General features: G+C 34.2%; 3 protein-coding genes, 1 long non-coding RNA gene and 2 pseudogenes across 4 annotated transcripts; 2 read left to right on the top strand and 4 right to left on the bottom strand.

Annotated features, from left to right (window-relative positions):
• Positions 1 to 13493: 13493 nt before the first annotated feature.
• Positions 13494 to 17153, bottom strand: LOC125199780 (annotated as a pseudogene).
• A 12782-nt stretch (positions 17154 to 29935) lies between these two features.
• On the top strand, positions 29936 to 33094 carry LOC125199777 (annotated as a pseudogene).
• Positions 33095 to 36401: 3307 nt separating this feature from the next.
• On the top strand, positions 36402 to 37912 carry LOC125199779 (chaperone protein DnaJ-like). Its single transcript, XM_048097677.1, is given in 6 exon segments — positions 36402 to 36621; positions 36697 to 36784; positions 36887 to 36899; positions 36901 to 36952; positions 37591 to 37650; positions 37772 to 37912. Coding segments are annotated over 6 exon segments (468 nt in total). The 5' UTR covers positions 36402 to 36507.
• Positions 37913 to 45466: 7554 nt separating this feature from the next.
• On the bottom strand, positions 45467 to 45956 carry LOC125199774 (transcription factor CSA-like). Its single transcript, XM_048097675.1, has 2 exons — positions 45763 to 45956; positions 45467 to 45676 (listed from the first exon to the last, which is right to left on the bottom strand). Exons 1-2 carry the CDS (start codon positions 45905 to 45907, stop codon positions 45555 to 45557), a joined length of 267 nt encoding a protein of 88 aa, XP_047953632.1. The 5' UTR covers positions 45908 to 45956; the 3' UTR covers positions 45467 to 45554.
• A 7927-nt stretch (positions 45957 to 53883) lies between these two features.
• On the bottom strand, positions 53884 to 56908 carry LOC125199783 (protein disulfide-isomerase like 2-1-like). Its single transcript, XM_048097681.1, has 6 exons — positions 56904 to 56908; positions 55085 to 55140; positions 54704 to 54821; positions 54480 to 54516; positions 54308 to 54399; positions 53884 to 54130 (listed from the first exon to the last, which is right to left on the bottom strand). Exons 1-6 carry the CDS (start codon positions 56906 to 56908, stop codon positions 53884 to 53886), a joined length of 555 nt encoding a protein of 184 aa, XP_047953638.1.
• Positions 56909 to 67767: 10859 nt separating this feature from the next.
• LOC125199778 lies at positions 67768 to 70504 on the bottom strand. The gene is made up of 3 exons (XR_007172630.1): positions 70231 to 70504; positions 69303 to 70158; positions 67768 to 68149 (listed from the first exon to the last, which is right to left on the bottom strand). It is a non-coding gene; the product is annotated as an uncharacterized LOC125199778 (long non-coding RNA).
• Between the last annotated feature and the right edge of the window lie 1585 nt (positions 70505 to 72089).

Below are 72089 nucleotides of genomic sequence, written 5' to 3'. Positions count from 1 at the left end.
ATTTGTGAGATTGATTTTTAATTTATCAACACAAAAAAAGATAAAAAAGGTCCAAAACAAAAATTTAATGGATGGAAGATTAGGAATGGAAAGCATGTGTTTAAAGATGAGATAAAGTTTATTTTGGGGCCTTTACCAAAAAGGTGAAAACAACCCTAGGCAAGCCAAAGCCTTCACCCCCTTGGCCCCCTATCAAGGGATTCCCCCAAATTTGTACCTCTTCTTTAAACTCTGGAAATTAAAAAAAAGCAACCTTCAAGGAAGGAATTTGGATACATTCCTCAAGAGGAAAAAAATCACTAGGGGGAAAAACTTCAATCACAATCTTTCTCAATCTAGAATGAAAAATGACACCAAAAGGTATTTTTACTAAGGGCCCAAAAAGTGGAAAAAGGCCCTCAAAAACTAAGTCTGGGTGATTCACCCCTCGGGGTTAAAATGGGGGTGAAAAACAAGCCCCGGGGTTCTTTTGGACTCCCTTTCGTTTTATGGACTTCTGTAAAACCACCATAACTCCCTCATTGGACTTGATTGAGATGTAAGGAAAATGAACTGTTTTTCCCAAAACAAGAGGATGGTTGGGGGTTTAAAAATTCCGGATATCATCTCGATGGGGCGGTTTCTGGTTGAATCTCTTTAGTTGAAAATCCTTACGGCTTTATTTGGGGTTTATATCGTTTTGGATGGGGAACCGAACCCCTAAACTTTTACCTTTCCCAAATTTTTCATCGGGTTCGTGTTGTTTTCCCCAAAATTTCCAACCCTATTTTGGGTTTTGATAAAATGGAAAAAAATATTTATGTTTTAAAAATCCTCAATTTTTGCAAAATTTTTAATTTAAAAATCAAAAACGATTGTAAAATTTCAAATTTTAATGTCAACCCAAATTTTCAACACAACATCAATCATTGACTACCGTTGAAGTGGTTTACATATTTAATTGATGCTTTTTTTTGATCGGTGACATTTTTTAAAAGGGGCGGGTCATATTTTAAATTTTACAAAATTTAAGTTTTTTTGATTGATTAAATAGTATAAACTATTTTATAATTTTAAAAGAAAGTGATTTTGGGGGTAAAAGAGCGTAACACACTGTTTTTTTAAATTAAAAATTTTATTCTTTTTTTTTTATTTCTTGTTTAATTATTTTAATTAAAATGTATTCATCCGCTCAACTTTTAATTATCCATTTGCTCTGTCCCCTCTCCATCGTTTTTATCCTCCGAAACGAGACATTTTTTCTCCAAACTCAAATTACACAAGTACATCTCAATTTCTTAGCTCAATTCCATCCATGAATTGCAATTTCTTGGTCAACTCCATCGTCATCATATTTTACTCCAAAATTATATTTCACAACGTTTTTTTCCGAATTCAAATTCAAAAAAGGTTTATGTTCTCTCAAAGTAAAAATTTCAGAAATTTGAATAGAGAGGTAAAACTACACATAGAGAATTCAGGAAGCAACATAGTGGTGAAAGCCTGAAAGGAATTGTGTTGAGAAAAATCGGTGGAATATGGAATTCAGAATTGAGACAGATAATTTTCAAAATCCAGGAGGTCAGAATTTGAGAATAAGTCTGATGCTTAACGCATAGGGGAGGATGGCGATTGAGATGTGCATCATTGTGAAAATTAGAATTTGGCAATGAAAAATCTGTGCAGAATTCAAAGGGAGAATGGAGAATTGTAGAATAGAATAATAAAAGAATAAAAAGAGAGAAAATTATAATGGAGCAATTAAAAATCCACGCAGAATTGAAATAGGGAAGTGAATTGAAAAGGGTGCAGTATCAAATTCAAATTCAAGATTGATGGATTTCACATTTTGAAGAGTTGGATTTGAAGAAAAATTCGGCAGAGGTATTCCATGTCCTGCGTGAATAGAAACTGAGAGAAGCATCATTTAAGCTATATTTAGAAAAGGGAAGAATTGTTTGAATAAAGAATGATGGAGTATTGTACTTTGTGGGCTGATAAGAAAATCAGAGTTTTTCAAGAAAAATTCGAGTCGAAAGATGAGTGAAAACTGCAGAAAAATAGAAATAGAAAACGAGAGATTTGATGAAGTGAAGTAAAAGACGCTAGCGCCAGAGATCAAATCTCTCGTAGATAATATCTAATATATATATATATATATATTAGTGAAATGATCAATATCAACCATTCTTAGGCGAACTAGTAGATCAAATTATGGTCCTCTATTTTTTTAATCTTGTGGTTAATTTTAATTTACCATTATTTAATTATTTTATTTAAAAAAACCTTGCGAGGGGTATTTAAGGAAATCAATTTATTAACTCTCCAAAAATAAAATACGTGTTTCATCTCTCCTCAAATCTTCGATCGCGATTTCTTCAATCTTCGCTCGATCTCCATTGATCTTCTTCTTGTAATCTACTTAAATCTTCATTTATCTCCATCGCCGGACAATTTTGCTTCCTCAATTCACGATCGCTTTTGCAATTTCATCAATTCACGATCTCGATCATGACAATCGCGATCTACATCAAATTCTCGATCGATCGGGCCTCTTACAATCTTCGAATCTCATCCATGGAGAATTCCACACGTGAAATTCATCAAGATCTCGATGGAGTGGGGAAAGACACGACAAATTCGCGGTTGAAGATGGAATCTTCATCGACCAATAATGAAGAAGCTAGTATTAAATCAATTCTGGATGATCTACGATATCAAGGAGGCACTCTATTCGATACTGATTCGATTCAAAGATGAAGGAGAAAGTAACGCAGTGGAAGGTTCGTGATCAATTTGTAATTTTTAATTTTTTCATGCTATAGTGTAAACAGATTCATAATGAAGTAAAAGGTCGAATTAATGTCGTAACAAACACACTAATGAAGTATTTTTTATCGTAATACAATATGTCGACATGCTCGTATTGTATGCGATCAATCGACTCATAATGAACTAATCGTGATTATAATGAAGTAGTAATACAAATTATGAACTTATATGCTTGTTGAATGAATATGTTTTGTTTTGATTTGATTTGATTTTCCACTAACAAGTAGTTTGTATGCGATTAATACGACTCATAATGAACTAATTTGTGATTATAATGAAGTAGTAATACAACTTCACTTATCATTACTCTTGAGATTATTGGCATGGAATGATGTTTGAAAATATTGAGGAATATGGTGCTTATAATACTTTGAAGATAGTCATAGACAGAGTTCAAGTAACTTTGTTTATAGGTCTATTTTAGGTTCTATTCGCACGTATAAGTATTATGTTATGGCATGTTTTACAAGGAGTAGCTTTCATTATTTTGAAATATTGTTTCTAGTCTCCACTACATTGTGACATTTTGTCTTTCTATACGTTGTGACATTTAGGGCTGTTCTCACTCATAACTTAAGCCATGATGTCATTGCTAATACCAAGTGTTAGTCTTAATAGTAGATAAGAGAATAAAGTGTACTCTATTGGAAAAAAAACTATAAGGATGCAAATTTCCAAGCTTATGCCACCAATCTCGTCGCTAAATCCAGAGCCTGCAGTTTCAAATTCTGACGTCCAGTCATTTTTATCCTCTGATTGAGTGAAGGAAGCCGACAACGAGCGGTGCGAAGGATTAACATAATTTAACAATTATTAATCGCACAAAGAAATCACATAATAATCGGATCTATTTAGCGGATTATTTAGACAAAATCTATTCGCGTAATTTTCACATGTATCATGCTCATAACTTGAATCAATCATGCTTTAAGAATATTGAAATCTAGAACATGCTTTCTACGGAGAAATAATACCTAATTAATTCTCCAAGAATTGAAGATGACTAGCAGCTTCTTGTCACGATCGCACTTTGCTAAGGATAGCGAAAGCGGGTAAACCGCGACTAATGAGAGGATTAAAGAAACGGGGAAAGAAAGGGGGAAAGAACTTGAGAATATGCCCAAATGTCAAGTCAATTCATATCATGAAGCCAAGAGTACCATTGCATGGTCTTAGAGCTTAGAATATATATATTACATTAATAAATCGAGTTCGAAGGTGAGATTCTAAGATGTCTCACTTCACAAAAGAGCAGCAGAATAAGACCATACTAGACGACTTCGTGTATGAAGACACGAATCGCGAAAAGATCCACTGGATTATTTAGTAGCATCGACTTCGATCATTTCTCCATCCTCTTGACGTTCAACTGCACATTTATAAATACATGGGGCCGAGACGGAGTACTCAGTGGACACATGCCGAAAACAAAACATACAATATATAGTTTTCATCCATCCACGGATCGCACGGGGTTTTTCTTAAAAGGCCCGGGCATATTGATAAGGCTAATTTCATGCATCGGTTATATGATAAAAAAATCACCATTTACGGGTCTAACATATTGTTTAAGCCGGTGTGTGAAGGAATTCGCACGAGTCCAGGAAGAAGCGAAGGCGGTGGACCATGGAAGGAAGAAGACGAAAAGTGAGCGGAATCAAGGAAGAAAAAGGCTAGACGAGGGAGTCCGAAGGCGAGGGCAAAGATGACTATTCACACAAAAGAGCCCCTCGCTGGACCCACTTCCACGCCTATATAAGGAAGAGCATGCAACACATATGATATACACGATATAGCATGTACTAATTGTATTTAAATTCCTCCAACTTTTATCTAATAAAAGTATAGCCTTTACTTTTATCCTTGAAATGTAAATTTTCTTGCACATTATTTCTTCCAACGAAAATACTTAAATTACTCTAAAGTTGAAATTCAACGAGGAATGTACGATTACACATCTTCTAAACGAAAATAATTAAGCTACTAAATCCAATTTATCTCGAAAGAAGGGAACGAATTCGGGCGTCACACTTCTCCACGTGACGCTTTGAATACTAGACCACAAATCTTCTTTCTCGGTTCCCGAACCGAGTAAGTACTCGATATCGCTGGGTGATCTCACCGAATACTAGGACTTAAATAAAGAAGACAAGAAATCCTTTTTGGAATAGGAGAATTTTCGAACTCTCTTGGACGGAGGACTGAAAATTTGCAGTATTAAAACTTATGATTGCCTCCTTTATTCTCCTATTTATATTAAGTTCCTTTTGGGCCCAGACGGGATCTATGGAAGGTTTTGGATATGGGCTCATCCAATTTACTTTTACTAATTAAATTGAACCCACAATTTAATATAAGCTTAATTGGAATATTACGAGCAATATACGAAGTAATATTGAACTCTCCCGTCAAATCCGAAATTATAAGTAATCCGGGTTTCCGTTTAACTTTCATTTCCCACGCTTAAGATAAAAATGTTCATTAATTAATTAATGTCTGCTATGGACTTAATCAATTAACTTCTTATTAATTCCAAGAGTGGATTTAGCATGAAACGCTTATTTATTATTCATAGAGTAATCAAACTCCAACTAGCTAGGTTCCGAATAATAAAACCTTGTTTCTAGCTCCCCTTGAGGACATTATCAAACGAGACTCTCCTGCGCATGATTCAATATATTAGCAATCCTAGCACCGCTAGATATTAATCACCACTACCCAATATATCGGTTTATTGGGTTACGAAAACCCGCACCATTTGATAAGTCAAAGTAATGCATAATCAATACCGTATGCTCAATGCTAACCTACATTGATTAAGAAACAAATATTTATCAAGACCGCACTTCAGTAGATAGCCTAAGGACAAGTCTTGTTGTTAGATCTCGGTGCTATACCACACCAATGTCATCTTATTTCGTAAGGCTTAGAAATATGCGACCGACATGGCAACCTTTCTCGATGGATAGTCTAATTCCAACTGGTTGTGAAATTCATCTTTTCTTTTGTTTAGGATCGACCGTGTTACCTTAAAGTGGACGCGCCTACAACCGGTCTACTAAAACAAAGACTTAGACTTTGTTAAGTTAACTTATAAATTTAAACATGCATTAACATCCATTAAATGTAAAACATAACAACATTATGACAAAAATAATTTTTTATTCCTTGGAAAATAAAATGATTTTTCTGATTTATCCTCAACGTGATTTCTAGTATACAAACTCTAACATCGAGTGCACTTGATGTTCAACAAAAGGGAAAGTGGTGAATAAGAAAATGTAAAAGGGAGATAATTGATGAGGTTATGGGCCATGGGGAGCAATTTGGAGAGGATGTTAGACCGGTACGTCGGTGGGAAAAAAAGGAAAAAGCTAGGACGGTATGAAAATTCATTATTTAGATTTGATTTTACTTATCAACTAGGCTATAACTTCATTCGTTAAATTATTAGTTCATTCAACTAGGTTATTACTTAATTTGACTAGGTCATTACTTCATTGTTATGTTCTATTACTTGATTCAAATAGTTCCATCACTTCATTTAACTAGGTTATTAGTCTAAATGATTATGGAGCAGATGAAAGATTGATCACTACTTTATTCATACGTACAATTACTTTATTCTTTGTGTGTTACTTCATGATTGATTGTAAAATCCACATTATTTGAGTTACTTCATGATCACTACTTTATTCTGCGTACAATTACTTTATTCTTTGTGTGTTACTTCATGATTGATTGTAAAATCCACATTATTTGAGTTACTTCATGATTTGTTTTGTTAATCTTTGTATGTGTTTCTTATTCTTTCTTGTTTCTTATTGTTTAGTTGTTATGCGGATTCTTGGCAAATGTATACGGTGGAAAATAAAATACTACTTGAGAGAATTGTTTTCGAAAAAAAATGCATATATTCTTGTTTCGGGCTAGAACCGAGAACAATTTATCGTCATCCGAGTTTGATTTTGAAGGATTTAGGTGGAAATCATCGCGTAGATTGAAGGAATTTTCGAGTAGGAAAACGGATGGAGACGTGTTGTATATATAGTTTGCAAAAATTAATCTTGTAATGAACTAAATAATGTACTTGATTAAGTTATAACCTTAAGTAATGAAGTAATATGAATTGAGCTGTGTTGTATGCATAGTTGGCAAAGAATTATTCAATAAAGTTATAACCACATGTAATGAAGTAATATGAGCTGGTTTTGTTTATGTATAAGTATGCGGGTTGGACTTTTCTGTATTGACTAAATAACCTAATTCATGAAGTTATAATCTCATTTAATAAGGTAGTATGAAGTAAAAATCTATTGTGATGAAGTGATATACTTGTTAAATGAAATATGCACTACAAATGAAGTATTGATTACTCTTCTGGTCTTCACTTGAATCCTTTATGGTTTGGGTTTTTAAACTTCCCTCTTGTAAATAATTTAGTTCATTCGTCCATTCATTACTTTGAGTCAACATAAAACAAGACAAGAACTATTGATAAATGATTGTCTAACACAACATTTTTCCGATAATATTAATCATATGCTATATATTTTGTTTGGAAAGAGATTGGAAGGTTAACAAATAATGAAATGAAATGCAAAAAAAGTACTTCGTTGTAAAACTATTATGTGCTTTTGAAATGATATTTTATTTTACCTCCAAAAATTTAAAGATCACAAACTATACGAATACATCATAATAAATATCGAGGATTTGGAAATACCTTAATAATGCGACACGTATGTTTTCTTAAAATGAATAGGTTCAATATTAACATATGAATAAAACACTTCATACAGTCTATTCACTTTAAAGTTTGCAAAAAATTTAAAAAAGATTCAAATTCAAATGAAATGAAGTAATAAATTGCCAAAATGAAGTAGTTAACTATTGGAATAAAGTATCAAACCTATTGGAATGAAGTAATAAATTACAAACAAATAAATGTATCACATCATTTTTAGAAAATCAATATGCTAACAAAAAAATATCAATAAAACAACTCATCACTTATATTTTTTTCTTTTTCTCATCTGTTTTGTCACAATTCCTTGAATCATGCCGACCAACCACGTGGCATTTGGCACAACCAAGCTTGGACAAATCCTTTCTTTCTTCATTTGGCACATCTACGACCAGGCTTGGGCAAATGCTTTATTTGGCAAATAAAACAAGACACTGGTATAAAACATAAAAACTAATTGTTGTTAGTCAAAAATCATAACAAACACAAATCATTCCGATATTTAATAAATTGAAAATGAATAGATATTTACTTCATTCTAGTAGGATTTTACTTCATTCTAAAATATTATTATCTCATTGGACTACTTGTTTTACTTCATTCCCAGTATTTGATCAAACAAATGTTATATACATTCGAAAAACCAAGTTTTCTTGCGTTTTCCTGTTTATTAATTAATTAATAATGATCAATTGTTGTAGTTTTGTTTGAGCAAGCATATTCAAATCCACTAGTTGAGTCGACATGATCATCGAGCATAGATTCATCTTTACAAGAGCAAGCTTTCAAAACGGTAGTCACGTCGAAACCAAAAGCAAAGCTCACAAAGTGATGAAGCAAAAAACATGATTGGTAAGCTATATCATCATCTTCACTCTCGTGTCCACTTCATCTACATTGAAATCATAAACATTAGACTTAATATTCAGCCATTTTTTTTAGCGTACGGGAGGGTGAGGCACTATTTATTAGCACTAAAAATACTGCAAGTATACGGGGTAGATCTAGTATAGCTAAAGGTCGATGTACGGGTTGTCGAACACGGGAATATAATTACTAGCTGGCTATTATGTACTAAGCGTCAAATACTATCTAGAGAAACAAGAGAATTTTGGATGTTTGAAAATAAAAACGATTAAAAGCAACCAATCAACTAAATGCAATTAAATCACAAAGATAAAATATGAGAGATAAGACAATTCTAGGGATGTGCGTTCACAATTATGGTTATACAAATTCCAACTACAATCGCTTACGAGTTTATACTTCGATAGAACGAGTCACACAAGTTATGCCCATGCGGTACAAGCGTAGATTCTAACACTTAGGGTTGTCAATCATATTCGTAACTCCTAAAAGCTCTAAGACCCTTGAAAAGTCCTCACTTTCAATTAACGGTGTCGTTTTAAGGGAAGCTAATTGTAGTGTCTATTAAGTGGATCTAACTCGCCAACCTCCTCTCACGATTATGTAGCAAGTTATACTAAATCGGCACGAATGTGTCACTCAAGCATACGTATTACGAGAACAACTTAAGGAAGAAGAGTATAAACAAAATAATAAAATAAGAACTAAAGCAAATAAAACCAAAGGTTGAATCCTTGTAGCCTTGATCTTCTCTTGATTCCTTCTTCAACCCCTTGCACAATGAAGAACTCTCAAATTTAAGCTATGGAATTAATTGGCAAAAAGATGAAGGGTGAAAGATTAGGGTTGGAGGAGGAGCTATGAAAGCTCCCCTTTTTGGGGCTATGGAAGGGTTGAATTCTATGAATGAGGTTATGAGGTATATATAGGCTTGAGAAAGATTTAAATTTGGTAATAAGTTTCCTTCAATCATTAGGAAAGATGTAATTATTGTTCCCATAATAGAAGGAAAAGATTTGGCTTCACAAGGTAATATCTTCTTTCCTTCTTTAAATTTTCGCCTAGACTGCAGCTGGCAGCTTTGCGTGACTTTGGTAGAACGGTCATAACTCTCTCCACGGAACTCCGATTGAAGTGATCTTGGTACAAACTTGAAGACTTTTCAAGACGAATAGAATGGTGTGTATAACGCCCTGATCGGACTTCAGGATCGCCAGAAAATTTAGGATCGGACTTCAGGATCGCCAGAGCCTTCTGGACTCTTTGCAGCGACCGCTGCACATGTTGCAGCGGCCCGCTGGGCGTCCCTTCAGTTCCAGCTTCCGAAAATTCACCTTTTTATGCCCTTTTTCTGCTCTATTTTGCACATTTCTCACAAAACATGTCAAAATACCAAAATGGATAAAATATGCAAATAATAGACATGTATTGCAACTTTGACACTCAAAACGGACCAAATAATAGCCTTAAAACAGTGCAAAATCCGAGCGTATCAAGGGACAAAACAACTGACATAAATAACAAAAAAAAACATAACTTAAACATCAAACTTCTACATTCTTTGAAACATTTCTACGAAAACATCAAAGGCGCAATTCCAAGCAACCATCTCTTACCTCAGATTGCCTTCCTCTTCTACTATGTCTCTTCATGCTAGGATCACAATTGAATGCCTACGTTGACATTCCTCTGCTCTTCTTCATGAACTAATTGAACAGAATCAGAAAACAAATTAATCGGCGTGCCTTCGTTCGACGAGTTGCCTCTTTCAAGCATTTTTGAATCTGTGTCAGATTTGAATTCGCTGTTGCAGTTGTTGAACTCGACGGCTGTAGTTGTCGAACTCAGGAAATTCGATTTGGTGATTTGAAGATGGAGATGAATTCGTTGTTGTAGTTGTTGAACTCGGCGACCGTAGTTGTCGAACTCGCCAACTCGATTTGGAGATTAGAAGATGGAGATGAATTCGCTGTTGTAGTTGTAGAACTCAGCGACTGTTGTTAGACATGGCCACGGTTCAAAAACCGCCGGTTCCGGTTCAGAATCGGCGGTTCCGGTTCGTCGAATGCTTGAACTGTAACCGGCCTAGATACCGGTTATCCGATTCCGGTTTAACCGCCGGTTACCGCCAGTTTCGGTTCCGGTTCCGGTTACTAACCGCCGGTTTTTCAGCGGTTCCGACGGTTCCGGGCGGGCTGCCGGTTCGGTTCCGGATCTTTTGTTTTTTTATTATTTAAATCTTATAGTTATAACTTTTAAATTCTATAGTAAAATCCAAAGAGACTTTGAAAACGGTCGAAAACCGCCGGTTTCTGACCGAACCACCGGTTTGTGTCAGAAAACCGCCGGTTTCTGACCGAAAATCGGCGGTTTCCGACACCTTTTCAGACCCTACGCTGCAACTCTACGTCGCACCACAGCCCGAACCGTGGGGAACGGCGGTTTTGTGAATAGCCGGCGTTCCAGGCCTTTTCGACCACTACGGCCTGCAGCCAAGGAACTACTGCAGCTACATTTTCTCGGTTAACCGGTTAACGATCGGTTCAATTTCATATTTTTTGAACGTAACGACCCGTTATAAACCCTAAACCGGTTGAACAGAAAGTCGTCCGATTCCGACACTAGGTTGGGAGACGGTTAATCGCGGTCGGTTGGTTTGGCCACCTCTAGCATTGTTATCAAATTCGGCAACTCGGTTTGGAGATTTGAAGATGAGATGAATCGGCTCTAGATTTGGAGATTACGGAAGAAAAATAGACGTGAATGTGAATTAGAGTAAATTGTTTGGATGTGTTTAACCCTAAAATATTTACCCCGATGTAAAATGACATAAATACCCAGTGTTGAAGTAATTTGTGTACGTAATAAAGCTATGAAAATTAACACTACAATATTTTATCTAATCCATCAAATTTAAGATCTAATGGACCAAATTTGGTCTCTAGTTCGATCTTAAAGGCTGGATTTGTGAATAATGAGCTACGTATACGAGCGTGTTATATTCTAACTATTCTTTAAATTGCTAACTACACACTAAATGATATGCATTAGATGTTCAAATCAAAGGCTAAGATCATTCAACTCAGAATATTAATATATTATAAAAAATATCAATAAGGGTATTAAGGTCAATTAACAACAAATTAGTTATAACTAACTTTTGAAAAATATCACAAAACTTTAAATACATATAACTACCACAAGTTAAATTATTTTTGCACACAACATATATAAAATTAAAGATAATTTTATAAGGATTCTAACGAGATCTCACTTGCATATGTTAGATGTCAAATTTTTGAAAAAAATTCTTCAATTTTTAATTTTTATGAAGTAGTTTAATGTCAATGTAGTTATCAAAATATTTCAACATAATATATATAAAATGTCAATTGAAATTGTATTGACATATTCAAGATTATCGTATTGATATATTTACTACACTACATTGACATTTTGATCCAAAACACTATTTTTGGGAGTTTTAATTATTCTTTTATATTTAAATAATAAAAAAGCGAATTTACACATGACAAATTATAGACCACTAGATCTCTAAACATCCTAAGATCTCTAATTAGTTGTAGTTAGCAATTTAGGGAAAGTTAGTAATTGATCACACCCTTATGTGTAATATTATTATATTATGAGATTAATATGCATATATAAATTGTATTAGTATATTAAAGTCAATTCATTATAAATTTCTATATTTAATTTATTACTCTTTCTATAAAATGATTAAATGGATGTCTTCAAATTTAGATATAAGGTTGCTAAATATATGTCTAATGATGATGTGGTCCTTTTATTTTCAATTGTCAAGAAGTTATTGGTGAGCACATCAAATCTTTATGCCACCGTGGTGAGAAAGGACTATAGAATTTTTAGTAGCGGTAAGAGGGTTTTCATGTACCTATAAAAGTCATGTTGCATACTTTATATATTAGCATATGAACGGTTTATACTTTCCAGATGCAATAAGTTCGTTGAATGTCCATCGCTTTGTATTCGATAGAGTCAAGCTATGACGGAAAGAAGACGAAGAGTGTGCAAGGTTCGTTTACTCAATCAACAAATCATGTTTTGTACAATGAAGAGTTATCATTTATGTATATGTCTAGTCTCATTTTTCTTATTCCTTTTTTTTTTTTTTTAATTATTGAAAAGAGGTGGGCTATATTGCTAAATTACTTTTAAATTGTGAACTAAAACTAAATGATAGGCATTAGATTTTTTAAATTACGGCCAAGATGGGTATTAATGTCAATTAACAACAAATTAGTTATAACTAACTTTTGAAAAATATCCAAAAACTTTAAATGCATAAAACTATCTCGATTTAAATTATTTTTCCGCATAACATATATCAAATTAAAGATAATTTATAAGGATTCTAACGAGATCCGACATGCATATGTTTCGATGTCAAAATTTGATAAAATTTTTGTAAATATTCATAAATTTCGTTTAACAACTTTATATCTATACACGACACATAATATGTCAATACTATGTTTGTACAGTGTCAATATGAAATTGTATTGACATTGTTATGTCTTTGTGTTGATGTATTTCATACACTGTATCGACATTGTGTTTCTAAACCTTAAATTGGATAGTCTATTATCTTTTTAATATTAAAAAATGAAAAACGAAATTATACATGACAAATTGTTGACCAAAAGATTTCTAAAATCTTATGGTGTTAAATTAGTTGTAGTTAGCAATTAAATGATGAGTTATATTAACAGTGGATACAAAAAAAGATTAATTATGTGCAACAACAGTAGCGCAGCTATGTAGTATGTCTCACTAAGAAAATCTCCTAAGCAAGTTTTACAAGATGAAAATGGTCAGTATAAATTGTTGATGTAAAAGGAATAGAAAACTTCATCTTCTTCACTCCATCTAAACAATACTAAATTCATGTGTAGTGAAAACGAGAGCTCCAAAAACAGGCAGCAAGAATAAAGTTAGCTTCATTGCAGTGAATAGCTATAGCTCCCTCATTTCCCACCGGCCGTCTTTCGCCTCACAAGTGTTGACGTTGGTCGTGCAGCTTTGTTCAGCGGAGAATGGCCTCGGACCCTCCACTTGGCTGAGGATTCTGACTCCTGCTCATGCAGCCATCAACTAGTTCAGTTGAAACTCTGCAAACTAAATGTTATTTAATTGTGTGCTGTACTTGTACCTACCTGGTCTCTTGGGGCTTGACCGGCTTGGCGACGGGATGTTTGAGCCTCGATGCGCCCATGGTGGATTTCTGAATGTAATCTTGGGTTTGTGAACGGTCTAAGCTGTGCCTTGTGTTTACTGGTGAGGCCAGAGACTGCCTTCTACTACAAGGACTCGACACCGCTTCCTGGATCGTTGGCCATGCGTCTTGGCTGTCCAAACTGAACCTTCTTGAACAGAAGTCGCTCTGATCCTCTGTCTTGCAACATAAACTGGATGCAGTAGGGCTGCCCGGGATGTTGGAAGCTTCTTTCTTTCGTGCCAATACCGATGCTGATGTAGGGGTGCCCGGGTTGTTGGCAGCTTCTTCCTTTCGTGCCAGTACCGATGCTGATTTAGGGCTGCCCGGGTTGTTGGCAGCTTCTTCCTTTCGTGCCAGTACCGATGCTGATTTAGGGCTGCCCGGGTTGTTGGCAGCTTCTTCCTTTCGTGCCAGTACCGATGCTGATTTAGGGCTGCCCGGGTTGTTGGCAGCTTCTTCCTTTCGTGCCAGTACCGATGCTGATTTAGGGCTCCCCGGGTTGTTGGCAGCTTCTTCCTTTCGTGCCAGTACCGATGCTGATTTAGGGCTGCCCGGGTTGTTGGCAGCTTCTTCCTTTCGTGCCAGTACCGATGCTGATTTAGGGCTCCCCGGGTTGTTGGCAGCTTCTTCCTTTCGTGCCAATACCGATGCTGATTTAGGACTGCCCGGGTTGTTGGCAGTTTCTTCCTTTCGTGCCAATACCAATGCTGATTTAGGGCTGCTCGGGTTGTTGGCAGCTTCTTCCTTTCGTGCCAATACCGACGCTGATTTAGGACTGCCCGGGTTGTTGGCAGCTTCTTCCTTTCGTGCCAATACCGATGCTGATTTAGGACTGCCCGGGTTGTTGGAAGCTTCCTCCTTTCGTGCCAATTCCGCTTTCAGCATTGCAATCTGCACCAGCATCACATTAGGAAATGCACAACAACAACAACAACAAGAGACACAAAAAGAGCAGAAAACCTGTTCCTTGAGCTCCTTGACCTCAGGGGCGGAGGTGTCCTTGTTGGACTTAGCCGCACCGAGCTCCACAGTGGAGACACGCTCCGCGAATTTGAGAGTGCTGAGCGTCTCTCCTAGAGCATCTGGCTCCGGGCTGATGTGGACGAACATGAGAGTCTTGGCCTGCCCTCCGAGTGAGTCCTGAAGCAGCTGTGTCAGCTTGCTGTCGCGGTAGGGAACATGAGCGTTCTTCTGAGCTAGAGCAGCGATCACATCTCCTAGCGCAGATAGAGATCGGTTGATGTGCTGAGCCTCCTTCAACCTCTCCCCAACTGCGTCTGTTTTGTCGCATCTCTCACTCCCGGCCAGGTCCACCAGATGCATGCACCCCCGCAGAGTCGTGCCTGATGTCAAGTCCGTGCCTTCAACGTGAACCATCAGGCAACTGACATATACACCAACTCCACTTTTAGTTTTGGATTAACACAACACATCTCATCAATATCAGACCTGTGTACCTGTGGGACCGACTGGACCCGGTCGTTCATGGAGGTGGAGCCCACTGCCCGGGTTCTTGTGGCCGAGGTTCATGAGGTCGATGACATCCGACGTGGAGGTCACATTCAACAGATTCGCATTCGGGACATTGATGCCATTGGTGGAGTTATTGCGGATCTCCAATCTCTTGTTGCCACCATCTGTCACAAGGAGATCTCGAACCTGCTCATTGTAGATTTCCATCATTTGAACTGAGATGTTGTAAACAACGCGGCCTTTCCTCCCCCCTCTGAGTTTTTTAAAAAAAATCGTCAATGCTCTGTTTTTTCCCCAAGGTTTTCTTTTGCCGCTCCTTGGGCCCCGCCTAAGATAACAAAAAAAGTGTGAAAAATATAGCAACAACACCCCGTTTCATTAGCCCTCGGTTTGGGTTTCTCACCATTGTGTAGGTTTTTTCCTGATCCAGTTTGGCCATAAGCAAATTGCATTGTACCCGGGGCGGGACTGACCGGATAAGTGGCTGAGTATCTGCAAATACTTCTTCGACAAACAGAAACATAAACTTGTTCACTTCTCAAGAACTAGACTCGTATGTCAGAATAGGATAAATGCAATTTACCTTGAGTTGATTTTGGGACCAAAGGCCTTGCAAAAACTGAATTTTTTCTTCCCTTTCCCATGCTTTCCGTTTGTTTGGATAGTGAGTGAGTTGTCAACTACATTGTCAGTATGCCATTCCCTTTTCCCCCTTTTGGAAAGGAAAAGGGGCGACGCGGGACACTCTGATTTTTCCTGTTGCATTCAAGTAACATTCAAAAAAACCTTTAATTCAAGGGAAAAAATAAGAGTACAAAAGAGCTCTCCTTCACCTTTGAGGTCTTGCACCCTTATTGTACAGCTTCCGATTCTTTCAAAAACCCTTTTCTGGTATCCAGAAGAAGGGGGGGCTAGGTTTTGACTTGTTCACCAAAACCCAAAAAACCGAAACCAAACTTGAAGTCATAGAGAGTCTTGTTTGTCTAAATTTTGTTGTATAACGGGGGATCTGCGCCTGTACCTAGACTATCAACATCTTCTTGATACTTGAGCTGCAGCACTTTCATGCCTTGTTTTTTTAAATTTGGGAGGATCTTCCTTAGTTCCTACAAGGTTGTGAGATCGGTTTCGTATGTTTTGTCAATCCAAAGATGAAGAACACTAGTTTTTGACAGATGACCCCCCTTACAGTCCTGTGCTGGAGATCAATGAAATTTGTTGTTTAAAGGAAGGTTTTCAGAAGCCTCATTGCAGAAATTTTTCCCCAGCTCCACTGTCTGCTTTTTCTTACATTTGACGCCCCAACAAGAAACAACACAAATCATTGCAATGTAATGAAGATCAAAAAACTCAATTTAAAATGGGGTTGAGATACATATATATTATTAGCTTTAAACCTAAAGTTATCAGACCTCAATCCCCCGAATTTCATGCACGAGGTTGAGTCGTTTCCTGGAAAGGGAGTTGCTCCAACCTGCCAAATGTCTCATTTTAGTCTTTGATTATTAAAAAGGGTTTGTTTCCTCTTTTCCTGTTTCAACAAGTTTTTGGACTAAACATCCAATTAATCCAAACTCAGGATATTAGGCTTACCACTTTAGTTTGTCTTTTCCAGCCTGCGCCGAACTTTTTTAACCCTACTTATAATATTTCTCCACAATCTGTTCGTCGCAACAAAACAAGACCCCAAAAAAGAGAATTAAAGCTGAAAAAAAAGGAAAAGAGGTTGATATGTTATCACATCATAAATTACAATAGGGATTTCCTCTGCACCTTTTCAGAGAGAAAACTGCACACAAAACTTTTGCAACGAAGGAGATACATTGTCATCTGTGATACTACTACTATCACCAGCTGGGAAAAGAGTTCCTTTAAAGAAAGCTGAGGAACAAACAGAATTTTTTTTGCCTTGATGAGGCTTGGATACAGAATTGCAAGGCGCCCCGTTTCCACTGAACTTCCAGACCCCATGGCCACCGCACTGCTTCCACTCATGGTATGATTTGAGGGAAAATGGGTTTACAATCCGGAATGACTTCCTCCCTAGCAATCCCATCACTACTTGTTAACTACTATGTTGCATCATATATTTAGTCGAATTTTTTGCTGGAAACTTTAAATTTTCCAAACCGAGACTTCAAAAAATGGGAATCCCCATCTCCTGTATGGGAAAGGAAGTTCCTCACATTTAAAATATTTGGGAAAGGGAGGGCAGCACCATCAGGAATCATGACACTATCAACAGGTGCTTCAACTACCTAAACCATTACCAACATCAACATACAATTTTAAAATAAGAAGCAAAATTTTTTAATTAAAAAAAATAGTATAAAGAAAAAATTTGGCATTTTAGGGACAGAAGCTGGCTGATCTTGTTAAGAACAGTGCAAAGAATAATGCCACTTCTCAATCCAATTTTTAAAAACTTTTCCAGAAGGCCTGGAGGAAATCTTTTCCCAAAATTTTCCCCACCATCTTCCTCAGCCATCCCCCCTCAAATTTTTAATGCTGCATTAACATACAAAAAAGACCCCCTTTTAGATCACACATGGCTTAAGCAGGGTTCAAGAAATTTTGAAAGGGAAAAAAGAAAAGGGATTTTTCAACAATAAATGATCAAGTTTAGTCAACAAGGTTAAGAAAGATGGGGTTATACAAGCTTCCTGAGCTCTTCTTTAGGTGAAATTATCGGTTTTTTGAGAGTCGCCCCTTGGGTGCTGGAGGACATCTTCCACCAATGACGCCACATTGAACCATTTGTAAAATAGAATCAAAAAATTTTCATGGTTTTTTTTTAGTGTATGCATTTAGCATTTTGGAAATTGGAAATAAAAAGTAGATATATAAGTTGTTGAATTAAGGGATCTCAATCTGAATCTGTAGTTAAGATTTGGAAAGTGTGGAGCACATATTAGGTGAATGGGTGAGAGAGATATGAATGTCTGGTCTGGTGTGTATATCTCTCTCTCTCTCTCTTTTCTCTTGGAATTAAGAAGAAGAAAGGGAGAAAGATAGGGAATGCAGGGTGAGTTATATAGTATTGGAATATGAAGAAAGTTGAAGGAGAAAACCTAAAGAAAAAAAATGAGAAATGGAAGTGAAAATGATGATGAGTGCAGAATATTAATATTAGTGGCCATCCATGGATTCTTCTTCTACTCCTCTCCTTTTCTCCTTCAGTTATTACACGTTGCCAAAGCCTCGCCTTCCTCAGCTTCTTATTCTTTTCTATATATTATCATTACAATTGCATTTTTTAACTCATTATTTTAATTAATGAGAAAAGTATTAATATATTTTTGTATCATAAAGTAGTAGTAGTATTTTGGCGTATAGATCGTGTTAAGCTCTTCAACACAACAACATGAGTATATTTTACATTATTAAAAAAAATATTAAGTACTATTCCCTCCGGTCCAAGCGAGACATTTTTATTTTAACACAATAATTTAGGTAGTGGTATTTAGTGAATTAAATTATTAATAGTAATGTAAGAGAAAAAGAGAGAAAAAAGTAAGAGCGAAAGAGAATAAAGTAGGAGAGATAAGAAGATTAAGTATAAGAGAATGAGTGAGTTAATTATTGTTAAAGAAAAGAAAACATCTCACCTAGATTATGACCGTACCAAAAAAGGGAAAACGTTCTCACTTAGGCAGGAACAGGAGGAGTAATGAAAAGTTTAGAGCTTTAGTCCGTTGTTAATGGGATTCTCGTGTTAGGCAGGCCGCAGGTGAATATAAGTTATGTAAATAGTTGTACATGTTTTAAGACAAAAAAAAATACTGTATAAATGAGCAAACGAAATATGAATCCATAAATTTCAAAATTATTGTTATTTAACGGAAAAAGAAAAAAATAAGCTTATGTGAATTTGAATATATTAGTACAATTACATAATAGTACTTAGCTTAAATAATTAGTAAGTGGAGTATTATATTTGGGGAATTTTAAAATTGAGGCGTGATAAAATGCAAACTTATATATTGTACAAACTCATAACTCTTTAACATAGTTTCAATACAATATCACATGTAAAATTTCGATTTTAGTGTCAACACAATATCAACACAACATCAATCATTGACTACCGTTTAAATTTTGTTGACATTTTTTGTTGATGTTTTTGTGATCTGTTGACATTTTTAATGTCCAGCTCATAGTTTTGAGTTTATATAGTATTTATATTTTTCATTTGATCACGTTCCTTTTTAAAAAGTACGTTACTGTTATATGTTAGGAGAATTATTATGATTGTATGATAACTTAGGGTGATTATATTTTACTGGTACACACCGCACAGTTTATGTTATGTGTTATATGCATATATAGTAAGTATTAAAGCTTATGACACTTAATATGGAGCTTATGACACTTAATATGATCAAACTATTAAAATACTCCTACTGGTGTGAAATAACTAGCAAGGGCAAAACGGTCAAGCGAAAAAGGTTGAATCCGGCATTTAGCGTCATAATTAAGAATTAAAAATTAATGCCTGTTAATTCGGCTCTCAACATGCAGTATCATTAGGCAGGAGGACTCCATTAATTTTTTGCAAACTCTTTTTATGATTTCTTGTATACTCAAATCCTTTTCAAACCAAACAAAAATAAAATATACCATTATATTTTATTTTATTAATTATTATAATTACCTTGAGGCTTGATTAACTGGATCTATAATTATGATTCCCTAGTTTCCTTTCCACATGCCCCTTTTCCGGGAACATTGTATATTGTGGCGCCTAAATTTATAATATACACATTAATTTAATTTAATTTTTTGGTGGGGAGATTTAATTCAATTTGAACCCAATTATTATAATAAAATTGAGAAAACTCTCCCTATCTCCGCCGATTATCACTCCCCTTCCGTCCCATAAAAATATGAGCAATGAGTATGATAGAATTAAGAAAAAATTGGTAAAAAAAAGGAAAAGAAGAATGGTATGGTAAAATAATTGTTAAAATATTTAGGGGATGTAAGGGTTATTAAAATTGATATAATTTTCCCAAAATAAATACGTACATATTTTTGTGGACGGGTGAAAATAGAAAATACTTTTTTTATGGGACAAAATGAAATATTTCTGCACCTCAAATTGTGAAATATTCTCAGAATAATTTGCATAACTTCTAAATTCTTATATTGGGCTGCAGAATGAATTTACATATCCTGTTCACCCAAAGTGATTAGCCTGACTAATTTTGTCTATATATTATTGCCTAATTTCTGGGCTTTAATTTAACATAAATTCAATAATAACAATGTTATTGTTCATATCAATCGTCAAATATACAACAGATTATCAATTTAAAATTTAAAAATCAGATGCTGAAGTGATGGAGTAATGATGCTGATTGCATGGAACATTCTTTTATACTTTGTTATTATAATGGGAGTCAAATTAATACCCTTCATTGTTGCACTCTTATAACATATTAACATCTACATTGTATGCACCAGTTCTTTAAACTTATACATTCGATACAGTATAGTAGTATACTAACAATTTAAAAAAAAATTTCTATCCCTTCACCCTACATGGTTTGATTATCCTTAATACTGCTTTTATCGAAACTAAAAACACTACATTGGGCATATAAAGTACTGTGTTTATAATGAATTCAACAACACCTAATAATAAAATAAAATTTAGGTTTACAATTAAAAACCCCAAAAACCCAAAATACATTAGAAAAGTCACTCAGCAAACCAAACTAACAAAGACAAGCAAAAACAAAACTAAAAACCACATAAGGAAAAACGCTCCAAAAAAAAGAATCCCTATAAAAAACACACCCAGGCTAAAAAAATGGAACATGCCACCAAGTCAAGCCTAAAAAAGCAAATGAGCGTCAGGTAATACTCTTCTCATTTCAGCAAAACAAAATCAAGGCCGAGGAGCAAAGAAAAGAACAGAAAAAAAAGACCTCTGTCGGATACAATACCTTAATCACTGTTTCAATACCTCTTTGCAGCTCCCTTGTTCCATAATAGTGGAGGCGTTTCTTTTTCCCGTGATTTAAGAAAAATTATGTGAAATGAGTTAAGTAAATGATGAACAAAATAAGAAATAAAAAAGGTAGAGAGCAGAAAAGATAATCGTAAGAGATAGTCAAAAAGAAGAAGAAATGTGTTGACTTTTCTTTAAAATAGGAAATGACCCCGCTATTATGAAACGTACCAAATAGAAAAATGACCCCACTCTACGGAACAGAAGGAGTAGATCTTTTAGCAAAATACTTCTATTGGTTAAAATATGTAAATGAATTAGGCTGAATGGTAGGTATTAGAAAAAATTTTGTAGTCAAAATAGATACTGAATATGGGAAAAAACTGAATTTGGGGTCCTATAAAGTCAGGTTCCTAATATTAGGGCAGCATGGGAAAATAGAGTAATGAACATGAAATAAAATATTTCTTGATATAAAGTGATTGTCACTAAAATGAGCCGCTAATGAAGTGATTGAATTTGATTCAATAATCTATGATTTTAGTCTGAATCCCTGCATTACTAGTATGCGAGATAGAAATGCATGAACAATGGCAGACAAATTCTCCTTTAAGCACGAGATGTGCGGATGAGTCATTATCAGATTGATCGAGAACGATCTAATCTAATAAGACCTAACCCGAATCCGACTAAGAAAATGTTAACCTAAACATAAACCCACGACCCACCCGATACAAACCGTTAACGCCCACGATATCGACCGAACGATATTACACGATTAAACCTTATTTTCAACCTAATTTAAACAATTAAAATCCGTTTTTTACTATTTAAACCTGATTTGCAATAAATTAAAATAAAACATATTTTTGAAATAATAATAAAAACAATACTTCACATTTTTCTTAATGGATTATTCGATCTGGGAAACCCCTTCCAAAATTATTGGGTTCTTAACGGGTCAATCGATAGGACATGAGCTTATTAAGGCTTTTACTCAAGCCGAATAATTTTGTCGATTCATTCGATTATCTGCATATCAAAAATTACCAACCCGCGGTTGTTGATGCTCTAATTCCTAAGGCTAAGATCCTTCTAAGTTACATGCTTTACACCTCCTCCAAAGTAGATGCTCTAATTCCTAAGCCTAATAAGATCCTTCTAACATACATGCTTACACCTTCTCCAAAGCTCAAGGGACACTTGATACTTTTTCATTCAACCCAATTAATTACAGGCCGAAATATTTCAATAAATAGAAATTAAAGAGACTAATAATATAGTAAAATCTTTTATTTCCACACTTATTACATAAATAAATAAAACCTTTTTATTTACCTATTTTTAATGTATATATAGATTTTTTAAACTCTACGGAGTATAATTTTTTTAAAAAACCGTCTACTATTAATTGGAGTATTTTTAAATCGACTGGGCTATTATGACGAGCTTACTTAAATAAGCTCGAGGGGCCCAATTTGATGGTTTAAATTAGTCTCGTCGAAACCCACTCCATTGTTTAAAAAACTCCCCAAAGTGGATCTTAAAAGTTCAACATTTATCTTTTTTTGTGTGTTTTTTGATAATACATGTATTGAATTTTTTTGTCAGTGCAATTAATTTGTAACAACTTCGCCCTTTCCCCATTTTGCTTGTGTTGTTTCTTTATTTGTTAAAAGATTGAAACGAATTAAATGTTGTGAGAGGTGTTCGGCGTGCATTAATTAATCTAGACCAGTCTTGATCAGTGTTATGATAATTCTGCGGGAAAAAAAAAATCTTCAATCTCAATTCAAATATAAAATTAGTCTCCAATAGAAAATTTCATTGTTTCTTGATTTACCACTGCATAAATAAATAAGAATTCCCCACGAAAAACGATACAATAATACTCAACTTTGAAAAGCGTATCAGAAAATGGAATGTTGATTCAAAAGTTCATTCTTAATCTTATGTTTATTTATTTACACAATTTAACATTCTCAAAAATTTGTGCAAAAAAAATTAAATCCATTATTAAAGGGGGGAATGAAACAGAATTGAATAATGGGGATTGAAATAACATAATAATTCCATTCAATTATCTTACTTGATAGCTACTTTTTGCCCCTTTAGAAAAACGGCTTAACGGGGTTTTTGGTTTAAAGTGTTTAATTGGAGAGAAAAATAGGTGTAAATTAAATAAAGTATTAAAGTAGAGAGATAAAAAAGATGAATATTTTTAAAAGGAGTGGAAAAAAGTGGGTTTATTATTAATTGGAGAAGAAAAAAAAGGGAAAAGTTAAAAAATTTAGTTGGAATGGAAAACGTGTTTTAAAGGGGGGGGAAGTATAAGTGAAAAGAAATCTTTATTTTTTTTTGATTTGCTTACTCATGCATAAAAAACATAGAAATGAAATTGAATTATGAATAATTTATATGTTGATACCACTGAAAAAACTGACATTCAAAAATATTTTTTTTCAATATTTTGAATCATAATATTATGGTATGTTGTGCCATACTCTGTGTGTTTTGGTGTATGTATTTTTGTGCTGGTGTGTAGGGTTTGGGGTGGGTATTTTGTTCCAGTGTCAGTGTGTGGGGTGGGGTGTGCAGCAGTGTTGTGGGGTGTTTGTTGGTATGTGACTATGTGTTGATTAGGGGTGTGTGGAATAAAAAATTTTTTTTAAAAGAAAAATAAAAAAGTGAATACGAGTATTAATGTATAATTAGTAAATAAAGATAAGAAAAATAAAGAGATGAAGGGAAAAGGTAGTAGGAAAAGTAAAAAAAAAAGGGAAAAAGGGAGTGAAATGAGTATTAGTGGATTGTTTGGTTCCATTTAGAATGATGGGTAGGGGTTTGTATTGGTTGAAAACATTTTGCAAGTCATTTTTGTGGAGGCCAAAATGCCAAACTTTTCATTTTTTAGCGGATACACGAAGGAATAAAAAAAATTGAATATTTTTGGCTAAATGGAATGAATTGATACTAGGGGTCAAAATGGGTGCGGGAAAGGGGTTTCCCCACCCGCCCCAAACCCAAACCGGCAAACCCACTCGGCGATGGGGAACGGGGCGAATCGGGTGGTGTTTTTAATTTTTCGGATAGCGGGTATAAAGTTGTCCCCAATTACCCGCTTTTTTGTATTATCATATACCATTTTTTTAAAATAAATTTATTAATAGAGACTTTGAATGTTAAAGTGGAAAAAAAAGTAAATAGTTAAATAATAATAGTCATATCCACTCATTTTTAAAAAATTTAAAAAAAAATAGTTAAAAGAAGAAAAAATAAAATAAGACAGATAATAATGTAGAAGGGTATTTATATTATTATTTTTTTTAAAAATTATGAAGAAAATAAATCCCTCTAAGGAAACATGAATCTTTTTAATCAGGTTCTTTTTAAACATTTTTTATTAAAACATCATAGAAAACTACCAATGCTCGAGTGTTCATTCATTTTTTTTTCTCTATTCAAAGTTTCCATCGATATTAATAAAATAAATTAGGGTTTCGGTTATTATGGTTTTAATATTTTATTAGGATTTGGTCGGGTCGGGTACCCCAATATCGGGTCGGGGTACCCAACACGGGTATCGGGTAATCCCCGGGATGTCGGGGAGGGGAAAACAACAAATTTAAAAACGGATCGGGCCCGACATGTCAGTCGGGAACGGGTAACCCCTTTTCCCAATTATCGTTTGGGGGAGTATTTTTTTGGGGGAAAATAATTCCAAAAAAAAGATAATAAGGAAAAAATATAAAGGTGACAAATGAGATGGAGGAGGGAAAAAAAAGTAAAAGAATAATACATAAAGTCTCTTTTACATTATTGCTTTTCATTTAACTTTAAAAATATTTTTATTATGTTTTTTTAAATAAACGTGAACTAAATAAAGGAATGAAACGAAAATAGTAGAATAATTCCATTTCCTTATTTCAATCTCTCATATAAGCATGGCATAAGAGATAATACTGCCAGTTACTAGTCATAGAAATCATATGTTTATTTCATTCTATTCGGATCGTTGTTTCGTATTTGTGCATTTAAATTGGGTTTCAAGTGAGTGCAACTAGTCAATTTAAATTAAACTTCCAGGAATATCAAGACAGGACTATTTCAAATTTCCTAGAGAACTCCCTTTAAAAAAAAGTTAGGAACTTCATTAGCAATTCACCCCTTCAAGTATTTTAGTTCTAGGTTGACAAAAAAATTTTTTTTACTAAAATAATCACCAACTCAATATTCTTTTATATTAGACTGTTACGATCTAATTTGAATAGTAATGCCGACACAGTCAGATCCTAGTAAGGTTTTGGTTTAATATATGATCACAAAAGATGCATTGAAACATTTTTAGTTACTTGCTTTTAAATCATCACGCCTATTCTTTTAGTGCCAAAAATGATCTCGGTCAACTGTTATAGTTATATAGAACTATCAATATTTATACATGACAAATTGTTAAATTTTTTTTTTTAGTTGTGACAATTTTTAAATTTGTTCGAATCGATATAATCAAAAGGTTTTCTTATTTCGTCAGTTGCAATTATATGGCACCTACCAAATCTTGAATACAAATATTGCACTAGAAGGACTTTGAAATTATTCCATTTTAATAGCATCTTGACTCCTTATTTATTTACACAATAAAATTATACAACCACTGGTACACAAGATTATTTGACTAATAGATACTCCATATACGTATAAATTAATATTTATATTTTATTCTGAAATATGTATTTAATTATTCATGAATAATATAAAATCTAAAAAGACTAATCTAAATACCTTGTGGACAATCATAGCGCGTGATTATTTGGCATCACTCTTTTGTCAACTACTTGGAATTTTGCTCTAATATGTAATCCAAAACACTCTAATGTCAACCACTGTTTGCTCTAATATATAACCTGCTAATTACCTATACTATATAACCTGCTAATAATTATACAACACTACGCACATAAATGTAGCTATTGACTCTAATAATTTGCACGAAGCGTATACAAAGCTTTGTAGCACAGAATACCTTAGCAAATGTGAAATGGTCCTACTATAGAATTTAAAACCTGGTAGTGTAATTATGCGTGAAAATCGTTTTTAAATTGGCCAAATTTTTTTTTCGATTCATAAATGTAGCTATTGACTCCAATAATTTGATTTTAGCACGAAAATAAAATTCTCAAATTTAAAGTGAACGTGAAGGCTGAGATTAGTCTATAGTCTCATAGTTTGAGAAACAGTACCACTTAGATCGGTGTCCTATCGTTCACAAGAGTGTCTAACCAGATATCGCCATTACTTGTTTGACTTGATTCATAAAATTACGAGTATCGAGTACCCTACGTTCGATTTATTGGGTGTCGGGTTTGGAATTGGGTAGGCATTTATCGGAATTATCGGTATCGATTATACTCGATTGTAATTTTAATCAAAATTAAATTTATGTGGATAAATTTTAATAATGTCAATCTCCGTGGTTTTGCATTTTGTTTATATATACTAGTAGTAGTATTTATCAATTATAATTCATACATTCAAACTAAATTATTTCATTGTTTAAACGAGAAAACAAAATGATGAAAACAGGTAAATTAGGGTATTTCGGTACCGGCTTTTCCAGATCGGGTGTGTGTCTTTGGTTTTTTGGGTTTTCGAGAATAGGTAGCCAAAAATTTTGGGTCCGGTACCCTGGATACCTGAATGGACAGCCTCCTCAAATTTAGGAATTTAAGTTTCTTAAGAAAATCACAACAAATTTTTATACATTGCCGAACCATTTTTTTTACAATTCATGAATTAACTGAAACTATAAATAAAAGGTTTATTCTACCAAAGATGGTAAGCAGGAGTCTAACAAGTTAGCTAACAAGGATCTGCCACAAAAATGACCACAACAAAGACAAAAATTCCTTAAAAGTTTTAACAAAGTTAATGGGCACCTCCTATAAAGCCTAAAAATTATCTACATAAAGACACTAAAGCAAGAACCAAAACAAAACCACAACAGAAACTATAGAAAAACAACAAACACAAAATATGCCATCAATCCAATCTGAAGGTAGGACTCACATGAATGAACTGTGTACTCTCCTCATCCAAGCTACAAGTTACTTGCAAATAAAAGTTAGAAACAAATAGTCCATAAAGGTTATTGGTCTAAACAATCATATTCTCCTATTTTTCATGAATTTAAAAGGGGTCTTAAAAATGACAAACTTTATACTCTGTGTTAATTTTCCACTCAACCCGCGCGAATAAATTTTTTCCAGTAAACTTTTGTCATGGATGGCTTAGTCTGAAGTGTACACAAATCGTTTTGACACACTAATTCTTTAATTTTATTAAATTCTCAATCTCACCTTAAATTGAATCATAAATATTGATACTAAAACGTGGAACTTGAATCATTAATCCGTACCCAAAATTGTAATGCACTTGAGCGTTGTTAATTGTGTTTACTACAAGATAGGGGTATGCGTTAAAGAAAAATATAGTAAATGCAATGTTCTCATTGACCGAAAAAGTCTAGCTCTAAACACGCCTTCATTTTAAATCTTATAATTGTGAACTTTTAGTATTTTAATATTGTACCATACAAATTGGAAATAAAGATAAATTACGTATAATGGATGTAATACGGAGTGTAATGCAAACACAAATTCATCTCTATGTGGAATATAAAATTAAGAAATTAGTGTCCACAAATAGTAGAAGAAAATCAGAGTCGAAGCTGGAAAACATCGAGGCCCCATGCCCCCCATTATTGTCGGTAACTGAACAAAATTGTCATTCGATGGTTTAAAATGGATTTCAAAGTTATTGCACATCGAAATGTCTAGGAATATACGTTTGAATGTTATTTCATAGGTATTGACTATTGATGTTTGGTCGGCTTCTTTAGATTTGAGCTTTTATTTTACTTAGAAAAAATGAAATGACTCTAACAAAATTAAATCGTAAAGATTTCAAGAGGACTCTAAGATGCGAACTTACTATTTGCGTGTGTGTGCATTTAGTCTGCGTGCCTGCCATTGGAGTTCACGACTTAACATCAAAGTAAATTTCATAAATTAAATAGATTCTTTAAAATCCAATTAAAGGAAATAATTACTGTTTTCACCATGAAAATGACTTGGTATCAGTTTGTTTTAAACTTTTTCCTGCTTAAACAGACTATTTATCATTATCACCATTAACTCTAAGAGCATCCACAATGAATGCCCGATCGCACGAGATTGGGCTCGGGCTTCCATTGCAGCGCCCGATGGATCGGGACCCGAGTGAGTCTACCGCGGTCGTTCCACTCGGGCATCCATTGGAGACGTGCCCGATCTCGGACGAATTTGTAATTTTTTATTTTTAGTATTTATTTATTTTATTCTTTTATTAAACCAATATAAATACCCTAAACCCTCATTCACTTTACACACAATACTCTCTTATACTCTACTCTCTTTCTCTTCTCTTTTCTCACTTTCACACTTTCAAGAATGGATCCGAGTTAATTCCAAAACCCTAATAATTTAAGTAATTTAGTCTTTTTAGTTAAGTATGATGTAGTTTTTCTTAATTAAGTAATGTAGTTGCTTTTTAAAATTTGTGGCATTTAATATAATATATTTTAGTATTTTTATAATTAAAAACAAAATTAATAAATAATAATATTAAAAATTAAATGCAAATTGAGTTTAAATAGATAGGGCGAACACTAGAAGGAAACCATTACAAAAGAAGCGGTAAGAAGTCTGATGTGACAACCACTAGAGCGCCTATGGGCATCTATTGCGATGCTTTAAAATGTTACTATTTACTTTCTACACGTATAATTATCAATAAATCACAAATAATATGGCATTCACTTTCTTTAGTTCTTAATGTGTTTTTCAAAACAAAAAAGTTATTGGAGTATTTGTCTTTAACTTTATTTTAGCGAACTTATAAGTTCTTAAAGCTTATAATATGTTCTAAGAATATATAAATATAATGTTAGAAGCATTTATAAGTCGTGAAAGTGTTTGAATAGTTGAGTTGAAACTAAAAAAGAAATTTTAAGCTACAGAAATAAAAACCTAGTAAGGAAATGAAAAGCATTAGAAATTAAAAGGTGTATATATTAAAAATAATACTCATAGTATTTTTACCATTAAAGCCTAGCTCTATTTACGCACTGATCTATATATACATAGTCTTTATTGTGATTTGTGAAACTATTTACTATTTTATACTATAAATTAGACAAAATTCAATGGTAAATATTGGCCTCGAATTTAATTCTACACCTATATTTCGCCTATAAATTTGTTTACAACATAGGCAATTTGGTGATGGAATTTGATTCTTTTGTAATGACTTAAAAAGGAGCTGAGTTCAAACTTACTAAACCAGTCCAAAATTAAAAAGTTGGTCTCGGAATTTGATTCGTTCAAAATAACGTAATGACTGAAGCTTGAATTTTTTGAAGCATGGATTGAAGCTTTAATTTAATCGAGTTGAATGCAAAATGCCTAACAACCTAGCCAGACCGGATTTGAAAAACCGGAAACCGGTCGGCGACGACTTCAAAGTCTCCGCGATGCCGATTTAATTCGCGTATTTCCTCTTTAGTTTTTTACCGCGGACTGAATGCAGCTTCCACCCACCTTCTTCCTCATGCTCCTCTCATCAACCTCAACATCAACAACATCAACATCAACATCAAAATCTCCCACCTAGTCAGCACATCCGTGTTTATTTTTCCATTCCTCTCTCTCTCTACCAATGTATGCCCCTTTTAAAGTAAGCCTATCGTCGCGTTTCGCAATAATAAATGATTTTGATTTGTACTTTCTCACTCCACGCGGTTATTTCAGTTCGTTTTGAATAGTTGTGATCACTCTCTACACGCTACATTTGGCATTCTATATAAATCGCATCACCAACGCCACTCCTCTACATCGGAATTGTGGGCTAATCCTTTTTAAATTATTGAATTTGGTGTAAATGTGCTTGACTTTTGCGTTGATGAAGCTTCGTGTGAGTTTCCACTGAATTCAATCGCGGTTTGCACTTCTATTTAAACCAACTCAAGGCTGACGGTTTGAGCTGCTACCTGCCTCGAACAATTTTCATTCTCTATCGCCCAGTATACTGTAGTTGGTGAGCTGACCAGTTAGAATCGAATCCTAGCCTTTTGATGGTTCAGAAACGGCAGCACAGGCAGGGCGACGAGGAAGGTTCTCGACTTCCGAATAAACGCCATCATTTCACATCCGCGTAATTCATTCATTCTTTTGCTATGTTATTTCGTGCTTTTCATTTTTGGTAGCTGATTCTTCATTTTTTTGTCCTTGGATTTGTTTTGTGCAGTTTGTTGAAAGGGCTGAATCATGGCCGGACTGCTCAAGAACATGTGTCCTGCTTGGAGCCTATTATCAGAAAAATGGTATGTTTACTTCGATTTTGCCTGTTTTCAGATTTTCAACTTTCTATTTGTCTATTTTATTACTAGTATATTTTGCTACTGCTTATGTAATGTATTCATGAATTATCCTTTCCTCTGTTTATCAGTTAAATGTGGTTTGCATTTGGTGAAGGCTTGTTTTGTGCTCTACTAGTTTGTTGCAAATTCCTCTTTATATTTGTTTGGGTGAACATGGATCTGATTTGACTTGATGTCTAAATCATGTTTACCCAACTGTGGATGATAGATATATGGAGTAGGAGTATAACTTTTCCAAGCAGTGGGTATATTGTGATTGATTTTCCAAGTGATAATGGCCCTGTTTGATTCTTAATATAGATTTGTATCATCATAGAGATCTGTAACATGACCTGATATTTATGTTACTATGTTTTCCTCTTGATAGGTTCAAGAAGCAGTGGATCAAGCACTCAACCGGTTTATGAGGTGAGCTTGATTTTGTTATTTTTTGTTGGTAATTACATTATGAATGACTTGTCTCTATGCTATATATATATTTTTATGACTTATTTTGATTTTTAAATCTTTTCTACAACAGTATTTCCTATAGGCCCTCATACAATCAAGTAGAATGCCCGGTCGTAACAAGGAGTTTGCAGCTCCAATTTCATAGCAACTTGCCTGAAACCCTTTTTACAGGCAACAGGCTTCTGTCTGTGGATAGAAGTCCCATCAAAGTTGTCCTGTGTGATTCTGCTTCAAGGCAGATAATTTCGTGGAGCCCCCTCTCATCTGCAAAAGTCAAAATCATCGTTCTTGATGGTGACTTCACGCCTGATGACCGAGAGGATTGGATGAAGCAGGAGTTTGACAGCAAACAAGTTAAAAACCGAGAAGGGAAAAGGCCATTGGTGGCTGGGGAGGCGACAGTTACTCTCAATGATGGTGTCGGGTATATTGGCGAGTTGAGCTTTACGGATAACTCAAAATGGAGTAGAACCGGGAAATTCCGGTTGGGGCAAAAGTGCTGACAACCTGTGATGATACAAGCATCAGAGAAGCGGTGAGCAACGCCTTCAGAGTTAAAGATCATCGTGGAGAGTGTAAGTGTTCTTGTGAATTATATTAGCATTAAGCTGTTTTATTTGCAGATCTTATAACACAAAGAAAGAGTTTTGTACTGACAGATTATCTGTTTTATCAGCTTACCAGAAGCTTTACCCCCGGCTTTGTGCGATGAAGTATGGCGTCTCGAGAAAATTGCTAAGGATGGTAAGTCACATAGGAAGCTGGAGGAATCTCAGATATTAACTGTCCGAGATTTTTGAAGCATTGTGCCAGAGACCAGTCCAGAGTACGCTCGGTAAGTGACGTCTCTTGATCTCTCAATTCGTGAGATATATAAACCATATACTGTTTCTTTGCTAAACATATTCTCCATGTAGATACTTAAGGTCTCGAACAAGACATGGGAAACGATCATGAGGCATGCCAACACGTGTAACCTAGGTGAAGAGAGGAGAACGTACAGGACTGCACAGGGGTGCTGTTTTTCGACTCCATAGATAGATTTGTTGGCGTGATTCTTGATGGAGATAACTACCAGTCCTGTCAATACTCTCAATGCTTTCCAAATGGTTGGTATCTTACGAAAAAATATATTTTCCTACTACATTTTGATATGCATGGCTGAAAACTATGTAGCTTGCTTGTGTTGGCAGAGGCTGGTGGAAGATCTCAAACAGCAAGCATATAACAATTTAGACAAGTGGATCCCAGAGTCTGTTGCTGGCTTCCCGATGCTTCTGGGAAACACAGCACCTGAGAGTTTTACAAATCCTAACTTGGATCTCCATGGAATTGATATGAGTGGTGGAATGTATGAGTTCGGGGAGAGTTCACAGTGTGCACAAGGGTTCAATGCGACATTCAGAAACAGCTTTGCCATGAGTGATCCTCTAACTCATGGTTCTGCATTGAGGGAATGAGAGGTGGGGCTCGGAAGGTGATTTCGTGGGGATGGGCCTGCCAACTGATGACCTGCCAGTGTTTCAAGTGGAGTCGTCACCATGGCAGGGGAATGGGCAGTATTTTGATCCCATGAATCATGGGATTGGGGTGATATCCTCGGACTCCAGCCTCCTCATCCCCAGGAGTGGGAGTGGGAGCCCAAAAGCGGTGGTGCAAGGTGCTGGCAGTGGTGAAGTGGCGGATACTGGTGAGGCGCAATGTGGGGGGAGGAAGTGCAAGATGTTCTACAGCTATATGTAATGTAGGTGAGATTTAGTAAAGCGAGCGCAAGAGCTTAGCTTATAAGTATGTATAGGCATAGTTGGTGTTGTAAGTTATAAGGTTAGAGTAAGTTAAGGTGATAATTATGTGCAGCGCCCGGTGAAGATTCAGCTGCTCAAGATTGATAGCAGCTGCCCTTTGTAAAGCTTCCTGGGAGCTGCCTGCGTTCTTTTATTTCTTTTTTCTTTTATTTCTTATGTCGTGCCGTCATCTTCTCTTCTTTCATTTCTCCTCATTTTCCAGATTGTTTGTATATAGTGCAAGTGAATGAAATGTTCGTTTCATCTGAAATCTATTTTCTCCCCTTGGGAATATTTTTATTTTCAATTAAATTTTAGTAATAGTAGAAGTAGGCTTATTTAAATTATTTTCTCTTACTTTAATCTTCGTTCACTTAAACTATTTATTGCTATTAATTTTTCTAAAATAAGTACTACGAAAATGAAATGACTTTGTTATTATGGAACGAACGGAGTAGTAGTATTTATTAAGATGGCACAAAATTAAAAGGAAGTTGATCTCTACATCACTACTCTGTCCGCAGGATAAGAGTTCCATTTTTCTATTTTGGTCCGTCCGAAATAAGAGTCCCTGTTCATAATTACCATAAATGGTGAAGAGGTCCACGTTCCACTAACTCATTCCCCTCACTATTATTTAAAATTAATATATATAAGTGGGACCTCTATTCCACTAAGCTTTATTCCATCAATTCTTCTTAATATTTCTTAAAAATGAGTCTCTTATTGCGCCAGAGGAGTACCTCATTCTCCAACAATTTGGAAGCGACCATCATTCAACATCTTCATCACGAATGCACTGCGACGGAGATGAAATTTACTGACTTGGAAAGATGTCATTTCCGCCATGTAATTTTCCAATCCATACTAAGTAATAGTCATTTTTTGATTTTGGGCGTTACATTGAACTCTCTCTTTCTTTTTTTCTTTTTTTTTTTTTTTTATATTAAAAGTAACATATTTTTTGTTTTTACATTTTCTCCTCTCTTATTTTATTATCTTTACTTTTTTCTCTTATTTTATTATCTTTATATTCTTCTCTCCTACTTTATTAATATCCTTTAATATACATTACACACATTTTGCTTAGTTTTCGTGCGAAAAGAAATACTTCTACTACTATAGAACAAATGAAGAACTCCCCATCCTGTAATAAGAGTCACACTTTGCTATTTTAGTTGTTCCACAATAAAAGTCATACTTAATTTTCTACCATAAGTGGTAAGTAGGTCTCACATTCCACTTACTCACTTTACTCACATTTTATTATAAAATCAATATAAAAAATTGGATCACTTATTCCACTAACTTTTTAATCCACTGTTTTTTACATTTTTTAAAATCCGCACCCATAATAAGAGTGACATTTATTATGGGCGAGAGGAATATTAGCAAGTAGCAAAATAATTACAAAGTGACAACGAGCAGTCCAAGGTCAACGTTAAAATAAGTTAGAGTTTAGGTGGTGTTCGGTTGTCATGGCTAAGTATTGAGAGCTATCTATCAGGATTAAGTTGTGAGATTATTTTAGTTGGAGGGAAAGGCCATGACTAGAGATGTCAAGTGGGCGGGCTGACCACGGCCGAGTATGGGCAGGCCAGGCCGACCCACCAATGAAATGGTGCGGGCTATTGGGCTTAGTAGATTAATCGGGCTCCAATTGGGCCTTTTTACAAACCAGGCCCAGGCCCACTCAAAGCCCGACCACCCCGGGACTGCCCGAGCCCGGCCCAAGCCCGATCCAGGCCCAGGAGAATGTAATTATGGACTTAGTTTTATACTATTAGGTACATTAATTCTTTCAAGTTATTTGTGCATATTTCTTACTTGTACATATGTATTATGCATATGGGTGAAGTTGGAATATTATTCATATATAATAATATATTGAATAATCATATCTCCTAGTTAATTTATTAGATGCATGATTATGGAGTATTATATTTGCATATTTGTTTTCTATAATTACATAGATTAGTTATTGACTTTTAAAAAAAATAGTGGATCCTATAATTGTTTGTGTTATAATAATTTTGATTTGTTTAATTATAGAGATTAGTTGTCAATCATTTATCTCTATCAAATATAGTTCCATAAATATAGTGATTGATTAGTTATTTATATATATATAATATGTATATGAGTATGAAGATTGATTGGATGTATATATGTATTTGTATGTTTTTATGATAATCATAGATTTTATTAATAAAATTATACAAAAATAATCAATTAATTCAATCACTCAACCTAAATCAAAATTTATAACAAATTTATTTTCATAATTACATTTATTTTGCATAATCATAGGGAGTAGGTTTTTTTATAGATTTATCTCCATTAAAAATAGTTTCATAATTATACTATTATGATTCCTAAATTTGGGGATTATATATAACATTTATCGTGTATAATCTATAAATATAATACCCAAATTTTGTGGGAATATATAAAACTTCATGCTCAAAATCTTGATTCCTTATTTTGTGGTAATATGTATTTTTTACATCATTAGTACTACACTAACCCCCATCATTTTGAGGTGTTACTATATTAAATATATGCATGCACAATGATACATTTCAATCTTTACTCAGTTGGTTAGTGTAGCTGATTGGGAACCATTAGCACTTGGGTTTGACACCTTCGATCAATTAATTTTTAATTAGTACAATTAAAATTTGAGCTTGGCTAATTACCAGCCCACACTTACTAACTGCCCTTGGGCGCTAGGCTCGTATTTAAACTAGCCGGCTGACCGCAGGCAATATGGACTGGGCCTGGGCTAATACTGGGGGCCATACACGGGCGGCCTGGCACGGCAGCTTGACATCTCTAGCCATGACTAATTATCTAGGATTAAGTTGTATGGTTTAATCTTATGTCGATACATCTTTAATCATGAGATTTAATTTTGACAAGAACACCCCTTAGAATTATACTCCCTCCGTCCCATAAAAATTGAGTTGTATTTTTTTAGTCCGCTAACAAAGTTGAGTCATTTCCTTTTTTAACAAAAGACAAAATATCTAATCATTTTTATTCCATCATTTACTTTTCTCTCTTATCTTTCTTACCTTTTTCATCTTTCTATTTATTTAATATAAATTTAACTCCAATACCCAAAAGTTTTTCTCAACTTTATGACGAGAGAGTAAGTATTAACCTTATTGTAGTCTCTTATGTATTGAAAATTGTCACTTATTTTCATTTCTTGATTCCTACATTTCATTACTTATTTCACTTATATTTTATTATAAAATTAATATATATAAATAAGGCTTTTCGTATCACTAACTTTTAAATCCATTTTCTATTATATTTTTTAAAATTGAATCTGATTAAATAGTGACAAATCAGAACGGAGGGAGCATTAATAATCCAGTGGCAACGCTAGTAATTCCACCAAATCCCAGACCCAAATCAAGCGCTTCCCAGAAAATATCTTCTCTTCTCGAACCTTCGCACTTGTTTACTTCTCACCCTTTTTTTTAATCTCCGCAGAAGAAGATATTTTTCATCTCCGGTTGTACTTGCACCCCCCTTTATAATGAAATATTCGCTGCGTCGTTTCCCCTATTCCGGTCGATGCTCTAGAGTTCGCCGCCGTCACTAAATGCTCTCCCACTAATCTTCTGACGAAGATCAAATTAATCGGAAAGTTGAAGCTAATCAATTTCTGGTATGGATCGGGAAGGAGGATCCGCAGCCGGCGCTTATTGCTTCTACACCGTTCTCGGCGTTCGCAATGATGCCTCCTTCTCCGATATCCGCTCCGCCTACCGCAAGCTCGCACTCGTAATTTCTTCACCAATTTTCTCTATTTCAATTTTGGAATTCTTATAATTCAGATTCTCTCTCTTCTCTATCCAGAAATGGCATCCGGACCGGTGGGCGAAGAATCCATCCGCCGCGGGAGAAGCAAAGCGCCGCTTCCAGAAAATACAAGAAGCCTATGCTGGTAAATTTTAGAATCGCGCTATGTTTACACACACAGTATTTCCGAATTTGTCTAAGAATTTTTCTGTTTGTGTGAAATAAATGATTGAATATGGGGGGCCAGTATTGTCTGATAAGGAAGAGGTCAATGTACGATGCGGGATTTCTCGATCTGCTCGAGGAAGACGAGGTGCGTCCGCATTTTCCGCTATGCCTTACACACCACTCCATTAAAAAAAATTAATATTATTTGAGATTTGATAGAGATTTGTTCCCTTTGTTCATTTTTGGTGGATGAATCATGACTGAATGAGTGGTTGATTTTAATTTGATCATTGATTTTCGTATAAATTTCTCTTTTGTCTGGTTTCATGTTGTGAATTGTATGTGTGGGGTACCTGTGTATCTTCTTCACAAATGTTTGATGACATGGTTAGCTTAGCAGAAGTGGACTAGGAAATTTTGCGAGGAATATGAATGATGTCTCATACTCCATAAGCTTGCCTCATGGTATTTTTTTCTGTTTGTTTGATTTGTTATCATTAAAAGAAATCATAAGTAAAGGTATACCTGGCTCTATTTTGAATTTGCGTAGATGAATTTGAGTTCAAACAAATTACTACTAAAAGAATGCCAGAGTTGTATGATTAATTTTGTTTTATTTTCATTTATAGAATTCAAACTTGGTCTTAAATTAGATTACAGAATCATCTTTTCAGATATCAAATTCTTAGTCTTTAATGCAAATGTAAAACTATTCTTTTTGTAAACATTATAATTGCAGTTGGGGAATAATGTGGTGCCAATCTGAACTTTTGTTGAAAACAGGGGATGGGTGATTTCCTCCATGATCTGGTGAACATGATGGAGCAGAATGTTGGGGCTGAGGTATGAGATTAACATTTCATTTCATTAGAGTATTAGTATATTCACTAAAACATTGAAACACCAGTCATTCAAACATTGAAAAGAACACATTTTGAATGGGTAATTATATTATGGTGTGAAGAAGGAGGAGAGCTTAGAGGATTTGCAGAAGACATTTGTGGACTTGTTCGGTGATGATCTGGTGGATATGATAAACGAGAGCAGCTATCCTGGCGGTGAGCAAGATGGGTTGCGGCACCGGGAGCAACACAAAGGAGGCTAGCCAAGCACCGCCGTGCGTAAGACTAGGTGGTTTCAGCAAAGGTGTTGTGCCACCATCCTCCCTTTTCCTCTGGTTGTAATACTATTCATGCCATTATGTAAAGTTAGGTGGGGGGGGGAGGGAGTTAGGATTTTATTTGGAGGGTAGATTGATTGCATGTTAGTTTGGTAACTGCTGCTCAACTTTCAAGACTAAAGCTTTTTGGCTGATGCGTAATAAACTTAATTCTCTCCTTTTAACTTTGGATACTACTTATTCTACTTTGCTATCTTTCGTTATGTTGGTTTTTTTTCTTTTAAAGAGGTATTATGTTCATAAAAATGAACAGGTGATACATTGCCATCTCTAAATCGTGATCCAAGACCAATAGTACAGAAAATCTAGACTATTGTGGATTTTGATCGATAATATCGCCTTCCACATTTTTTTGATTTAAATGGTACAGTTTTATTATGTCATGACAAGTACTAGCAACTATAACTACTATTACGTCGTGTCTTAAAATGAAATACTCCCTCCATCCCAAATACTTCCTCCCTCCAATAAAAAAAATATTTTTCATTTTGGAATGGAGGGAGTACTGTTTATAAACATGTAAAAGAAGTACTCTATACCTCATTGCATAAAAAGGGTTGAAACCCAATCCGAAGGGCCATGAAGAGTGTTCAATCAGTATGCAGGGCTGTTAAAAGGGCGGGTTGTTAATCCACTGCTAGAAGTCCACCTCTTAAGGCCTTATACTTTGCTTGAGAGATGTTGCAACCTGCACGACGAGTGGGAACCGATCCCTCCGGAACTGCTGCCATCAGGGCAAAAGTACTTTCTTAGTCCACCAATACATGAGGATTTTGACCGACACGATTTTTAAGAAATGTAGTACTACATAGTTGGTTGAAACGGTTAGTGGAATATCGATCCTACTTTTATGGAGTATATTAGTTTTTATAATTATATGTAGGTAATTTAAAGTTAGTGAAATGCAAGGTCTATTACCAAAAGTAGGACTCTCTTCGTCCCATAATTAGATGGCACACTTGGGTAATGACTTAGATTTTAGGAGATGTTATTTTGTGTTGAGTGGAGAGACAAAATAGTATATTTATATTAATATGAGAAAAACTTTTCCAAAAACGGAAATGTGACATCTTTTACACTGACAAACTAAAAAGGAAAATGTGATATCTATTATGAGACGGAGGGAGTAGTAAACATCAAATGAGAAGTTTATTGATGGACGGACAAAACGGTAAAATATGACGTTTATTGGTAGACGAAGGAAATACATTAAAAAAGTAGTAGTCTATGAGTGATATTTTTACAATATCATAAAAATAAACATTTTTGGTATAACATTTTCATGCACACTTGTTAAAGTATAAGAATATAGAAAGAAAAAGTGATTGTAATATTGTTGTCTCATTCTAAAAAATAAGTTACTATAGAAAGAATATCTATTTTTATGGGACAAATATGAATAATATAATAAATTAAGGTTAAGAAAGTTGATTAAAATCACAAGACGAAATACTTGGGCGAAGGAAAAGACATTAGTTTTTCTATAGTAAATGCAAACTTATTTACCACCACATATATGAAATAAAATAACTTTCAAAGATTTTAGTCGAATTGGGAGACCGAAAAGAGAATACTTGGCATTTACAAAGTGAAATAGAAGTGGGTGTCCAAACTTCCTTTGCAATGGGACCGTTGAGCGATCAAGTGAACAACTTTTGAGTGAAGATGTGAACAGCTTGGTTTGTGCCGCCGATTCTCAACCTTGCATTTTGAATTTTGTTCGTGTGTTTGTTGTTGCAATGTTTCTAGGCTTTGTTGTTGGCGGTGTTGACTCTTCTTTATCTTTCGTTAGGTTGGGATGGTGTTAGGTTGCTATTTTTCTGCTTTGATCATTTGTGGTGTAGCTTTTGACGATTGTCTTAACCTTTGCTCGCTTTTTACCGCTCGAGCCTTTTTCATTAATTAAAAATATATATTGAAAAAAATATCCGATTACTATTATTTATGTGTCCTTGTTTCACGAGACTTATTCTTTTTGGGATATTTCAATCTTAGGGTCCATTCGGTACACGGAATTGGAATTGAATTGGAACTAGAATTCCACGAAATTGAATTTGAAAAGAATTGAATTATAATTCAATTTACAAATCCTTTGTTCGGTAAAATGATACTCCCTTCGTCCCGCTTTAGGAGTCACGGTTGAGTCGAGCACATGTTTTAAGAAAGTGCTTGAGCGTGTAACAAATAAATATGGTAGTGGATGTTGGTACCCAATTTTAATAGCGTGTAATAAATAAATGTTGTAGTGGATGTTGGAGCTCACTTTTAACACTTTTTTACTTATTTTGTAGGCATTTTTTTATTAGTTTATCCCAATCGGGACTCCTAAAGCGGGCACGACGCTACCCTTAAACACGAACACAACACAAATCCATTAACGCACGAACCACTTTGGGTCAACACGACACGATAACAACACATATTGGAAAGTGATTAAATATTTAAATGATTTAAATGAGATATGACCGTATGAGACTATGAGAACCAATTTAATAAGTATTAAAAAATAAAAATAATAAGAATTAATAATATTGAAATATTATTTATTAATGGATAAACGAACCCGACACGAACATTGTTAACGATAACACGAATCCGACACGAACACGACACGATATTTTCGTGTCCTTAACTCGACCCAATAAGGATACGAATCCAATGTTTCTAACCCAAACTCATTAATTTTGTGTTGGTTCGTGTCGTGTCAAAAATTGCCAGCCCTAAGTGTGCGTTTGGTGTGTGTCTCGTGACGGATTGTGTTATGTGTGGGGCCGTGTGTGTTCGTGTGTGCGTATACCTCGGATTTTGCACTATTTTAGGCCTTTATTTGGTCCATTTTTAAAGTCAAAATCACAATTCATGTCCATTTTTTTCATTTTTTTTATCCATTTGGTATTTTACGTGTTTTGTGAGAAATGTGCATATTTGAATCTAAAACCAAAAAAATCGAAGTTGAAAATCTAGAGCATTCGAGACGCCCCCAAAGGGCCGCGAAGACATACAACGACCGATGGAACCCAATGACCGCCGCACAAGTATGGTCCGCTCGAGGGAAAGTTGTGTTGAAATAAAGAAGACACCCAACGAACCCCCGGGGAGTGCGACGACCACTCCAAGAGTTTCCGAAACTAGGGGATTATTCGAAATTAAGGGGCCCCCAACACAGCAAAACCCCTTATCCAAAAGGCAGAGGCTAATGACAACCCCAAAAAAGGACCATTTCCCCAAAGGTCAGCCCCCGCAAAACGGCAAAGCAGACGGGCCCTATTTTTCTCTCCAAGATTTACCAAACTTAGTCATCTTTTACCTTATTTTCTACTACTAAATTTCCTCTATAAATCCCCCCCAAAACCTCTTCATTTAAGGATCTTTTTTTTTAATATAATTCTAGGGGCAACTTTTGAAACCCTTCTTCATTGTGCAAGAGGTTGGGGAAAGAATCAAGAGAAGATCAAGGCTACAAGGTTTTAAATTGGGAAGTTTTATAGTTTTTAGTTCTTATATCGATTTTGTTTTCTCTTCTTTCCCCTTTTTTTTTTGATTATTAAATTATGCCATGGGAGCTGGTAGTAACGATTTTGGGTTATACTTGAACACCCCCTCCCAAAAGGCCCAAAAAGGGCCGAATATGTAATGCCACCCGTCAAGTATGAAAAATTTAATATTTTCATTTTTCCAACCATTCAAAACCAAATTTTTAGATCATTATTTAATATTTACAATTATAGCAAATAACTTAGTATTTCCCTCCGTCCCATAAAAGTTGAGAAAAAAACTTTTGGGCACGGGAGTTTAAAAATTTATTTTAAAAATAAATAAAGAGAGGAAAAAGGGGGAAAGATAAGAGAGGGGAAAGAAATGATTTAAATTTGGCACAAAATTTTGTTTTTTGAAAAAAGGGGAAAAGACTCAATTTTTATAAACGGACTAAAAAGGAATACGACTCAACTTTTATGGGACGGAAAAAAGAAAAATTTTAAAGAAAACCCCGCAATAACAATTAAAGATCTATCACTATATAGCCAATGACCCCCAAGGATACAACCCCAGACGGGATAAAAGAAGAAACATCAACCGGCTCTCCAAAAGGGCCCACTATCCCTGAAAACTCAACACTTTAGCCAAGAATTCTCTTTTAAAACAAAATCATCCCAAATTAAAAAATTTTAAAAAATTTTTATTATTGTTTTTTTTTACCAATTATTACCACAACTATCATATTATTAATGTCTTATTCATTTTTTAAAACGGGAACATCTCCCTTTTTAACCAACATTTCCCAAAATCCAAGAATAGACATATCAATCGCAGGGAAAATATCAATAGGTATCTACATTTACAAGATCCAAAAAATTCCACATGATAAAAATATACCAACACACATCACATACTAGCACATATAAAAATATAAAGCTCAATCAAATTTTTACATATCCGACATATATACCCATTTAGTGCTTAGGATAGATAGGTACGCAACCAAATGGGACCCAACCCACTTGCGGGTTTTGTCCTGAGAGGACTCCCCATACACCAAAAAATCGATCATCCATGAGGGTGTATTTGGAGGGCAAGAGATCCAGATCGATGACATAAAACCGAGATCCCCGCCTTGGTTTTCCACAAGACGAAAAGGGTCACGATAAAAAAGAATGTTGTTTCCACAGCCCAAAAGACCCACGAAAACACAAGCACGGGGGATAAACACAAAAAATATACTCTTTTTATTTCCCATATTTTTTCCCAATAATTTCAACATAACACACGAACTTTGTCGTGCCATATCGTATCGAATGAACAAAACCAAACTTCTCCATATCCTCATATATCCAAAATTCACATCATAAAAGACGAAAAAAAGATAAGAGATCGTATCATTGATTAGCCCCAACATTATGCATGCAATCACTTAGACTCAATTAAGGAAGTAAGACCTATTAGAGAATATGACACCTTATGACCCAAAGTAGTCAACCAAGTAGGGACATGACATAAACTCATATTCTTCCCTTTCCATATTTCATTTCCAAATCATTCTAAAATTTCTATCTCATTCTCATAGTTTACCTCATACGTTTCTTATTCTATAATTAATCATAATTCATCGAGTTCACAAGTCACATATATAATCTCATAAGGACATTTAATTATCACATAAAACACATAAGAGAATAACGCCTTAAGTCCCGAGCATGCTACCGGCATGCTTACGAGTATAAGCTCTTTTATCATATTTACTCTCAGTCATTTCACACCCCTTTTTTTCTTTCGATCCTTTTCTTCCCTTCCGACCACATAGAAGCCTCTCCCTTTATTTACTAATCACATGCAACTCATATTAATCTCATGACCATTCATTAATTCTATAAACTCTATTATAACTTTATTTCTCTACTTTGTCTCATTTTTTTTATAATCTTCAACTTCAGATTCTACCTTTCTAATTATCAATAATAGATAACTCTCTTTATACCCCATTATCATCCATCCTTAAGTATGCATTAACACTTTAACCCTATTTATCCAATCTTTTTCCCTCTTTGAAGAAACTAGTACTATTCACATAGTACCATTCACAACTTATTTCCACGTATATTTTAAATTCAGTCTAATACCACTTGACTATAATAAATTCTAAGATTAATTATACATATTCTGTATACCATAACATATATCAATCCATACCTTTTCATATCATTTAATTAACATTTTATCAAAACCAATCTTATTTAGTAAATTCTCAATAATTTACATTAACATCAATATTCATTCTAAATCATATTTTCATGATCAAGTCATCTAAATAAACTCACTAACCTCACAACTCAGTTTCCCTTAATCTCGATCATTTTATCAAATACTAGATTATGCTTCAATCATCAATTTTAGTCTCATTTCCATGCTTAATCCATCCATATAATCACTAGGTTTATTCATCAGTCACTATTATATTCAATCATCAACCAAGAATCCTTAGACTTCATTGTTCTAATTAATATTAGTGTAAAGACTTAAAATTGGTCCTCGAACATATGGTCATTTTACGTTTTTAGTCCTAAAATTAACTTTTGGATTTTTTGGTCCTGAACATATGGAAATTTGATCATTTTTGTCCTCCCGTCAACATTTCCGTTAAAACTAACGGTCAACGGATTTAATCCCGATTTTGACGAAATTAAACTTTTAATTCTAATTTTTTACTCCATATTAATTTCCTAATTTTTTTATAAATATTCTTTTAAAATTAGAATTAAATAATATGTTTAGGATTCATCTTTCATCTTCTTCCTTCCTCTTCCTCTCGAACCCTATGGAGCGATCGACTCTTTCTCATAAAACCGATTGCCAAAACCTACTCTCTAGAAAGCGAAAAGGAGGATTATTTCAAGACTAAAGGTCCTTTTGTCCTTAACATATGGAATTTTTTGATTTTGGCTCAACTTATCTTTGAATTATTTGTCCTCACAAATAAAAACGGCCACTGCTTAGTCCGAATCGGATGGAAATGGTTAAATTTAACGTTCAACGAATATTAATTTAATTTTGACCGATTAAGTTAATAATTAAGTTAAGAATTAAGTTAATATTAAATTTATATTAAGTTAAGTATTACACCGGACGGTCCCCTCTCCTCCGCCCGGAGTCGGCCCTCTCCCTCTACCGTCGGAGCGCCCCTCTCCTCCGCCACCATCTCCGCCGTCTCCATACGGTATCAACCACCAGCCTCATCTCTCTCTTCTTCCCTTCCACCGCTAAGCACGTCCGCAGCGTCGTAGATCGACACCGCAAATGACCCATCCTCGCGCCACCTCGATTTTCCGAAACGACCTCGGCCCTTCTACTGGAGAGGCGCGGTTGGTCTCTTCTTCTTCTTATTCTTGGATTTGACTCGACTGGCCGATGTAGGTTACTTTGGGGGAGAGGGCTCGGGGTTGTCGAGGCGTTCTTGGGGAGGAAAGGGGAGGCCTTGTTAGCGAGGCGGTGGCGGGCCGAGAATTGATTCGGAGAGTTTCATGGAGGAGGAAGAGGAGAGGCGATGAAGAGCTCGGCCGTGTTTTTGCGAAATGGGCTCTCTCTCTCTCTCTTTCTCTCTCCATTTCCTACTACTAATTATTGTTTGTTACTCGTTAATTTTGCCGGAAGAGGAGGGAGATTGAGCGGTGGTTGACACCGTATGGCTGGCAATGGAGATGGTGGCGAGGTGAGGGGACCGCTCCCGCGCGGAGAGAGGACCGCCTCCGACGGCAGAGGAGAGGGGACCAGCGTGTAATTCTTAACTTAATATTAACTTAATTATTAACTTAATCCGGTCAAAATTCAATTAAAATTCATCGACTGTTAAATTTAACCATTTTCATCCAGTGGTAAATGTGACCGCTTTTATTTGCGGACCAAATAATTCAAAAGATAAGATTTGCACCAAAATAAAAAATCTCCATAATTAGAAGACCAAAATGACCTTTACTTATTTCAAAACAGATCCAATTCCAAATAATGAAACTAACCCCAAAAGAATTAAAAAATAGCCCCAAATTGTTTCTCTCTAGAGGAAACAAGCGTGCAATCATCACCATTTGTTTCCGTACATTCTGTGCGCCGCCATCAGCCCCTCCTCCTCCTCCTCCGTGAACGCCCGCCGGTTTATCCTCGGGTCCAGCTGGTTGAACCACCGCAGCCTGCAGCTTTTCCCTTTTCCAAATCACAATACAAAAATTCAATTAATTTTGAATTTAATTTTAATGCTATACTTGTTATAAAAGAATTGATTAATTTACCGGATCTTCCGTCCAATTTCTCGGCGATGAGATTCCAATTTTGGGGGCCGTAGAGGGCGACGAGCTCCTTCGGTTTGGTGTCTTCCGCGGGGCGCCAATGGCCTCTGGCGCAGAGCTTGGCCTTGCCGCTGCCGTGGGAATGCATGTCGGAGGAGTCCTGATCGTCGGATTCAACAGCGGCGCTGAGATCGATGAGATGATCATAGAGGTGAAGCCCCAGTTTTCTGGTGCGGCATTGTTGTGGGCGATGGAGAGAAAAGGCATTGGAGAGGAAGGGGAGAGTGATGAGTAGAAATTGGATACGCCATATATAAAGCTACAGCTCTCCATATTTGAACAAAAAACGGAATTTTGTTTTGTGACATAAAAAAAGGCCAAGCTACAGCAATGTCCAGGATCATCTTTAACGAACGAAAATGGAGCTTCCGATGGAAGAAGGGGAGAGAAATTTTATGCAACAGAATTAAAAAAAGAATTAAAAATTTAATTTGGTCAAAATCGGCGTTGACCGTTAGTTTTTAACGAATAGTTAGTACAGGACAAAATGATCAAATTTCCATTGTTTCAGGACCAAAAAATCCAAAAGATAATGTTTAAGATAAAAACATAAAATAACCAATATATTTAGGACCAATTTTGGCATTTACTCCTAATATTACAAACCAAACCAAATAACTGTTGTATATTCTACTAAAATTACTTTGACTTATTTTCCAATCTAGTATCAATTTCCAACTTTGAATTCATCAAATAAAACCCATAGCAGTAACCACCACCCCTGTTGGAATCTATGCCCGGTCAACGGACTTTGACCAATTATAATTTCAACGAGATATTTAATTTTGTGAAATTAAATAATATAGTGTCGATCTACGTTCGGAGTAGATGACGTGGTATATTTATTTTCTCAAATCCGATTCCGGTGAGTGAGAAATAATGGATTAAAGTTGTGCAAAATTGCAAACTTAATGAGCTATGAGAGAAGCTTAGGAATAATTAGAGAGTTAATTATCCCACATTAGAAGTTACAACCTTATTAAACTAGTATTTAATAAGAAGGATTATTACATGTAATAATTATAGTGGACTAAGATGGGCGGTAAGAGCCCACACGCGCGTCGCCGCCCCGCCCGAGCCCGTGCTCGTGCCCGTGTCCTTGTCCTTGGATCTTGGCAATTGGTCTGGGCTTGGTGCTTGGGGCTAGTTGCGGGCTTGGCCCAAGTCTAGTGGGTCTAGTTCTTTTAGACCACCACCGTTTCCACGTCGCGAGCAGCGGGATGCCACTCCGTCAGATGACCAAGAAGCCAACGTGGTGACACGTGATAGTCCACGTCGTGAATGAATCTAGAAGCTTCTGACTCAGCCTCTCTAGCTCGGAGCGTGTAATGGCTCAACGCCGAACGTTACAGCTCGAATCGACGACGTACTGCCTAATTAATGACGGCCATTATGGCCGTTGACCCGCGTGGACCGAGCCTATAAATTGGCTAGCCATTCCATGCATTCTACCACATCAAACACTAGAAAACATTCTCGCATCATAAGCTCTCTCTCTCGCATTGTTCTTCGTCGAAGCTCGCCTCTCCTCCATCCAGGTCCGGAGCTTTGCTTTCGATACGCGTCCGTTCACTGCAGAGCGAGCCGTTTTATCTTTGGGGATGAAACGTCAATCCGAAGAGCACTAGGCGTATCTGCCTTGCGGAAAGAGGCCTCCTCGACTCGGTTATTTCATGTTCTACAGCTTTGTAGTTTCAATTTCCATTTGTAATTTTCGTTCAGCTTCTTTTCTGTATTCCTTCTTGGTGATTACGCCATTATCTCTTGTAACTCCCTAAAACCAACACCCTTCATCATTCGGCCATCTCTAATTTACAGAGTTGGGATATTTAACTTCAAGTCATGCTTATTAACATCTCATGATCACCTATTAATCAATAAATCAAAGATTACATCACTCTTTAGACACCCAATCATGAGGACCGAATCCAAGCTCAACCAAACTCTATGATATGCCAATATATATATGCTTCAAAAATAACATAGATGGGGAGAGTTACCTCAAAACCCCCGATTTCACATTTTTCTTCGATTATTCGGCAAGAATTTGCAATTTAAAATAAATAACAGCTATTCCTCTTCTTCTTGAAGTGGTCGGTTCCTTTCTTCTCCCAAAATGCCAAGCTACCTCAAAGATATTTTCTTTTCCTTTTATATATGTAAACTAGCTTCCACGATATATATGTGGTACTTAATTAAACACTTGGCAATATTTTAGTACTCCCTCCGTCCTGATAGTGGTCAATCCTCCCTAAGGTGTTAATCCTATTTGGTATACCCTACTAATAGATATTTGACAAGTGGAAAATACATATAGTCATACTTCCAACTAGATATATAAACAATGAAAATATTAAATTATATGGAAAGTTTCTTTAGATTCATATAAAATAAATACACTATATATGAAAGAGATATTCATTATTTTATTTATTTAAATAATTAATCATCATCACAATTATTGTAAAGTCATTTTATACGTAAACATACAAAAATGGTAGTTTTATATTAAAACATTATTTATTTTATTTTATTATGAAACCATGGAGATATTTTATGTATTAACTATTATGTTTAAGATGACCTAGACAATACTAATGAAAATTGATTAAATATTGAAATATAGTAGTGTTAACATAAATACATAAAACGATAACGTTATCATTTTAGATTTTAGGTGATTACTTTTTTTCTCTTTATTTATACGTACAAAAGTTTAGATAAATAAAACATGTAATTATAACTCTAAGTTTATTAGCGTTAAATATTTATAAATTAAATTAAAATATAAAGAATTATGAAGTGTATAAATTAAATTAATTATATGACTAATTATATAATGTAATTTTTGTTTAATATTTTCATTGCACATTGATTGTATGAATATTATATACGAGTGCGATGTTAAATTATAAAAATAGTTAAATAATAATAAGATGATCTAAAAATTAATACTAGTACATTTTATCCTTTTCAATATGCAATCAAAAAAATTCCATAAATAACACTTACATTTAAAATTATAAAAAACTAAAACTACTATAATAAAAGTGATAGTGATCCCCAATTAAAAAATTTAATCTTATCAAAGTTAATTGATAATAGTTAATTCATGAAATCTCACCATGGTTTCATAATAAAATAAAACAAATAATGTTATAATATAAAGCTACCATTTTTGTATATTTACGTATAAAATGACTTTAAAATAATTGTGATGATGATTAATTATTTAAATAAATAGAATAATGAATATTTTTTTAATATGTAGTGTATTTATTATACATGGAATCGAATAAACTTTCCATATAATTTAATGTTTCCATTGTTTATATATCTAGTTGGAAACATGATATATGTATTTTCCACTTGTCAAATCTCTATTAGTAGGGCATATCAAATAGGATTGACACTGGTGAGATTGACCACTAAATTTTTACTTGTCCGTCCGTCCACAAAAGATGTCACACTTTCCTTTTTATTTGTCCACAAAAGATGTCACATTCTTTTTGAAAAAGTTCTCTCCATGAATATAAAAATTATATTTTCTCCTCCATTTAACACACAAAACAAACCTCCTAAAATCGCTATAGTCATCCAATGTGCGATCTTTTATGGACGGAGGAGTAATACACTTGAGAGCTCATTCTCTAGAATTTTCTTTAGTTTCTAGACTAAATTAAATATTGAAGCCAACTCATGCCTAATTGATAGAAAATAAACAGGACTTTTGGTTTAGGCAACTAGGATTAGTTTTGTTTAAACTAATTACTACTAGTTTATTTCTATATTTAGTTCTTTAATTAGCTATAATTGATATTCTAATTTCTATTTACTCCATTTCACATACTAACGTAAATTCATACAATACATCATATTTTAGATTATAAAAATTATTTCAAATACATTTTTCAATTATTACTCTTTTTACCAATTTTTTTCAAACCCTAATTTTGGGTTAAAAAATTTTTTTCGTTAAATGCCAAATCTTGACATGTGGATTAATTGACGAGGATTAATTACATGATGTCTTTGTGACCTAATTGTTTTGAGTTGAGATTGATTTAATGAACTTGTTGAAAATAGGGCGGGGAAATTGAAAAGTCAAAGAGGGGAAAAATATGCTGAGTTAAAAGGGGTCATCGTTGAAAAAATGAAGTAAAAGTGAAGAAATATTGATTTGGTGAATAATTGATGCGGAGTAATATAATTGGGGAATTTTTTTCCCTAAGGGAGAGTGAGAATTAAATAGGGCTTATTTAATCAGGGAAATTTTCGATCCCCCCTTTATTATTTGGAGAAGGAATCATATTTTTTGGTTTAATTATTTGTTTGGGATAATTATCCAAATTAAACCAAATCCGATTATTCTTTAATTCCATTTGGGAATTTTGAAACCCCCCCCATTCCCTTGAGTTTTTCAAAATCTCATATATTGGAAAGGAATTTTTTACTATATTATTTGACCCCTTATTTATTCCTTATGAATAAATATAAATATGCTAGAATATCTTACCATATCTTGCCAAATCTAAGAAGATCTTGCCATATCCTAATTAAATTAGGATTAAATTAAACCCCCGGGAGAGAGGCATTCGCCTATTTTATTTTTTGGGAGGATTTTATTTTTTTTTTGCTCCATGATATATTATTCACCGTGAAATATTTGAATTTAAATCGGGCTAATTTAAAATAGCCTAAATTTTTCTTGTTTTCCTCCAAAATTAAACGCCAACTAATATTTCAAATTCCCCATATCTTTAAATCTTTATTTATTTAATTTTTGGATTATATCTTTTTTATAAATAAATGAGAACCCAAAAACCCACACAAACCCCCCCCTTACTTCATCGCTCTCTCCTTTCCCCCATTCTCTCAATTTTTCTTCTATTTCTCCATTAATTCTTCATTTTTTGGGAAAAATTGAAGTTTATTCAAGATTTTGTTGAAGAATAAAGACCCTACTTTTTTAGTTTTTTTTTGCAAAAAAGTCTTCTATTATTAATCTTTTTTCCCCTCCGATCAATCGGTGTTCTTGAGATTTCATGCATATAGATCGAAAAAGGGAAATTAATGGATGAATGGATGCATTAAGTGTGTGTGGTGTTGGGGTGATCGTGTTTTGGGGGCCCCCCCGGCGGCGGGTGTGTGGTGTGATGTGCGTGGTGAAACACTCATGCGTGACATATTTTGAGGATAAATTTGGAGTTGTTATTTGAAAAAAAATGATATGATAATTTCCGATTTTTGAATGATGATATTAAAGATTTATCGATAAAAAGGGAAAGGGAAATCATGATTTAAATCAATGTTGAAACTATTTATATGCCTAATTTAAAGGTGATATTCCCTTTCGGGAAAAACAAAAAGAGAATACTTTAAAAGGGGTGATGGGGCTTTTTTTTAAAATAAGGATATTGTCCAACGATTTTGATGAGAATGAGATATGTGTTATCTCCGATTTGTTTTGTGTTTTATCCTCGGGTATCTCTTTTGATTTAATCAAATTGGGACCCTTTGTGGGCCCAAAATTTATTTGGGTTAGTGTCACCAATGTTAGCCCCGGTGTGGACGGGTTGCGGTTAGTCCCCATTGCGCCGTTCTTGTCTGTAGAATGAGGATATGGTAAATGTCGGTAAAAAAGGGTTCGCGCCTATATTTGATAAAGAATATTTTGGGTGCCTCGGGTTTTTTAAAAAGAAAAAAACCCCGTGGACCTTGAAAATGGCATGATAACTATATTTGTGATAAACTGTTTACGAGACCCCGAGTTGCTTTAGTATTTGGGCATGTTTTTTATGGGGTTGGGGGGGCGGGCGGTGTTGGGGGAAAAATAAATGATCCTTTGGGAAATTTTAAATGTGTTGTGTCCCTTGCTTCATTTCTCGGGTTTCTTCGCTATATTATGAAAAATTGTGATCTATTGGGGGGTTTAAATTCTTTTATTTGTGGGGAAAATTTTGGATTGGAAAAATTTGGGAAATTTTTTTGGAAACTTTGAAAGCATTTATTGCAAAGCCTTTTTTTTGGATTCCCAAAAGGGTTTTCTTTTCTATTTAAAAGTTTATTAAATTTTTGGGAAATTTGGGGTTTTAAAAGAGCCCTGCCTATATCTTGTTCATTTTAAATCTCCAGTTAGGGTCGCCTTATTATTGTACCCTAGAATGGGGGTGTTAAATTTTTAATATCGTTTTATTCACCAAAGTCTTTTGATTTTTACATGAAACGCATTTCTGGAATTTTGGGATGTTACAATACAATTGGTTTTCTATTTAAATCCGTTTTTTTTTACTTCGTTTATTCCCTACGTTTTTCTATAATTTGTTTGAGTGACACTTCGATGATGATTTAATATAACTTGGTACATAATCGTGAGAGGAGGTTGACAAGTTAGATCCTTTGTAAACTAAATTTCTTAAAACAAAGTTTTGAGGTGGGGACTTTTTGAGGGTTTGAGCAGGAGCTTTGGGTCAGGATAGACAATCATGTGTTAGTAATCTACGCTTGTCTGCATGGGCAAAATTTTTGTGACTCGTTCATTGAAGTATCGTCTGTAGCATCCAACATATCATGGAGTTGAAGAAAAATGGGCGCAAAAAAACATGTAAAAGATGTACCTTAAACTATGCGCTCCAATCGTAGGATTTGCCTTGGGGTTTCAATAATCTTCCCATATCTACACAATGATAATAAGAGGAAGAAAGTAATCATCCAAGTTTTAATATGAAAACTAGAACAAAAGCATGTTTTAACATCATACCTCTGATAACCTTGCAGTTGAACCCTTAAGCTTCCCCGCTTCTTTCTAACCTTGAATACAATTTTTTTTTTTTTTCATCTTTTGCACTCAAAAATTCGTTCACTAAGCTTCCAAGCTCCTCAATGATACCAGCGTATAGAGGAGATAAAGTAGATCGTAACACAAAAAAAGTACACTGATCAAAATCAGAAACTTAGTTACAGACTTTGGAGCTCAGTTTTCCTTTAGCATCTCCTTGTTCCCGATGTGAATCCGGGAAGGGCCCAAAAAAAAAAGAACAAATCAAAGAAACCCCGGGCTGGGGCCATTTCAAAATCAAATACCCATCAAACTGTCCAAATGCTATTTAAGACCCCATTTTTTTCCAAAAAAGCTTGAAAAAAACCCCTCAACACAATGAAAGTTATGGTGTTTCCAAAACCGGATCCAAAAAAAAAAACGCCCCAAAGTTTGCCCGATTGGTCAAGGAAAAAGCCCGACCCGGTGTGTTTCATTTTTGAACTCTTTTTTTTTTTTTTATTTTTTTTGATAAGAACAAAAACCCAAAGGCTCTTTATACCCAAAAAATGTGAATCTTAATGATTCAAGATACTATGTTTGCCCGAACTTCTCTTGTAAATATTTCAACAATCCCAAAAAAAAACCCCAAAAAAAAATGAAACAATAAAAATGGTAGAAAAAGGAAGAGGATGAAGGTGTTATGATTTTTTTTTTTTTTTGGTTTGACCCGGGGATCCCAACCCCCCCGGGAATCGGCTAATCCCTGGGCCGGGGGTTTTCGGATTAAACCGGGGGGGGTGTTATGAAGGTGTTATGATTTAGATAGATGTTAACCTTACCCTACAAAAAAAAAAGAAGCAAACCCGACACTCCCCCAAACAAAAAAACTAATGGCCCCAAAACACAACCAAAAAATTTATCCTAACATTTAATTAAGTCCGGCAATAGATTAAGTCAACAACAAGGTAAATCTTCAAAGATGAAGAAGGATGCTCAATTTGGAGACTTTGTTTGTTTACAAATGAGTTCAAAGCTAAATGGCAAAAACCCCAGACATGGGTATTCATACAAGAGGATAAAAGTTTTAAAAAAAGAGAGACAAAAAGCGTTCAAAAACGCAACTCGCACAAAACGCCCGGGTCAGGCGTTTTCCTTGCCCAAGTCGGGCAAACTGTCGTGGTCGTGCGTTTTTCTTGATGGACTGCGCGGCTTTTGTAAACGATCAACACTTCCTCATCCGGGCTCCGATTGAGGCGTGTAAGGTACTACACGAAGCTCTTTTGACGATGAAGACAATGGTGGTCTTAGAAGACCATTTGGACACGATATTGATAGGTATATTGATGTTTGAAACGGACCCCAGCTCCGTGTGGTTCATTGGATGCCTTCGTTCCTTCTATTGGTTTGGCGCTTCCTGTATTCACATCAGTTCCGCACTTCTCATTAATGAAAGTAACAAAATCTTCTAAATCTCTCCCATCATCATAATCTTCATCAGCCTTGTTGTTCTTAGGGAAGAACTTCAATGTAGGAAAACTGCTAATACCATACCTGCTAGGCAGAAGATACTTCATAAGAAAACCGATGCCACATTACCATCCAAAGGGAAGTGCAGGATTCTCAGAAATCTAATGCGGACTTCTAGATACCACTGATGGCTCCAGGCCAGAATTTATAAGAAACAACTAGGTTTTTAATGAAGTAAACTACTGTGCTTTCTGCTCTTACTTTTCAGCAAGATCTTTGTGTGCATCAGCATCAAGAATAGCGATGACCACATCTTCCTCCAGATAAAATGCTGTTGCAACCTTTTCATAGATCTACACGTCCAATAGATATAGGTATCAATATCTTAATAAACTCTTCTAGAGTCATGATAGTGCAATTAACTAGGCATTACTGCACTTATAGGAGCAAGGCTCTTGCAATGACCACACCTAAAAAAGAAAAAGCATCAAATTAGATGTATAAATTGGGCATACTAATCAATTTGGAAAATATGTCACAATACGAAGCCTTCTCAAGCTGCTTTTTCAGGGTCAATCAAATAACTCAAATTGCACGGACAACCACATCTCACATCACATTACAGTGTTCAAGAGAAAGCAACTCAAGTGCACTTACCAGGGTGCATAGAACTCAACTGGAACACCCTTCTTCTCATCATGTACAACCTCATGGAAGTTAGCAGGAGTCAGAACCACAACATTTGAAGGGGTGGAAGCAATCTTGACATTGGTACCTGACAAAAGAAAAGGTTGATTATCATCACTTACCTGGGCTACAAGTAAGTTAATAAGTAGAAACACTAAAAAGAGAGCATTACATTGTCCAATTCTCATCCATGATTTCATGAATAAAGTTCTTTCACAAAAACTGAAAGATTGGCATACACATACGGTTTGTTGCTCAAAACGAGATTAGTTAGGCCACCAGAAATAAAATATGATAAACCTACACAGATAATTGTGGACGATAAATATGACATAACTAGAAATGCTTTACCTCCTTCACTGTTAACAAATTCAGCAAGGGTTTCAGCAGTCCTTGCACCTTCATACCTATTAAATGAAATTTTTGGCCATTAGATTTAGGCATGCTGTAGAAATGTTTTACCAGATACTTAATGTTCCACTTCAAGGAAAAAGACAAGAAGGAAATTTTGTTTGATAAGAGTATAACCCACTTTTTTGGTTCCAAGGAACCTTTATGGAACCATTGGATAGTGGGATACCCAGAAACCTATACTTGCTGCAAAGGCACTTATGCTCATCACAGTCGACCTACAATAGAACACATGCAGTTGTTGACATTAAGCAATTAAGACACATCTACTAAACGGACCCTCAAATGACCTTGATACTGTGATTTCCAAGATTGAAAGCATGGCATGCGAATTACTAAAGCATGAGAAATGAGTATCACATACCAAATTCAGTCCCAAACATTAACTGGAAAAAAAGATGGGCTAACCTTTCCAATCAAAACAGATTTTGCCTTCTTGAAACCTTTACAATGAGTATTATTGGTAATTTAATTATACTCCCTTTGTTCTTGATTTATTGTCTCATTTTGACTCCATGAGTTAAAAAAATGTGAAAGAAAGTAGTGAAAAAAGTTATTGAAGTTTAGATCCCACTTTTTAGCAAACTGTGGGATTCACAACCTAAAATGAAAAAAATTAAATGAAACTTTAACTTGTGACGTTATTTCAAGAACAAATGGAGTACTATTAGTTTATTTTATAATATCCTTATACTCCAATTCATTTATTACATCTTCCCGTTGGAATGTAATATTACTCCACTATTGTTTAATTACTTGTATCACCTATGAAAAAGTCAACCACAATGAGATACAAATTCGCTGCATTGATGTTATATATAAACGGGTGCACGTAAGTCTTCAATCATCGATTCTATTCATTTTGAAAATTTAAGGTTAGTTTTTCTTTCCCACTTTATTTTTCTTCACCCTAAATTTCTTTAGGTTGTAGCACTCCGATGGACGAAATTAATTTCCTTTTTCTAATCTTCACCTATATATGTGTGTGATCCCCTTACTGATTTCTTTTATTTTTTCAAGTTAGAGTATTTAATTTGTTAATCTTCACTATAAAGCTACGGCGATGTACTCCTCCATTCCGCCTTATTAGAGCGTTTCATTTTCTGCACGAGTTTGAACGAGTGCAAATATGAAACGCCTCTAATAAGCGAACAAAATAGTATTAATTACGTTATAAATTTGCTATTTAAATTCCACGCACACAAATATATTACATGTATGTATTTTGCCTTAATTTATTTATTTCTGTGTCAAGTAGTTGTGCAATATTATTATGGTTGATTTTATTAACAACAATCTTGAATATATAGAGCATGTTTACCGAAGAAGAAATAGGCAATTTCCTTGGAGTGTTGCAAGTGACACCCAATTTATAGAGATTGAATGTGGCAGCACCAATCCAAGATATGGTGACACAACAGGCAATCTTAGGGTTTTCAGTGATGGGAAAGTTAAGGTGGATTGCATTTGTCGTGCGATTGCGATAAAGGTAAATTAGAGATTTTCAAATTAGAATATTGTATGTGCGAATCCCAAACTATTTTTTATGTGTGTTGCCTGTCCTAGCTAGCTAATTGCTAACTAGGGTGTGTGCGTTAAGTATTCCGCGGAGTTTGCAAAGCACGCCGGAAAAAAAAACGCACGAGAAGTGGGATAGGCGGATATGGGTGTTTGGCAAGGATGGGACTAAAATAGGGCTATGGAGAACATGTTTGTTGAAGCATAACAAGAAATACTTTGGTGAGGGGCCCCAACTCACCCCATGCTTTCAGTTCATCGATTAAAAATTGAAAAAGGCGTAGTTTGGAAAATGTAAAAGGACCATTGCAAGATCTATTTTTGGCGCTTTTTTTAAAACCCCGAATTGGGACTTTTTCCCCGAAATAAAATCATACTCCCGTAATTAATCATATAAATTAAATATCGGGGTGTACAAAAATTTAAATTTAATTTGTGTAAAAATTTTTATCCCTAGTTTGGGGGGTTTGGTTGTTGGTGAGGGGGGGAAAACCCGGGAAAGTAAACAAAAAAAAGTCCCGGGGCTAAAAAATTTAAAGGGTTTTGTTAAGAATGGTTTTTTTTGGGTTTGTAAGGACGTGTCGTTTTGGGGCGGGGTGTTCCAATCATTTTTGATTTTATAATCAATATCTGATTTTTTTTGGTTTAAAGTGAGTATGTAAAATGTACTATTAATTCTATTAGACTCGCTCCTAATTTGTACTTTTAAAAAAAAAAGCCCCCATTATTTTGTCACTTTCCGAATAATTTATGCGAATTTATACCCACATATTTTTAAGAATGAAACTCAATAAATTACTCCCCCCCATTTTTTGAAATTATTTAGAAAAATTTTATTTTAATTTTTAATGAAAATTTTTACATTTCAATATTATGTCCAAAAAGGGCCCCTCCCAAGGCAGCTTTTACCCCATTTTACATAGGGGGGTAGTCAAAGGTGTAGAGATGGGGAATTAATTGGGGCAGTAGAGAAGAGAGAGTGTTGGGAGGAAAAAAGGAAGCAAAATTTGGAACTCCGAAAAAATGGATTGGGAATTTACCTTTGATTGGGAATTCACTAGTAATAAATTTTAATAGTACATTTTCTTAATGTATGGAGTATTTTTTTTAAAAAAGTGTGACGGAAAGTTATTATTATTTTTTTTTATATTTTATTATTATTTTTTTAAAATTTCAAAAAACAATTCTCAAAATTTTGCTTCATTTAATAATATACTTATTGTATTAATTTTTATTATAGTACCCCAATTTTAGTTTATTTGTATTATGTTATATATAAATTATTAATTTAATAATACTCCCTTTTTTTTTTTATTTAGAGTCTCAATTTGATTCCGCAAAAAGTTAAAAAATGTGAAAGAAAGGGGAAAAAATTTATTAATTTTTAGATCCCATTTTTTCAAGAAAGTGTGGGATTACCCCAAAAAATAAAAAAAAAGTGAATGAAACTTTTAAATTGTGGACATTACAAAATAGCAAATTGGGGGCCGTTATTTCAAAGAAAAAATGGAGTACTATTAGTTTTTTTTATAATATCCTTAAAATTTTATATGTTTTTATGTTCAAAAAAAAAAACTACTCATAATATCTACTTGAATATAATTTTGGGAAAAACGGGATAAAGGCTACCCTTTGGGTTTCCCATATAAAAAGGGGCGTTTTTCCCTACACTTTTTTTAAAAATTTTACCCCCCAGCCCTTTTTAAATTTCTAATTTTTTTTTTTGAAACCAAAAACGCTCTACAGTAATTAGCCATGAGGTTTTTGCAGGGCGGAAGCGCGTGTGGGGAAGTTTTGGGTAGTGGAGAGCCTTGCATCAACTCAAGTTCCGATTTCTTCATCTCGTGGGGCTTTAAAACGGAAAAGAGGCGGATCCCTTTCAAGCCACCTTTGGGAAAAATTTGTATACTTTTTATTTTTTTTTTGTAGGAAATCTGCGTTGTTCATTTTTTAAATCTTCCCAAATTTTTGTTCTTTTTTCCATCTTCCCATTGGAATGAAATTGGGGAAAAACCCAAATTTATTACATTTACAAAATATTACCCCCTCTATTGTTTAATTATTTGGGTGGTGAAATTTTGAATAACATAAAAAATTTTGGGAAATGTTTTTTAAGAACCCCCTTTTTCCTAGTGTGGTATGATTACCCCCAAGATTTTAAAATGAATTTTTTTTGGGGAAATTTTTTTAAGTTTAAATTTTTATTTATGAATAATAAATAAAGTTTAAAACCCGAAAAACTATTTGGAGAATTGTTTTAAATTTCCAAGTCAATGGGAGACAAAAATTAAATTGAGGGAAATTAATATAATCTTAAACGGGGGGAAATATTGTAAAATAAAAGGGAAAAACCCAAGTTATTCAAAATTTTGGTGATTTAGATGAGAGTGCACTTTTTTTTCTTTGGGGAACAACATAATATTCCATTGGATAATATATTAAATAAATTTAATTAATTTAACTAGATATTTATCTATTGGGTGAGCCAACATCTTTCCCTATGGGTTTTCACCCAAACAAATCTTTAAAAAAATAGTGATGTGATGTGGGAAAACCCCAGAATATACAATACAATTTTACAACCTCCCCCCAAAAACCCAAACCGCAATCATAGGCGTTTCTTTCCCCCTTTGTTTTGGTTTTCGTGGCCCTTCATAGGGGGGAAAAGGTTCTTTTCTTGTTCTTGCCCCATCCCAATTCATAGGATTTTGAACAAAAAAAATCTTGTGTTTTTTGGGGTTGGTTTCCCAAAATCTATCTCACTATTTTTTATTTTCTTTTTAAACCCCCCAAATGGATGAACAATCAAGGAAAAAGGGGATAGAATGGAAAAATTTAAGGTCAAGAAATCAATGATTAGGGGGGTTATTTAAAAAAACCAATCCTTAACGGATCGAGAGGTAACAACCGATCTACATCAAAAAAATGTTTGGGTTTTTAATTTTGATGTTTTTTTATGACTTGGGTTAATTGTAAAGAAAATTAGATTTAATCACATAGTCACCTAAATAGATCCGTAAGGAATTTTGATTTAGTTTCCCCCGTTTCAATAACCCCAACAATTTTGACTTGACATTGATTTTTTTAACATTATAACATATTTTTAAGTGATTGCTCTTTTTATAGTATAAATTCAAAATTGTTTTTAAAAAAATATGCTTTTTTTGGGGTTTATATTTAATAATTGTTTAAGTTTTTGTTCAAAAAAATGATTATAAAGGGTTTTTACTTTTGGGTATAAAACTCCAACCAATTATTTTTTTTCATTTTAATTTATTGTTAAAATGGTAAAAAAGTTAATTTCTTTAATACGATTAGGATATTAAAGAGTTCAAGAAAAAAAAATCAATCGCGGTTTCCCCTTTGGGGTTTACATTAGGGAAGGCTTTTAAAACAGAAAAAAAAACCCATTTGGGGAAAAATATAGGTATTTTATTATAGATGGAGGTTCAATTTTTATCAACAAAATTTAAAAATATTTGGGCGTTTTACGTTGATTTTTCAGCATTATATACTCCTTTAATAAAAATAAAGGGTATTTATTTTTTTTAGTTCCACAAAAATATGTGGGCCCCTTTTTTTAAAAATATATCAATTTAATAATGTGGGGCTCTTTCCAAAATTTTATTCCTCTCTCTAACTTTATCAATTTTTTTTAATTCTCTTATACCTATTACCCATATTTTTATGGGGGGAAGTGTGTATTTTTAAATGTGATTGTTTTTTTATAGGAAAAAAAATTCAAAAATTGTTTAACGGGAATACTTTTTTCCGGGTTTTTTTAGAATTATTTGTTTATTTTGTTGTTTGATTTTTAAAAGGGTTTTTTTACATTTTTTAATATAAACTTCAACTAATGATATTGTTTCCCAAAAATTTTAATTTATTACTTGACTTTTAAAAAATAAAAAAAAAAGTGACTTTTAAATATAATTTACAAAGTTAAATGAGTACAAAAAATATTAAAATTTGGGACGGATTCACGCAGGAAATGAGGAAAAATTTCATATTTAAAAATAACAAATTAATTTTTATTTTGGGAAAAATAGAGGTATGTTATTATGGATGGGAATGTTAAATTTCCCTTATCTTAAGGGTTTGTGTTTTGACATTTACTCTTTTAAAATTATAACATATTTTAAGCCTTCTTTTTTATAGTATAAATTTAATAATATTTTAATTAAAAATATGCATTTTTGGGGTTTTTTTTTTTAGACTTATTTAAAATTTATGTTTTTTATCAAAGAATATAAAGTGTTAATTTCATTTTTTTAAAATAAAACCCCCAACTAATGATATTGTTTCCATTTCGTTGATTAGTTGACAATGTTAAATGAGTACAAAAAAAAAAATTTCTTTAACCCCCGGGACAAAGTTTTGGTTTAAAAAAAAAAATCAATCAAATAAACAAGAGTTCTTGGATGGCGTATTAAAAAAGAAAAAACCCTTTAATTTGGAATAATATAAAAGTTTTCTTGGACAAAGATTGGTTTAAAAAATTTTAAAAATTTAATAAAGATTAGGACCAAGAACTTTATCTCCTTTTTATTCTTTATTTTTTTAAAAATTTGGTCTTTGATATAAAAAATGATTTTTTAATTTTTAAAAAATTTGTAATTTTTCTTTATAAGAGAGATTTCAACATTTATCTTTGGGATCTTATATAAGAATGTTTAAACGGGTCAAAATTGAACATTTCAAAAAAAAACCAAAAAAATTTTCGATTAAATACCTAACTTAATGTGGAATATTGGGAGAGAAAATGTGATTGTAAGTATTAAATGGAGAAAGAAAGAGGTTGAATTTTAATGGGACAAAGAAAAAGTGGTTGAAGTTAAAAATTTGGACACGAAAATTACTAAAAGTAGTTTGTGTCATCTTTTTTGAGACAAAAAAAAAAGAAAAGGGATTTTAAATTAGAAAAACAAAAAGAAAAGTGTGTCATCTTTTTTGGCAAGGAGAAATATTTATTTAATATGTTTATAATTATGATGACAATATTATATACTAATGAGTAAAATGACACATATATTCGAACATGAATGTTAAAAAAAATAAAAAAAATTGAAAGGGGAGATCCAGGGCCACCCCCCGATTGGGCATAGCCATGAGTGATGCACGTGCGCGTGAGGGGGGATTTTAGGTGTTCCCTTTTAATTTGTTTCGACTTTTTAAATTTTTTTAATTAGGTATTTTAGGTGTTCCCTTTTAATTTGTTTCTACATTTAATTTTATTTAGTCAAAAAAAAATTTTTAAAAAGATAAAAATAATGATGTGGGAAAAGGGGAGGAAGAATTTATAGGGGGACTATTGGGTGTATGGCGGAAGAAAATCCCGTGGGGGGGAAAAAAGGGAGATGAGTAGATTTTATGTGACCCCGACTTTTTCTATTCCTTTAAGTAAAAATCTCCAACAAACTAAATCCAATCTTTATAGATACACATACCCAGTATGGTTTCTCCCCATCTCCACCCCCTGAAAAATCTCCAACAAACTAAATCCAATCTTAAAATGATCTTAACATGACATAAACCCAAATCTTATAATATGACCTAAAACTACTTAATTATGACCTTCCGTGTTTTGTAGTTAATTATTGACCATTAGATCATCTAATCCTAGGGCCAAGATTTGAAATTGCATTTCTGGATTTAAACACATACTTGTTTTGATCATCTCCCTATATACACACATATATATATATAGGGATGTGATCAAATGCAAACTCTAAATATTGTACAAACTCCAAACTATGATCTGGACCGTTAGAAAATATCAACAGATCATGAAATAATAGCAACAAAAAATCTATCAATCACACAATCGATTCAATTTGATTCTTCCAGAATTGCAAGCGATTTCTCTGCAATCACACCACCTGTGCTATCGCTTTTTGTGCTCTCTGCAATTCACTCCACAAATTCGTTCGAATATGGGTGAATCGATTATCAACTTTGATTTGGATGATTTTCCAGAATGTGAGCTTTGTCAGATTATCAATTCTCCATCAATATTTTCTGTGTTGTTGCGATATGGATTATTTAGATTCAATGATGGATTGTTTGCCGATTTTGTCAGATTGAAGAGTAGGTTGTGATTTTGATTTTGATTGACGAGAAGTTTTTGATTGAGTATTGTTCTGTTTTTTATTCTGTTTAGTAGTTTGTACGAATTGTTGTTTTAAGTATTACATCTTGCTGTTTATGTAATTATATATTGCAGTTAGTACTATCTGAACTAATTCGGCTTATGTTTTGTTATATGGTTGCGTAGTGTTCTATTTCATAAGGCTTAATGCAGAATATTGACCTATGATTTTATGGCAGTGCTTTGTTTCTGTATTTCATATTTTGTATGCAATAATTGCTGATTTATGTATTACATGTTGTTGTTCTACTTATTATTGTATATTGCAGGTAATTGTATCTGAACTAATTCAGCTCATGTTTTCTCAGTGATCCAGTTGTATTTGTATGTGTTTCAGCATGCCCCAACGAACTCTGGCTATATGTTGGTAAGAAAGTCCTTACATTAGATGAGGGCTTTGGCTTTTATAAAGGTTAGCCGATGTTGTTCGTGGACCAGCTTGAAGTTTGGGAGAAACTGAAATTCTATCATATCCAAAGTAGGACTCAAAGAATAAAGCTGCTGACATTTTTTTTCAGTTACATGAAAAAATTTGATGGTGATAGTGCGATCATTGATTTTTTTTTCAGCTGGAATTGATGAGCTTGGGAAGAGTCTTTTGACAAGAATCCCTGAACTATCTTCAGCAGATAAGGGTAACACAGTTGAAGATTTCTATTTTATTGTAAAGCTGGCTGTGGTTGATGTACAACCACTATCAGTTGTGTCGACCAAAGGTTCGGCAAGTGATTCTAAAAGCCGTTTGGTGTCCGCGAAGGAGAAGGTTATAAAGTTGAACAACAAACCATTGCGTCGGTATAAAAAATGTGGACAATTAGGTCACCATGACTCAAGGAACTGAGGCCGACAAAAGAGAAAATAAAATTGTTAGTTCATTTTTTCATTACCAGATTGCAGTCTTATACATTGTATATTGCAATATTAGTATCACCATATTGCAGTCTTATACATTGTACGTTGCAGTATTAGTATCGTCATATTGAAGTCAATGTAACGATTGCAGACCACACTATTTGCTTCAATCTATTATTTCTAGAAGGATTAATTATTAATTTTATACTATTGTTTCCAGGTTGTCTTCCATTTCAGCAATAAGTGTAACTTCAATCCTTTTAAATTACAAATTTTTACATTATTATATTGTTGTGTTGTTCAATGAATGTTGCAGTTTTGTTTAATGAATGTTGCAGTATATGACTATATGAGTTGGAGTGCACCTAATAAAAATATTATGTATAATGTAGAGACACATTATTAACCTATATTTAATCTCAAGCATGCAAGCATTTTATAATTAACTGAAATCAAAACGACTATTGAAAAAAATTCAATCAAATTAAGTCACCCACATTGTCTACACCAAAACAAAACTACAAAACTACATGTTTCAGTACAGTTCATTCACACAACCAAGATTTCATTCATGTTCAAAAAAGCCAAGAGTTCATTCATTGTTTATGGTTTCATGTACTCCGCAACCATCTTCTCCACATCTATCGGTCCTCTCTTTTTTGCCTCCTCGAACTGATGTGAGACAATACTTAACACACAATCAAAGGCCATGGTTCATTGTTATACATCATTGTTGTACAATATTTGGCACGAGAAGCTGCAAAGACTTTCGTTCCCATATGACGCATTGTATAAAAGCCACAATCTGTTGTGTCATCTTTTGTACTCCATTTCAGCTCTAGAACATTCACTTTTGCTTTTCGGGCGATTTGTCTGTAGCTAGAACATTTACCAAAACTACAAAAAAAGAGAGTATTTCCATCATGATAACCAACGCTGCAATATTGTAAATGATGCACTGCAATCTATAATCAACAATACTGCAATATTGTAAATGATGCATTGCAATATTTGGTGATAAACAATACTGCAATATTGTAAATGATGCACTGCAATATATAATCAGCAATATTGCAATATCTAACAATCAATAATTCAATATATAATATGGAAATCTGCAAGATGTATCGCTATACCTAAACCTCATTGTACAGATTGTGTTTCAACTTCATTCATGTTATTGCTGCTTTCTTCAATCTCTTATTCATTCATATTCCATTCACTATTACTTGTTTCAACCTCATCCTCATCTGATTCAGTTCTTGTTCTCATTCTTGTCATTATAATTCTTCTATCACAACATTAAACCAAGAACATCAATCAAATATCATCCATCATACAAATAATATCCAAAAACATTCAGTGTCTACATTTTAACAACTAATCAACAACCAAATCATCCACAAATCGAGATTAATTGAGTAAAAATTGATGGCACATCAACCAAAATCGATGGTTACAGTTGCTCACTATCTAGGGTTTCCTAACCGAGCAACACCTCACAAATCGTGATTAATTATGTAAAAATCTATGGCACATCAACCAAAATTGATGGTTACAGTACATCAACCAAAATTTCAAAACATCAAATTAAAATTTCGCTGATCTAAGGTTTCCAAAACATCAACCTGAATTTTGCAAAAACCTCAGATCCAAACATTAAACAAGGCATAAATTGAATGAATAATACTTAAATTTCACAGTAACATCAAGGAAACATGAACAAAAATCAATAAACACATACATAAATTTGCATACACAAACGGAGTAACATTCTCGAAACCTATTCCGATCAACACCAAACGAAATCAATTTAACATACCTTGTGAACTAATTTCACCGTTTAGCTGTTGTAGGCGTTCGAAATTCTAGAAGTTAGCCGTAAATCACGCGATTCACGGTGTAGTTGTGGCTGAAAATTGAAGTTTCACGGTGTAGAGGCGGAGGCGGCGGGATTTAGTGGATCAGGGTTTCGATTTGTGAATATGGAGGCGGCGGAATGGGAGCAATCGCTGTATGGTAGAGAAAGAGTCGGATTTGGAGAGTGACGCTGTTTTTGGGGGATATCCCCAATTTGATTCTGTTTGGAATGACTAAAATGCCCCTGACAGCAATTTTGTATACACTAGACAGCGATCTCAATTCTGTTCGCTAAATTCAATCTTGGGCGTTGGATTTCCGGATCTAAGGGTGTATATTGGTGGTATGGTGTCACTATAACTATGGTGGCACCCTAGTGCTCCTATATATGTATATATATATATATATATATAGGGAGATGATCAAAACAAGTATGTGTTTAAATCCAGAAATGCAGCCCAAATCTTGGCCCTAGGATTAGATGATCTAATGGTCAATAATTAACCCAAAACACGAAAGGTCATAATTAAGTAGTTTTAGGTCATATTATAAGATTTGGATTTATGTCATGTTAAGATCATTTTAGGTCATGCTTTGTTAGCATGACCTAAAAATAAACTAACTATGACCTAAAAATGTCTTACGTATGACCGTGTTCTGCATTTCTGTATTTAAATCTGGTCTTCATAGATCAAAACCCTATATATATATATATATATATATATATATATATATATATATATATAGGGATGTATTCACATCCTTACACTAAATAGTTGGAAAACACAAAACTCTTCCCACTCCATTGGATTTCTAAATCTAACGCTTAGTTTTGTGCCATGTGGATTAATTAAATGATTATTTAAATTCGAAAAGGGCACAGCCGGTAGTTCTTATTTTAGGCGGTTATTATACTTCCTTGATTTTCTCCTCCAAAATTGGTAAATATATTATATAATTGGTTTTCCATAATTAAATCTTTAATCTCTTCCATGTTTACGGTTTATTCTACCGCAGATTCTAAATTCTACAACAAATTATTGTTAATAATTATTTTTTAGTTGGAAGTATAAATTACGGTAGAAGGACCCGTTTATACGTATGAAATATATTTCCACAATTATTATATAATGGTTTTCCATAATGTACGATTTTGGTTTTGTAATGTAGGAATACCTCCTGTAATGAGGTAATAGTTTTACGTGTAGTTATATTTGTGCCGGAAGTTTATACCTTCCCCCTAGGGTTTAGTAGTCCAAGGGGCTAGGTTGTAGTACAAATTCAGTGACACAACTTTGATAAAGGCCGGGAGTTAGTTCCATTCCCGTAGGGTTTTATTATCCGTAGGGCTAGAGTCTAGTTCCATATAATTCACAAATTGATTTTAATGTAAGAAAAATTGCTTTTAATGTACTTGTCAGTTTCAAAGTAAATTAGAATCGTATTACATCCCTAATGCCGGAAAGTAACACCTTTCACCTAGGGTTTAGTAGTCCAAGGGGCTCGGTTGTAGTACTAGGTTCATTGACACAACTTTCACAAAAGGGCGTGAGTTAGTCCCATTCCCGTAGGGTTAAATTATCCATAAGGCTAGGCTCTAGTTCCCGCATTTTCCGTATTTGATTCTAACAAACGAAATATTGCGTTTAATGTATTTTGGTGTTGTCAAGTAATGTATACTTTTGGTACATATATTTTTTTGGTACATATGTTTTTTTTTGAACGCTCTGATTTAATGTCTACATTATTCCATTTTTTATATACATTATTGTCTATTAGCTACTACATTATTCAACATAATGGTGACTTTATATCTGTTTTCTTTAAGAAGGAATATCAAACTATTACAGTCGCATTTGTTCACTACAAATTTAGATGTATTCATTATAGAATCAATTATGCCTCAACAATGTTTCTATTTCCCTCAATTCTGCCTCTGTAATGTATTTATTTCCCTCAAACAATGTAATTTTAATTTAAAATTAGAAATCGTTTATGTATGATTTTTTGTAGTTTTGTTACATTACTAATGGAACGAAGTTTATATTTTACCATTCCCTTATCATTTGATTAATGTACATATTTCCCTTCAAATAACGAAATATTAGGGAACACAAAAAGTGTATTGTATCTGGTTTAATATAGTAACACTATTACTCGTGAACGAAGTTTACATTAATTCTATAATAGCGTCGTGTTTAACTTAGTTCCGAAAACAAAAAGTACCAAAAGTATTACCAGTACAAGTTTTCAAAAGCGACCACATCACCAATATAAAACAACAAACCAATCTTTGGTTCCCACAAATAAAGTCTAACATTCAGGGTACTCATTTCAAATTATAATTTTGAACATACTTTTCCAGAAGCATTCACTGCGTTCACTATTTTTTGGGGCTTGAGCATCTTCCTTGGCTTCACAAACTTTGTTTGAGCATCTACGTCAGCTTCACCAACTTTGTTGCACAACTCCTCAAGTACAAGTGTTGTCCTTCTTGCTTCACCTAGGTTTTACCACATCATCGTCCTACATGACTTCAAGCATTTCTTGTCGCAGCCGGTGTGCTAATGCAATGAGCATGTCATCGTCAAAGTCATCATCAAAATCAATTGTGGTCCTCTTTGTACCTATTTAAAAACGTATACATTGATTAGTTTAAATGATACATTAATAATAAACACATTATTATATTATTAACAATATGAAACTATAATGTAACACATCAATGTGAATTAGTGTAAATATACGCAAGGCCTACTGTAACCACAGACGGCAAATAATATAACTTAACAAATGTATTACCGTAACATAGCATAGTTTAACACAATAAATAAGCTTATCAGTTTAAAATAATGTAAACATTTTCTTAAATAATGTATCAAATCCTAATGTAAGCAAATATTGTAATCTTAAGAAGCTATAATGTAACTCAACAAATGTATTAATGTAACAGAGCATACTACAACACATAATAATGTAGCACATTAGTAGATAATAATTTTAAAAATCTTCCTAAATAATGTATCTCAACCTAATGTACAAACATATATATTGATGTAGCAAATCAGTGGAATAATGTATACAGAAATCAGATATAAATGCAAGATGTAACCAAATAATGTAGCATTTAGTAGATTAATGTACAAGCACAGCTAAAAAAACAAATAATGTAAGAGGCATAGTTGAATGATGTAGACGATATAGAGACATGTCAGAAGCCATGTTAATGTCGTGGAGAAAACAAGTTAATGTACCTCTTGAATGGTACAATGTAAAAATAGATCAGGTGTATAAACCAGTTAATCTACCTCTTTAAAACAAGTTAATGTACTACTTTAAACACCGCATTGTTTATGAACAAATAGATCAAATGCAAACTGTGTAGACAAGCAGATAATGCACTATATTAGTGAAATAATGTAAACAAGATTTATTATTCAGTTCCTTCTTCTTATGTATTATACATGAATAATGTAAGCCGAAGAGTTAGATGATGTAGCAGTTGTGGAGATATGTTGTTGGAAACCATTGACGGTAAACACAATGAACATTACGGGCTGGAAAAACTAGTGATTCAAACATATACAACCAAATAATCAACTATATATCGAAAAACAAAAAAAAAATGAAACTCAGAAAAAAAATTCAAATATTTACTAAAAAACACTGAAATCACAGATTCAAATATCCCAAACAACATAAACTTCCATCACCACGGAAACCCTACGTTTGTGGTTGATTTCGCGAATTAATAACCGAAACTCTGCTCAATCGACTAACCTTGTTCGCGTTCGTCTTCAAATGGGCAAAACAGTAAACCGTATGATTCAATCGACACACCAACTCGACCACATACACTTCGCGGCTTCGATTTGTAGCAACTCTTTCGGCGGCGTCTTCAATCGTTGAAGATTAGGGCTTTTGACGAGATTTGGGTGGAAGAATGGGGATGGAAGGGTTTTTTATGAGAGAGAATTTGGGGAGACACAATTGTGATTTGATGGGAGAGAGAGGGATACAAATCGACAGTTTTAATTAAATGGCGGAAATTATGGACATGCAGTTTAAAACCGATGCTTGAGTTTGTGTCTTTCCCATTTTACCCATGTAATGTAGCAAAAATATGTATTAATGTAGGACGGATGTTTTAAATCATAACCATCAAAATCATTAATCCAAGGGCTGATATTAGTGTTAAGTTTAAGACTAAGAGGGTGTAAGGACCTTAATGCACCCATATATATATATATATATATACATATACATATATATATATATATATCCTTCCATGATACTGATCGGTTTTCTGCCTACAATTATTCTATATCTCCACATTCTTCAAAATCCAAGATAAATAAAAATAAAAAGTCTGAGAGAGGGGTTCCAGAGGAGAAAGCCGTGAGTTTCATTCCTCCTGCAATTGCAATATCTTTCTCCCTTACATAAAGGTATATTTCTCCCAATTACATATGAAATTCTTGCTGCATATTTTCATGAATCATGGTAGCACACTCACAGTAGGCCACGAGAATTTAGTTCATCCTTGCAACTTCTTGAATAATTCCTTGAATAATCTGTAACCGCTCCCAAGATATAATCTTTGGCCATTTTGTTTGAAACTATTTTCAACATGAACCTGCCCGAACAAATCGAATTTTAATAATGATAGTTATAAGAATTAAAAGGGAAACGAGGGAGGCGGACTTACCTGTCGCCGAAGGAGAAAAGGGACGGAGAATGAGTGGCTGCTCCAATTTTTGGGACATGGAGAGAGAGAGAAGACGATATCGATTACTGAGTTGAGATTTAGATGAATAGAGATGGGTGTTTCCTTAATTTTTGTGAAGAGAATGTCGAGAGGGAGAGAGTTGATGGTAGGAATTGGTGAGGAAGACGCGTTGGTGACGGCTGGGAGTATGCAGTACCTATTCTTTTTTTTCTTTTTGTATACACGTGTTGGGAAGGGAGTATGGACGTGTAGTATTGTGGGAGCATAGATACTAAGGAAATGTGTTGGTTAGGGGAGTATATACGTGTAGTGATGTGGGAGTATCAAGTATTTGGGCTTTGGAAATGTGCATATTGCCTTCTTCCAGTGACAACCGAGAGATTAACTATGTGGATAACTTAATTGATGAACCTGTTTTTATTATATGAGAACGAAGAATATTTTGAGCACACACTTAGAAGGCATGCATTGGTAAATTTAGTTTTTTGCAAAGTCTAATTTTAGCGTATCATATTATTTCAAAAGGTGAACTTTGCAAGTTGGTTGTGGTTGGAGCAGAAAGTGATTGAGGAGCTAAGTGAAGGAGGTGGGCTTTCTTTTTTTTTAAATAAAAAGAGCAATGCCCTAAGTATATTTTTACGTGAAAATGAATATTTGTCAAATGCCGAGTGTTTTGTTTTATCTATGGAACCTATCTGCTTTGTGGCTTTTGCTATCTATGGATAATCGAATTCGGGTCTGACTAGGGAGTGAGTCCCTACTCAGGCTAGATGTACACCATGATAGGGGATCGTGAAATGCCGTCTTTTGGGTCGCTAGGTCTAGTGACTTGGAATGTGGCCACATTCCTTGTCATCAATGGATCAGATATGGTAGACATCTGTGGGAAAATGACTGATCAGTCGAATTTTACAATGAAAATGATTTTGGTGTCTCGGGCATTTTTAAAGTTAGAACCCCGAGGACACTCTATGGTGGCATGATAAATACTTTTTATAAAATGTTTTCGGCATGAGTCCAGGCTGAGTGCATCAAGTACTCAGTTACCTGCATTCTTTTAAAAAAATGTGCGGGTTGAAATTTTGTGGCTTGAGCGCGGTGGGTGTTGAGCGGAAGGCTGGTACAGATTTGTGTTTGCTTTTAAATATTCCGAATATATTATGTCTTCATACATAATATGATTCTTCTCTCGAATGCTTCCGCTAAATGTTGTTTCTTTCGAGTTCATATATTGATGAGATATTGTATTCCTTTGAGTTGTCAGCTGTTGATATAATACTCTGATTTAATTCGAATTGCCCCTATTATTTCGAGCTATGGTCGAGTTTCGTTTATTTACCCTTTCTTCCCTGCTTCTTTAATCCTCCCCTAATCACGATCAACCGTGTTTTCTATCCTTAGAAAATGCGGTTATGACAATAGGACAGACTATAGTGAATTCCCTCATACTTAATCTCTGAAATTGGATATTATTATTCGCAATTCATACATATAACATCTTATCCTAACGCTTATTCGATTAACCAAAACTATCACAAAATCGAAACAACTAATTTCAAGAATTCTAAATTTTTTTATTTTCAAATAAATTGCATTAAATCTTTTTTTACTATGGAACAGAGGGAATATTAAACATTGGGTTATACTCAATTGAACTAAATCTTCTCTTGACATTTTAAATTTTTTCCAAAATTAGGTCTTTGCATATAAATATAATTTTGTTTGGAAAATTAGTAAATCAAATTCATAAGAGAGATTCAACATGTATCTTTGGCAGAATCATACTGCGAGAATGCTTAGCTCTTGGGTCGAAAATGTAACATTTCATCAAAAATACA

The sequence above is a fragment of the Salvia hispanica genome, unplaced genomic scaffold, assembly GCF_023119035.1.
Source record: "Salvia hispanica cultivar TCC Black 2014 unplaced genomic scaffold, UniMelb_Shisp_WGS_1.0 HiC_scaffold_671, whole genome shotgun sequence".
In the NCBI taxonomy this organism is placed as follows: domain Eukaryota; kingdom Viridiplantae; phylum Streptophyta; class Magnoliopsida; order Lamiales; family Lamiaceae; genus Salvia; species Salvia hispanica.
The sequence above is the reverse complement of the archived record's forward strand: the minus strand, read 5'-3'. Positions and strand labels throughout refer to the sequence as shown.

What these genes read in the sequence shown, in the direction of transcription:
- LOC125199783 (XM_048097681.1), bottom strand. An exon ending in ATTTGTTAACAGTGAAGGAG is followed by an intron (nt 54,822 to 55,084) that starts GTAAAGCATTTC and finishes TTCTTTTGTCAG; the next exon opens with GTACCAATGTCAAGATTGCT. An exon ending in CACAAAGATCTTGCTGAAAA is followed by an intron (nt 54,131 to 54,307) that starts GTAAGAGCAGAA and finishes TCTGCCTAGCAG; the next exon opens with GTATGGTATTAGCAGTTTTC.
- LOC125199774 (XM_048097675.1), bottom strand. Translation starts at nt 45,907, where the DNA reads ATGCATTCCCACGGCAGCGGCAAGGCCAAGCTCTGCGCCAGAGGCCAT. An exon ending in GAAATTGGACGGAAGATCCG is followed by an intron (nt 45,677 to 45,762) that starts GTAAATTAATCA and finishes GATTTGGAAAAG; the next exon opens with GGAAAAGCTGCAGGCTGCGG.